The sequence below is a fragment of the Quercus lobata genome, chromosome 8 (genome assembly GCF_001633185.2).
Source record: "Quercus lobata isolate SW786 chromosome 8, ValleyOak3.0 Primary Assembly, whole genome shotgun sequence".
Lineage (NCBI taxonomy): Eukaryota > Viridiplantae > Streptophyta > Magnoliopsida > Fagales > Fagaceae > Quercus > Quercus lobata.
Window position 1 is genome coordinate 51,877,763 of NC_044911.1, and position 72,089 is coordinate 51,949,851.

The 72,089-nt window shown below is 38.8% G+C and overlaps 3 protein-coding genes across 4 annotated transcripts; 2 read left to right on the forward strand and 1 right to left on the reverse strand.

Annotated features, from left to right (window-relative positions):
- The first annotated feature begins 7,832 nt into the window (after window positions 1–7,832).
- Window positions 7,833–9,393, forward strand: LOC115957981 (fasciclin-like arabinogalactan protein 10). Its single transcript, XM_031076340.1, has one exon. The coding sequence runs from the start codon at window positions 7,875–7,877 to the stop codon at window positions 9,144–9,146; it is 1,272 nt and encodes a 423-aa protein (XP_030932200.1). The 5' UTR covers window positions 7,833–7,874; the 3' UTR covers window positions 9,147–9,393.
- A 24,789-nt stretch (window positions 9,394–34,182) lies between these two features.
- On the reverse strand, window positions 34,183–36,694 carry LOC115958271 (thioredoxin reductase 2-like). The gene is made up of 2 exons (XM_031076679.1): window positions 35,657–36,694; window positions 34,183–34,608 (listed from the first exon to the last, which is right to left on the reverse strand). Exons 1-2 carry the CDS (start codon window positions 36,681–36,683, stop codon window positions 34,538–34,540), a joined length of 1,098 nt encoding a protein of 365 aa, XP_030932539.1. The 5' UTR covers window positions 36,684–36,694; the 3' UTR covers window positions 34,183–34,537.
- A 26,729-nt stretch (window positions 36,695–63,423) lies between these two features.
- On the forward strand, window positions 63,424–70,291 carry LOC115957503 (ankyrin repeat and zinc finger domain-containing protein 1). 2 transcript variants are annotated; one of them, XM_031075758.1, is made up of 7 exons: window positions 63,424–63,820; window positions 64,611–65,068; window positions 66,176–66,290; window positions 66,860–67,528; window positions 68,109–68,186; window positions 69,109–69,222; window positions 69,663–70,291. In XM_031075758.1, exons 1-7 carry the CDS (start codon window positions 63,476–63,478, stop codon window positions 69,933–69,935), a joined length of 2,052 nt encoding a protein of 683 aa, XP_030931618.1. In that variant the 5' UTR covers window positions 63,424–63,475; the 3' UTR covers window positions 69,936–70,291. The 2 variants fall into 2 exon arrangements, with proteins under 2 accessions (XP_030931618.1, XP_030931619.1); XM_031075759.1 differs by having other exon boundaries at window positions 68,109–68,180.
- Window positions 70,292–72,089: the final 1,798 nt, after the last annotated feature.

Genomic DNA, 72,089 nt, shown 5'->3' on the forward strand with positions numbered 1-72,089 from the left:
AGGCAACAGGGTGAGCTTGTGTTCAACCTTCCAATTCTCTCTCTAGACATGAACTTGATTTCATCTAACAAAAAGAAATAAGTTCTTTTTAATTAATTGATAACATAGTTAATAATTTTTTTTTTTTGGGTTAAACAATTTGAATATATAAAAACTAAGCAACAACCAGTTTATTACAAAAGAATTCAACTTTATCAAAAGTTAGCAAATTATCCACCACTAGCGGTGGTTCATATAAAATAAGGAAGTCAGTAAGTTGAACCGCTCCCATTTTAGCAAGCCTATCAACACATCTATTAGTTTCTCTAAATATGTGAGACATTGTAGTTAATAGTTAAAACTTATAAAAGAGATTGAAGGAAAAAACAAAACAATGTAGAAATTGCTTTTAATTTGTAACATTTCAGGGTTTTTTTTTTTTTTTTTTTTCATTTTAAACCCAAAACTCATTTTTCATGCTGAATATTGAGTTCTCACTATTGTTAATTGAGGCAAACAAGCATGTGGACCATCTATCATATTCAGATGTTAATGGGGCACAACATCGTCACATGACATCCAATACAAATAATTAAAATTATTCTAATTTTAATAATTTTAACCTGCATGAGATGTTACGTTGTTGCCGACAATATATAGTTTGCGTAACAACCATCAAGGCATCAAACCCCCTCCGTAATGCTTTTATCGAGTGGTGTAAATACTAAATACTAAATAGGATTTTAATATAAAATTTCAGAATTGTTCGTTTAAATTTCTTTCTTTCTTGTCTTTCCACTATCTCCTTCCCCATACTCTATGCCTCTTGTCTATATTATCTCAAATATATATATATATATATATTTCAAACACAAGTCAATTTTTAACTCATTACTAAATTAAATTATATATTAAAGCTCAGTTTATTTTCTTATCAAACAAACTTGAATTAATTCACAAGCTACTTGATATACTTATATTTTTCTATATATGGTAAGCACAATGACTAAGTTTTTTTTACCATTTCACAACTTTATGCTAATAATTAATAACTAAATGAAATTATATTATTTAAATTAATTAAATAGAATGATTTTTGTTTATTATAAAAATTAGATTAACCAATCTTGTTTTTGTTAAAAAGTACATATAATTTTATTAACCAATCAAAGGAGACTATTTATATGCTCATTAAATTACAAGTATTAATTTGATATCTTATAAACGTATTTACAAATTTACATAATTTAATATCAAATTTATATTGTTTGTCGTATGCCTTTGTACGTTAGAACCTTATTTTCTCTCAATAGCACGTGCGTGTGTTTGTTTATAAAAAAATCTATATAAATATGTTTTAAATGTTTATACATATAGATATATAATGTTTTTTTTTTTTTTTTAATTTGAGAAACACACACACACATATTTGGGGGAAGGAGATATATAATGTTATATATACTTTAAGCAAGTCTCATACTTACAAGCTCGTTCTCATGCACATTTTTATATATTTTTTATTTTTATTTTTGAGAGAGTTTCAACCTATAGCGTCCGCTCTTGATAATAGCTCTTTATCATCAGATCAAGACACCAATTAGTTTTTGGTGTAGGTGGGAATTGAACCCCAAATCTCTTATTCAACCATCAGAGACTTTACCAATTAAGCTAACTGAAACCCACAATGCACATTTTTATATTTGAGTTGGCTTGTTTAATAGTTAAATATATATATTTATTTTAGGATTGAGCATGACTCATTTGTTAAATAAACCGGTATAAACAAATTTTTTCCCAATACCAACTCGAGCAACTTTAGCAGTACCAAATTTTTACATTTAAATATTTTATATTTCACTAATACAATGACATTTAGTGAGCTTTTGGATCATGTCCACGTTTGGACGTTTTGCATTTCAGCTTTTTTTTTTTTTTTTACTAGCGCTTGGTGCACTGTTCATGAGATATGAATAGTGCATCAAGGCATATGAACAGTGTTTTTTAATGTGAACAGTAATCGAAATTTTTTTTTATTTTTTTCAGTTTTCAGCGAAATAAGCAATTTGTAACGGCCCCGCCCCAACTGTGTAGATATTGCTCGCTTTAGGGCTCATACCCCTCACGGTTTTATTCTCCCTCAAAACATACAGCAGTGGGGGAAAATGCCTCTACACATTTAAAGAAGGTCACTCCTTATAAGCACATCTCCATGTGCTTCCCTAGGCAATGTAGGATTCCATGGATTGCAAGACCCCCTTTTGGGTCACTACAATTCACCCCCCTTACGAGCACATGCATCCTCGCGTGTGGGACCCACACTTCCGGCTAAGGCATGGCTTTGATACCATCTGTAATGACCCCGCCCCAACTGTGTAGATATTGTCCACTTTGGGACTCATATCCCTCACGGTTTTGTTCTCCCTCAAAGCACACAGTAATGGGGGAAAAGGCTTCTACACATTTAAGGGAGTGACATTTAAGGAAGGTCACTCCTTATAAGCACATCCCCATGTGCTTCCCTAGGTGATGTGAGATTCCATGGACTGCAAGACCCCCTTTTGGGTCACTACAATTAGTATCCAAATGCACCCTTAATGAACTTATAGCTTGGAATGCAATTTGCCGTTTTGAATCTCAATTGAAAATGTGGGGACAATTTTTGCTTCAAAGGCCAAGGGCTAGACCATGTTGGAACCTTAGGCAATTTTTGTTGTCCCACATTGGAAAGAAAACCTCCCTCTTTGCACCTTATAAGGCATGAACCAATGGTAATAGAGTACCACTAGTATGGTTCTTTTTATTGTGGGGACAATTTTTGCTTCAAAGGCCAAGGGCTAGAAACCATACTAGTGGTACTCTATTACCATTGGTTCATGCCTTATAAGGTGCAAAGAGGGAGGTTTTCTTTCCAATGTGGGACAACAAAAATTACCTAAGGTTTCAACATGGTCTAGCCCTTGGCCTTTGAAGCAAAAATTGTCCCCACAGAAAAGATAAAAGAAAAGAAAAGAAATTTTTAATAAAGAATAAATCCAGTAGTTCATCTCACAATTATGTGGAAGTGGTAATTGGGGTTATTATTTTGGTTTCAAGTTAATTTAAGAAAAAATATGTTTTTTTTTCTTATTTAATCCATTCATAAGCTTTTAAAATAGTAAAAGTTCCAATATTTAACAAATTTATTAACCTTTCCGGTCTAAACAAATTTAGGATAGAACCAATTTTCTCTTCAAACTAGTTTGAAGAGAAACTCTTAAAACTTCTCATATATTTCTTTTTTGGGTGTGAATTTTGAAAATCTAACCGTTGAATTTTATGTTCTTAACATGCATATCAAATTTCGTTCAAATCAGATATTATTTACTATTTGATCAATTAACTTATTTTTTATATATAACTTTAGATTACAAAAACTTGAAATTATAACATTTATTTGATGACATAACAATTGATCTTTGATTTTCTTAAAATTTTGTAAGTATTAAGGATGTAATAAAAACATGCAATCTAACGGTTAGATTTTCAAAATTCACATTCAATATAAATATATATGATGAGTTTGTAGGGTTTCTCTTCAAATTAGTTTAGAGAGAAACTTGGTTCTTTAGGATATGACCATGAAATTTGTTTTTTCATTTAAAATAGTTTGGGTAAAATTATGAGAATGATTAGAGAAAGCTACCCTCCTCTCATTTTCACTAATCCAACAATGTTTGAAACATATATTTTGAGACCCACCAATGAGAGAGGAGAATTAAAATGAAAATTTAAGACGTTTTCGTTAGAAATACTAAAAGTTGTCAATTTGAGCTACAAAGTTTTTAGGCAAAAATGCAAAACTGACCCTCTAACTTTCATTTTTTTCATTTCAATCCTTTAACTTTCAGTTTTGTTAATTCAGTCATCTAATTTTCAATTTTTGTCAATGCAGGATTCTGTTAAGGCTGCCATTAACTTTCAGTTTTCTTTTTTTTTTTTTTTTTTTTTTTTGGAATTAAAAGAAAAAATTTTGTAAAAAAAAAAAAACATTTAAGGTTGTTCCCCTTACCTGAAACCAAAACCGAGAAATCACAACATATTGCAAGTGAATGGCATCACCACGTGATCCTAAAAGCTTTCAATCTCTCTGTTGCTACAATCTGGTGGGATCTAAAATTTGATGAACCCACCTCCCCAACAGCAAAAGTAATAAAGATGCTAAAAAAAATTCAAAAACGTGTTTATTCCAACTACAAAGTCAAATTCATGTGCAAATGGTAAGATTCAACCTAGGCCTTACAATAACCAGCTCGCTTATGTCAGCGGCGAAACCAAAATCCTAGCCGTCAATCGCAGCATCAAGTTCAACGCTATCAAGTCTAAGCTTTCTTCGATTTGCAACGACGTTGATCTTTGCTTCAAGTACCAACTCCCTGGCGAAGATCTCGACGCTTTGATTTCTGTGACGAATGATGAGGATCTCGAGCACATGATGTTGGAGTATGATCGACTGCTTCACGGTTCGACTAAGCCTGCTAGGCTTAGGTTGTTTATGTTTGTGGTGAATTCTGCGCCGGCAAGTTTTTCGACCGGCAATCTAAAATCGGAGCAGCAATGGTTTTGATTCCTCGTCTTAAATGTGTTCCCCTTCTGAAAATTGAGTCGTTCCCTTTAAATTTTTTTTACAAATTTTTCTTTTTTTCTTTTATTTCAGAAATTTATTAAAAAAAATTGAAAGTTAACGACAGCCTTAACGGAATCTTGCATTGACAAAAATTGAAAATTAGAGGACTGAATTGATAAAAGTGAAAGTTAAAGGACTGAAATGAAAAAGAATGAAAGTTAGAATGTCAGTTTTGCATTTTTGCCAAGTTTTTAATATCATAAAATTGACAAGGATTGGAGCAAGCTACCCCATTCTCATTTTCACTAATAAATCAAAATGTTTGAAAGATATATTTTGACAATCACCAATGAGAGATAAAGGCATATTCTTGCTTCAGATTGCGGCACACAAGATGCTTAATTGCCAGTCCATTAATGCTTTTTTCTTCTTTAATTCGGGCCTGTCGTTTTTTTTTTTTTTTTTTGTAGCGCTTTCTTCTTTTTAAAAGTTGAAAGCAAATTACAGTTCATCGCAACATAACCATGTTCCGAACGTTGAATGTAACTTAAATGTTAATCACATCATAATTATCATTTGGGACAGTTGTCAATACAGTGGTAATAAACTAATAACCACGTTAATTATCAATACACTGGAAATCACTCCAATTGTTACCATCTCATCAATAGCAATAGAGTATAGACAATAATCACACAAGAGAGAAATTGCAAATTGCAAATTCAAATCTACTCTCTTCACCTGATTTTGAATTTCAATTATTGCAATTTGTTGTAGATTAACCTCTATATATAGTTGCATAAACATCCCCCCCCCCAAAAAAAAAAACAGTGAATCCAAAATTATATCAATAAAATCATATTACAAATGTTTAGTTATATTATTCGTTTGGATTAAGGGGGAGGGAGTGAGGGTAGAGAAGAGTAAAGTAGGGTAGGCCCAAAACATTATTACACCAGTATTATCTCATCTTCCCAAGTTGCTCAACCTTATAAGTTTTAAAATGGAGGAAGGAATAATAATCTTATAAAGAATGAAAGGGTAACTTACTCATATGTATTTCATATCTGATAAAAAAATCATATGTATTACATTATACATAGAAGGAAAACATGTTTATTCCGTATTTATATTTATTGAAAGGTTTTGATTGTGGAATGACCGTATAGACCAATAAATTCAAAATGAAAGGTTTTGATTGTGGAATGACCAAGAACAAGTGGAACCATCTAGCCCAATAAATTCCAAGATTATTATATAACATGCAAAAAAAATTTATTGGTTGATTAAGAGAATCATGGCTTTCAAAATTAATAAAGGGATTATTGCAAAGGAATTCAAACTTCAAAGTTAGATTTACTAACAATTTGTATCTAATCCTTTGTATGCGTATGTTTTTACAACATTTTTACAACAAATCACAGGTGGTTAGTTGTTGTAGGGTGTAAATGATTTATGGGCCAAGCCGAGGAGGATTATGGCCCAAGTTCAACGAAATAGACTTTGGGTACCGCCGAGGGTAGTTCAGTCCTCGGCAGACCCAAAGTTCCCCCTCGTAAAGAAGGGTAAAAATGGTATAAAACTGAAACTCGGAAAAAAGATCTAAAATATCCAGAGAAAGCTGCCCTTACTGCCATTCAATGCTCTGAACCTGACAAAGCCGCATTCTTTGGCTTTTACAACCACCCCCAACGACTTTGAATATGGGCTGATGGGACAAGTATCAATCTAGGAAAGGTTGATCCAATACGTGGACGAAGGACAATGAACGCAGGCAAATATAAAAGGAAAAATAAGTAACCTAAAAAGGGGGGTTGGGAAAAATGGCCAGAAACCTGAGCCTCCCAGCCCACCTCCAGGAGAAAGACTCCAGGGGTGTAGGAAAACTTAAACTGGTACGAACACCGTGAAAAACCCACCGCCTATCAACCAAGGCCTAGCCTTCCAAACCCACGCTCTACAAATGATATTGTTAGGGGCCTTTTCACGTGCGAACCCGACACTGTTACGGTCCGCCACGAAACGCGTCCTTACAGTTGTTATTGGTTCAAATTTGAAACCAACACTAAGATTACTTTTTTACCCTAACAATAACAACCAGTAACAACCTGTCACTTAAGATTTGTTGTAAAAATGTTGTAGACATATCATTTCTCATTATAATATCCTAACTCCTAAGTTCCTAACTGATCTTACCACAAACTCTTTTCAAAAATTCCTCCTACAAATTAATTTATTTGAATCAATAAAACACATCCCTATCGTTTTTTATACTAATCAAGATAAGTTAGACTTCCTCTAAAAAAAAAAAAAAAAAAAGATAAGTTAGACTCATAACATATCATCATCATGTCAATTAATGAATAATCACTGTCATGTTGTGTAACAATTTGAGTGATGTTACAATTGATTAATTACAGCAAATTGCACTACAAGTCTTACAAATTATGGTGGAAACTTTTATACCCAAAATAAATATATAATTCAAAATTTATTTATTACGTTACTGTTTTGAAACCAATCCAATTCATTGTCATACTGATTTATAAGCATTTTATAATAAATTCAGTTTTCCCAATTATTTTCTCAATACAAAACTATTATGCTGAACTTTTGCTATAGAGCATTGTACCCTAAGTTTTAATCACATGGTGAGTAGTTACAGTAGCTAGAGTTAGAATAGGTCTATACAGTTAGATACCACTTATGTAAGTTGTGACCAAATTTATATACTGCCTGCATTGACCGCTACAGTCTAAACTAATGACCACTAACTCAACTCAAGGTTCCCCCAACCTTTTCATTGGGTTTGTTTACAACCGTTAGACGGGGAAAAAAAAACTAACCCGACCGTTTCCCCTGATTAGCAAAAGAACCCAAAGCCACCAACTTTTGTTTAGAACCGTTACTCACAGAACCATCTTATTCATAATAACACCCACCCATAAATCATTTTGTTCTATTATCTCAAACGTCCTAAGCAAAAAGGCAAAAGACAAAAAGACCCACCACATCTGTAATTCCACTCAAAAGAGTTTTGTAGCTATTACCATTTAGCAAAGAACAAATGCCTACACAAACGCCTTTTCATTTCCAGCTGTGAACCAAGCCCCTTCTGCCTCCTCACGTGGACCCCCAAAACCCTTTAACCCTAGTTAAACCCCCTAAACAACAACCATGGTTAACCGAACCCCTTAACTCTAGTTAACCCATCTCTCTCTATCTCTTTTTAACTCTCTTTAATTCCCACTTCACAGTCTCACTCTCTTTCCAAGCTCTAAAACTTTCCAACATGGGACACAAAATCCTCTTCATTCTCACACTCACAACAGTAGTGCTAGCCACATCCATCTCAGCCCACAACATCACCGACATTCTCTCAGGCTTCCCAGAGTACTCAGACTTCAACAAATACCTCACCCAAACGAAACTCAACGACGAGATCAACAGTCGCCAAACAATCACTGTCCTTGTCCTGAACAACGGCGCCTTGTCCGCCCTCACAGCCAAACACCCCATCTCCGTCATTAAAAACGCGCTCAGCCTCCACGTCATCCTCGACTACTACGACCCGACCAAGCTCCACCAAATCCCAAAGGGCTCGACTCTCAGCACCACTCTTTACCAAACTACCGGAAATGCCCCTGGAAATCTAGGCTTTGTCAATATCACCGACCTCCAGGGTGGCAAAGTCGGCTTCGGCTCGGCGGTTCCCGGCTCGAAACTCGACTCCAGCTACACCAAAGCGGTCAAGCAAATCCCTTACAACATTTCGGTGATCGAGATCAGCGCGCCGATCATCGCGCCGGGACTTTTGACGGCTCCGGCTCCGACGGCCTCCGACGTTAACATAACGGCCGCGCTTGAGAAGGCTGGGTGCAAGACCTTCGCGTCGTTGATTACCTCTAACGGCGTGATTAAAACTTTTCAGTCAACGGCTGATAAGGGTTTGACCCTTTTTGCACCGAACGACGAGGCGTTTAAAGCTGCTGGAGTACCTGATCTAAACAAGCTCTCCAACGCTGACAGAATCTCGCTCTTACTCTATCATGCACGCGCTGGCTACACTCCCAAGGGAACTTTGAAAACCACAAAGGATCCGATCGACACTTTGGCGACTAACGGTGCCGGAAAGTACGATCTGAAAGTCACGACGGCCGGAGACGAGGTCACGCTTCACACCGGAGTGGACTCGTCGAGAATCGCCGACACGGTGCTCGACGCCACGCCTTTGGCTATCTTCACCGTCGACAATGTGCTTCTTCCGGAAGAGCTGTTCGGGAAGTCTCCCTCGCCTGCGCCGGCTCCGGGGCCGGTGACGACTCCAAGTCCAGCGCCTGTTTTGGCTCCAAGTCCGGCGTCTAAGGCGCCGTCTCCGGCGAAAGCTTCGCCGCCTGCACCTCCAGCAGAGACTCCTACGAATTCTCCGGCTGACTCTCCGACGGCGGAGTCTGAGAGCAGTAAGACGACGGCAAGCGGAGCGCATAACGTGAAGGGTTCTGCAGTGATGGCAGTAGTTCTCACGGGCTGTGCCACTGTTATTTCCTCGCTTATCCTGTCCTGAGTAGTAATTTCATAGGTCTTTTTAAAACTGTTGCTTTTTTTTTTTTTTTAAATTTTAATTTTTTGAGTTATTATTATTCTGTTAGTAGTTTTGTTATTTATTTTTGGATTTAAGCTTAGCTGCGCATTTTAGCAGCAGTGTCACGGTGTGTGTCATTTTGGGTGGTTCATATTAATGCCTTTGCCAGCTCTTTTTTTTTAAATGTTTTTTGAGATTGTGGTATATGGTATTAATCGGGTGTTTCGCACTGTAAATTTTATATATATATATATATATATATATTCTTGGTGTTTGTGATAATGGACGGAGTAGGAGCCCACGTGGAGAGAGAGTGGTAGTGGGGTCAGGGGTCTACTATAATTTCAGTATTATATTTTTGTATTTGTATTCGAAGGGACCACTTTTCGAAATGTTTTTGTTTTTGGTGATTGTTGTCGATGGGGTTTGCATCAATCTTTTACAGAACACACGGATTATATTTTCGTGCGGCGAATGGGTTGGCTGGAAAAGCAAAAACATATTTATTCTTTTATATTTATTATCATTGAAATGGACTGTTCTGTTTTGTTTTGTTCTGTTCTGCACAGGTTCGTTCGATCATTGCAAAGATTGGATTAGGGGAACTAAATCTTACTCTTCCTTCTCAAATTGTTTGACCTAATTAAACAAATTCATATATGAAAACATCATTAACTACCTTATTTCTTAAAAAAATAAAAATAAAATTTCCTTAATTACCCTCTTAAACAAGTTTATCAAAAAATTATAGTAAGCCAAGTAATTTTTAAAGTTATTGTAGATTTCAAATTCTATTAGTGTACTACTCTTACAATTTACAAACCTATATTCAAATTCAAATTCTATAGCCACCATAAACTTCTTTTTTCTAACTTTTCATCCAGTTTCTCTTGTCGTTAGGGTTTTTCTCTCCCAAAACCCTAGCCGCTTGTAGAATTCTATACCTAATGTGTTTAGGTTTCTTTTCCCTTCAACCTCTTGAGGATCTGATAGGACAGTGTGTTAGCTTCCTTAGTAGTCGGTTTTTTGTTTGGGGTGTCTGAGCTTTGGCACTTTCTTATGGCTGGTTTAGATGAGTTGCGGTCCCCTTTTCCATAACCGAAGAAGAGGAGAGAGGTGCTAATGTTCCTCGTCAGTAGGCAGTGACGATTCACCGTCTCGTTGGCCGTTTCTTCACAATGAGAGTTTTGAGCGTTGATGCGGTGGCTCAAACCTTCAAACCACTGTGGAAACCAATCGGGGAACTTAAGATCTGAGATATTGGTGAGAATATCCTGATGTTTGAATTTGAAGATAACCTAGACCTCGAATGTGTACTGGAGTTTGAACCATGGTCCTATGACAAAAACTTGGTGATTTTTCAGCAGGCTCACGATGCTAAATCTGCCCCCCTCCTAGAATTCTTTCATGCAACTTTCTGGGTTCAATTACACAATGTGCCAGAAAAATCTTTGACTTAGGAAATTGGGGAAGCAATTGGCAAGTCGCTAGGGACTGTGGTACAAGTGGCAGACCTTGAAGATGATGGTTTTGGCAGCGAATTTCTTTGAGTCCGGGTTACCATGGATATTACAAAACCCCTAACTCGGTGCAGTAAACTTTGGGCTGATGACAAGTAGATTGGTTGGGTGGGAATCAAGTATAAGCGGCTACCAAATTTCTGTTATTGGTGTGGACGTGTATCTCATGGGGAGAAGGAATGTGCAGTGTGGCTTCAAGGTAAGGGGAAACTGAGGAAAGAAGATTAGCAATATGGGGAATTGCTACGAGTAGATCTGGTTAAACACATTCGAAAATCAGTAGTTATAATTTCGGGTGCATCTCAGAGTCAAGCACCATGGTGGAGGAAGCAAAATGGTCCGATGAAGAAGCCTAGTAACCAAGCTGGATATACAGCCCCTGTACAACCTCACGACGAGAATGGATCGGGGTATGCAACAGCTATGGAATCAGATGAGAACTTGGTTGATGTTGAGAGCTCAATTGTGATGCAGCCTCTTATGCACTCTGCCAACCAATTTGATCTGAATCATGATAGCAGTAGGTAGCGGACTGCAAATCCTAGGGGAGAGCGGGAACATGCACGTGAATTGGAAGCAAAGGTGGTAAGCTTAAAGATAGTAGATGGTGTGGTTAATTCTCCACGTAAGGATGCATTTGGGCCCCACTCCACTCCTCTCATTGATATCACCAACAGAGGTAATCTTGATTCTGCCCTTTTTTCTATTACAAAAAAATGGAAAGAGTGGAATGTGAGGCTGAGCCAACTACCACGGCTACCTCAGATGTTTTGGGTGATCATCACCCTACTTTAGACTTGACTGACCTGAGTGGTAACAAAAAACAATGTTTGGTATTCTATAGTTCAGACGACAAAGAAAACTTTAAGGTGGTAGCTGGGTTTCAACACCACTGATCCTCATGAGTTGCCTTAACTGGAACTGTCATGGGCTTAGAAACCCACAAACAGAAGATGAGCTCGTTGCCCTAATTAGTACCAAAGATCCCATGCTGGGTTTTTTAATGGAAACCAAGGTTGAAAAATATGTTTTGGAACGTATTGGTAGAAAGATTCAATATTCTAATTTATTTATTGTCCCATGTCATAATACAGGTGGTGGTCTAGCTTTGTTTTGGAAAACTGACTTTAATGTGGATATGCAGTCTTATTCTGCTCGTCATATTGATACTATTATTAACCATAGAGTTGATGACACCTGGCGGTTCACGGGTTTCTATGGTAACCCTAATACCGCCAGCTGGGAAAACTCCTGGTCCTTGCTTAGAACAATTCATAATCGGTTTAATCTGCCATGGTTGTGTATGGGTGACTTTAACGAAATTTTACTAGTTGATGAGAAACAGGGTTGGTTGGACTGTCCAGAAAGACAAATGCAAGGTTTCGGGGATGCCTTGGATTTCTGCAGGTTGAGGGACATTGGCTTCAATGGGTATCCGTTTACTTGGTGTAATAGACAACCAGGGGTTCAAAATGTATGGATTCGTCTTGATAGGGGAGTGGCATTGGTGGAATGGATTTTAAAATTCCCTTCATCTCAGATTCATCATTTGGAAGCTTTCCATTCAGACCATAAGCCCATATTATTGTGCACTGACTTCGAGCTCAAACGTTTCTATAAAAAAAAGGGCGTCTGTTTCGGTTTGAAGCCATGTGGCTTAAGGATGATTCATGTGAGGGGATTATTAAAGATTCTTGGGGGATGGGTCTGGCTTCATCTTCAGTTTGGGATTTTTCTAGCAAACTCTCCACTTGTCAAGAAAATCTAAAGATCTAGAACCGTACCACTTTTGGGCATGTTCGCAATACTCTTACCAAGAAGCTCAGGGAGTTGCACAATGCAAAAGAATCGGATTTCTATAGAAACAACCCAAGCCGAATATATGTTTTAAGGGATAAGATTCAGAAACTCAAGTCAAAAGTGGAAGTAATGTGGAAGCAAAGATCTCGCAATGCGTGGTTAAAGGAGGGTGATAGTAACACTAGATATTTCCATTGTAAAGCAAATCAGAGAAATCGCTGCAATCTCATATTGGGTTTGGAGGATGAGTCTGGTAATTTGGTGGAAGATGAAGGTCAAATGGGTAGAGTGGTGGAAGGTTATTTTGAAAGTAATTTTACTAGTTCAAATCCTTTGGGGTTTGATGATATCCTGGACAAAATGCAACCTGCCACTGTGGATGTTTCTTCGTTGAGGCTAGGCCGTGACTTTCAGGCTGAGGAAGTTCACACCGCCCTCAAGCAAATGGCCCCTCTCACAGCACCAGGCCTGGATGGTATATCGCCTATCTTTTATAAAACTTTTTGGAATATTGTGAGTGAGGATGTGACTGCTGTTGTTCTTAATGCTTTAAACACAGGTATTATCCCTGAATCTATCAATACCACCTTTATATGCCTTATACCTAAGATTAAAAATCTGAAGAAAGTTTCAAATTTTAGGCCAATTCGCCTCTGCAATGTGATTTACAAATTGATTGCTAAGGTTGTGGTTAATCAATTAAAGAAGTTTTCAGCTCATACTATCCTTGATTCCCAAAGTGCCTTCCTATATGGTAGGTTTATTACTGATAATGTATTGGTGGTCTTTGAAACCCTTCACTATCTTAAGAGAAAGACACAAGGGAAGTTAGGCCTTATGGCACTCAAGTTAGATATAAGTAAAGCCTATGACCGCATGGAATGGGATTTCTTGGAGAAAGTTATGCAGTAGCTGGGTCTCGAGGAGAGGTTGGTTAAAATTATTATGTCTTGTGTTCAATCTATCTCCTATTTTGTACGTCTTAATGGACACCCTGTAGGGAATATCAAACCAAGCCGAGGGCTTCGCCAGGGTGATCCCTTATTTCCTTATTTATTTTTATTATGTGCCATGGGTTTGTAATGTTTGTTACAAAAAGCAAAGGTGAAAGGTTCTATAAAAGGTGTAACCATATGCCGAAATGGACCTAGGATTTCTCTCTCTCTCTCTCTCTCTCTCTCTCTCTTTTTTTTTTTTTTTTTTTTTTTTTTTTTTTTTTTTTTGCAGACGACAATGTTTTGTTTTGTCGGGCTACAGAAGTGGAATGCTAGAAGATTCTTGATAATTTAGCTATCTATGAGCGTGGTTCGGAGCAAAAAATAAATAGGGACAAGACAAATATATTTTTTAGCTCTAACACTTCTCCTCAGGTTCAAACTAGTATCCAACAATTGTTAGGAGTTCCGGCTATCTACCAGTATGAGAAATATTTAGGGTTGCCAACTCTAGTGGGTTGAGCCAAAAAAACAATCCTTTATTTATCTCAAAGAAAGGGTGTGGAGGAAGCTACAAGGATTGAAAGAAAAATTACTTTCTCAAGCTGGGAGGGAGGTGTTAATCAAGTCTGTCATTCAAGCTATTCCGACTTTTATACCATGAGCTGCTTTAAACTTCCAAAATGTTTGATTAAGGAATTGGAGATTCTTATACGTAAATTTTGGTGGGGTATAGTGGAGATAGTAGAAAGGTGCATTGGGTTAAATGGGATAAACTTTGTGAGGCTAAGGAGGTGAAGGGCTTGGGTTTCAAGGAAATTGAAAAATTCAACGACGCTTTGCTTGACAAAAAAGTGTGGCGTATGATCAATACCCAAACTCCCTCTGCCATAGGGTGTTCAAAGCTAAATTTTTTCCAAAAAGTTCAATCCTTGAGGCAAGGGACTCTATCTGTGGCTCCTATGCTTGGAAGAGCATACTCAATGCTCGTGATGTAATTCGGAAGGGTATGGTTTGGTGTATTGGCAATAGGCATTCGGTGAGGATTAAACAAGATAAGTGGCTGCCAAATCAATCCAGCAGAACCCCCATTTCAACTCTCCCAGACTTGCCCCAAGATGCTAAGGTTAGTGCTATCCTGAAAGTGGGGAATGAAAGAAGGAGGTTGTTCAGTCAAGCTTACTACCACATGAAGCTACAGCTATTCTAGGCATCCCTATCAGCAGTAGAGCCCCCCCTGACCGAATCATTTGATCACTCACTCCATCAAGCCTGTTCTCTACAAGCAGTGCTAACAAAATGCTTGCTTCGTGTGTGTCGAATGAGCTTGCAAGTAGCTCCAACCCGACCCCAACCAGGAAGTTTTGGAGAGGTATTTGGCAGCTACGTGTGCCAAAGAAAATTTAGCACTTCATCTGGAGAGCTGCTTGCTTACTCCAAGTGCAGGAAATCGTAGTAATATAATTCTCAGAGTACCAAGGTTGAACCACAAGAAGCGGGGTAAATTCAAAGACAATGTAATTAAAAAAAAAAAGCTTTTGGTGAAGATGATGAATAATTTTTTCCTGGTAATTGTAAACAAGAATAACAGTGATAACTGATTTAAGTCAATAATGTAAATATCAGGGTATCGGGTTGTTTCTCTATATCGATACGAAATTCTTTGTGATCTAAGAAATTATATATTTCATAATTGATTGTTCTTATACAATTAAATATTTATGATTCGGTTGAACTGACACAATTCAAGAACGCATGATAACCTATATTAATAATGCGGTTAGAAAAGTTTTTATAAACACTTATTGACTTTAAAACCTTATTTCTATTTGAAACTATTAGAAATTCATCTAAAGAATAAGAAAAACATGATTGAACTTATTGAAAGCATGGAAGGATTAATACATCAAAAGAAATCTAATTGAACAATCAAATATATTGTTGATAAAATCTTAGAAAGAATCACATTGAATATTCATACCGTATAGAAGAAACATAACTCCTAACCCTAGCAAAGAGTTTAGGCTGCCATTAGAGAAAGGAAAATACAAGGTTTTTCTCCCCAAAATTAGTTCTCCACAGCCTCCATCCAAAACTCTCACGTCAAAGTGTCCAAAGAAAATAAAACTTTTACTATTTTAATTTTCATCCAAGTTTACAGCAGTAAATTGTGAGTTAATTTCGGCCTTCAAAAATTGAGAATTTTGAAAAAATCAAAACTGAAAAGTTGTAGATATTTAAGTTATGGTTCTAATCCATCTAGCCTTGTATGAATTGGATTTTTGAGTAGAGAGATACGCCCAAAATACTGATTAGTGCTCAAATCTGATTTTTCCTTTTCAGATTTTGCCTCTTTGATTTCTTTCCTTATTTGAAACTTCCAAATATGGTAGACGACCCAAGCACTCCAGCTGCACCTCCTTAGACATTTGAGCATGGTCCTTTAGCTCATCTTTAATTCTAGTTTGGCCTCCATTCTCTCACAGACTTTTGTAAACTCATATTTTTCACTTGATTTCTTGAAAGTAAAAAATTACATGCAATGAATGACATCTTATTCAAGAAATTATGTAAAGATAAATAATAGATACTAATGCAAATCATAACTTAATTATACAAATTAAGCACAATAATAAGGAGATAACACCCACATAAATATATAACAAGTATACATTTTAAGGCGTTATCAAAAGTATGTCACAATGCGTTACCTACCATGACCAATCTTTGTCGCCGCCAAATTACCGATTCAGCAGTGTGTGAACTGTGCAAAAGTCATGAGGAGGACACGCTGTATGCTACCTGGTCTTGCAGGGAGATTGCATGTGTTTGGAACTCGTTCACATGGTTCCACCAAGTAGTTACCTCCCCTCCATCAGATTTCACTTACTTGTTTTCCAGATTTTTGCAGGTACAAGATGACTTCAGCTTTGAAATTTTCTTTATCACAGCGTAGCTGATTTGGAACAGGAGAAACGCATAGCATTTTGGCTGACCAGTTCACCCTCTTGGAAATCTCTGCTCCATGGCGAGAAGCTTATTGCAAGAATTCCTAGCTGCCTAAGAGTTTGAACCAACCCCTCCCCTTCCTCCCATGCTACAGCAGTGGCGTCCTCTAGAAGCTAATCATTTCAAGTTGAAATTCGATGCAGCGGCATTCAACTCATTTAATTTGGCAAGCATTGGCGTTATTGCTCGTGATTGAAGCTTTGTCCATGCCCATTTCTCTCACACAATCAGTGAATGAAGTGGAGGCAATAGCTTGTCGCAAAGTAGTTCAGTTTGCCAAAGAACTTGGACTTCAGAAAGTTACATTTGAAGGTGATTCATCGGTGATGATCAACGCCCTTTCACAAGGGCCTGGCTGTCTTTCTTCATATGAGAATGTCATTGATGACATCCTCATTCTAGCTGCTAATTTCCAGTTTTGTGAATTCAGTCATGTTAAAAGAGTCTGTAATGTGGTGGCTGATTGATGATGTCATAAAAATCACCAGTAAACTACACGATCCTCGCACACTTGAAATAGCGACCTGCAAGAGAAAAGAAGTGACCTAACAGAGAGCACTGGTGTGGTGCCGGCCAAATACCCTCCAAAGGTCAAGTTAGAACTATTCTCACAACTCTAGAGTGCTAGAGAAGGGTAAATTATGCGTACCTTGATTTGTAAGGATATTGAGGCTTTTATAGTAGTAAAAGGTTGGCCTCTCCTCCTTGGTGTAGAAGTCCTTCCCTTATAGGAATCCCAAACGTGATGGACAAGATTTTTCCTTGTAGAGTAGATCTTTACTAACATGCGTATCTTCCAAAATTCTTTTTGTGCTAGGATTCCTATTTTCTTTAGGATTCTATGATGATTCAGGCGTGTGTAGCAAGTATTTCCAGTCTAGAGGGCTTACCCACTATCGGCACATGGGCTAGGATCCGTCAGGCCCAATTTAGCGAAGGCCCGTCATGAAATATTTTTACCCCTTCATTGATAATCTTTTGCCAAAAAGGCTAAAGATTTGTTGGGGGTTTGGGTTTGGTTGGAAGACCTTCCTGAAGACAGTTATCCCTTGGTCCTGTTAAATGTTCATTGAGTTGGTTTTCGTTTCAATAAAGTCCCAGGCATTTTGTCTGGTTTCTCAAAAAAAAAAAAAAAAAATCTATAGCCACCAAGCCTAATCCAAATTCAATCTTTATCTTTAAATTAAATTTTAATACGGTAGGTTAGAAACTCTACTGGTGGCAAAATAATAACTTTAGTGGATTTCAAAATTTAGGCTTTTAATTAAAAAAAAAAATGCTCCCACAAATAAATTAATGGTATTTGACTTTTTAAACAAGACATAATTTTGGAACATCCCAAAATGGAATACAGCCCAATCAATTTGGGACAGAGGGAGTAAAATCCAATATATTTTGTTTTTAAAAAATAAATTTTATCAAATTAACAATAATTCAAAAATTGATACTACAAAATATGAAAATAATAAATATGTGATCGTCAACTTTTTTTTTTTCGTAAATTTTAATGATACAGTCAAATCTAAATTTACCTATTAAATTCATTTCAGCCATTTCAAATTGGGTAAAATATCATTTTCGTCCCTAAATTTCACAAAAGATTGTTTTTGGTCCCTAAACTTTCAAAAGTTTTTTCTTCATCCCTAAACTTTACAAAATGTTCTACTTTTCATCCTTTCGTTAATGTTTGTTAGTTTATGTCCTATGTGGCATAACAGAGTATTGACGTGATAATTGACTTGGACTAAACCATTTTATTTTTAAAAATATGGACACGTGGCTTACAATAATTCATGCATGTGGATTAAATATTTTAGTGAGACAAATTTATCCTTCACACTAGCCGTAGTCGTGCGTTAATCCTGATAGAAAATCCCCAAACTGGAAACCCCATCGCCTAAACGTGAAAACTGAAAACACAAAGCCCAACCCCTCCCAGAAGCTCACCCTATAGAAGAGAGGAAACGATTGTAAATTCAAAGCTTAGAGAGAGAGCGCTTATAGCTTCATTTAATTTTAATCGACTCCAAGGCTACCGCTTCAACTACAAACCCATTTCACAAGAAGTATTGCCGCACACATATAGCTCCAAATCAGGCAAAAGTTTTGAGTCTCAAACTATAAAATACTTTAATTTTTCTCTTTGTTCAAGAATTTGTTATTTATGCATATCCAAACTTATCGACTAATCAAGGTAGTGGGCTCCAAGTTATCTTTTCTTTTCAAATTGATAGGTTAAGAATGTATTGACCCCTAACCAATTAATGCACGGATCCAAGTATGTGACTAACACACTAACTTGAGGAAGATGTTGGCTGCAAAGTTCTTCAGTTCATCCAACGATGAAGATCAAAAAGCTCCTTGGTTACAAAACCCTTAGTGCAAAGACGTAGCAACTTCTACAAGGAATATGATGAACTCGGGCAAATTCTGTCTCCGGTTACAATTTGCATGCACAATCAAATTGCATTGAGTTGCATCACTTTGCATCGAGTTGCATCACTTTGCATCACCTTTAACAGCCCTTAAAATAATCATTATATATGTCTAGAGTTGTGAGAAAGAAACCCTACACAAATACACATGGATATGCGTGAAATCAAATCTGGAAATCTGAATTTCGTAATTCTCGACAGATACAACTTTTGTTCAGCTGTTGTCGAGCATCAGCATTAAACCTTGATGGATATGGATCTGTCGGGCTATCTGTCAAACTTTAATGAACAACACTTCTTCACTTGTTTCTTGGACAAATTTGCATAGCTTCAATACTAAACTTGAACTTTTGTTCCTTGAAATACCTAGATCTACCCAATTACAAGTAAAATGCGTTTTTTCAAATGATTAGCCATTTACATAACATATGTCTCTAACAATATCCACATATGTCCTAACACAAATCTCTGAGCAAATACAAAATGAAAGGATTTTTTTCAACCAAGGACTCAAGATTTCATTGGGCTCGGGGGTACGAGTTAGTGCCACTAAATTTTGTTTTTGTTGCTGGTGCCAAGATCTCTTCTGAGAGAAGCTAGGTGCAGTTAGTCGTGAGAACAGGGAAGAAAGAATCATTAAAAGGGGTAAATTTGTCTCACTAAAGTATTTAATCCATATGCACAAATCATTGTGAGCCATGTGTACATATTTTTTTAAAATAAAATGGTTTAGTCCAAGTCAATTACCACGTCAGTACTCCTTTAGGCCACATAGGACATAAACTAACGGGCATTAACGGAAGGATGAAAAGTAGAACATTTTACAAAGTTCAAGGATGAAAAACAAACTTTTGAAAGTTTAGGGATGAAAAACGAACTTTTGTGAAAGTTTAGGGATGAAAATGATATTTTATCATTTCAAATTAAATATCTAAGACTTTATTTACTCCATTCTAAAATCTTAATTTGTATAGAGTTCCTTCTCAAAAAAAAAAAAAATGTATAGAGTTATCTTTTTTCTTTTTGATAGGGTGACTATAGAGTTATCCTTGAAAACTCAAAAAAGATTAAAGATCTTTTTTTTTTTGGAATGAAAAAAAAAATATTAAAAAGATTAAAGATCTTAATCCGTCTGATAATAAGTCTAAATAAGATGAGAGAGAGAGAGCTTGGCAATTGACATAGATTTGGCAATATCCACGTCACTCAAGAGTAATGACATTGTCTAGACATTACAAAATGAGCAAGAATTAAGAACAGGTTTGGGCCTACAATTCACCAATTAATATTCTAAGATACTCCCGCAAACTTAATGTGGGAAGTTATATATTAGCTTGAATTTAGTGACAGGAGTACGAAAGAATCGAAAGCAGCTTGGATAATTGATGAAGCGTGCCTTGTTCCAAATGATATTGTACCAAATGACAATTCATCTCAATATGTTTGGTGCTCTATATTAATGTGGGCATTTGAATGGCACTCCGCGGTTGTCATAATGGCCAGGTGAGGGAGCACATTAAGGAGGTCCTATAGTAACTAACATAAGCTCAAAGGTGATGTTAGTAAGTACACTTTACTTAGCCTCTACACAAAGAATGAAAGAAATGAGAGAATCACCTGAAAGAAAGTAGTTACTGAGAATCAAATATTTAAAATTATTACTGAGTTTTTCTTTTTGTTAGATGAATTCATGAGGGATCATTCTCACCGACAAAGTTGATGGGCTAAAAGCCTAAAACATCATTCACTAAGATTATTTAGCTAGAAAGGTAACTTGAGACTCTAAACATTATTTTTATTAGACAAAGAAGTTTAGAAAATACATAATGAATGGATGAAATCATTTAGGAGACATATGTGACAGTTGGAGAAGAGAAGTTTGCTTAAGGTAAATCTTTTAGAAATGTTGGGAACATATGTATGCCATTATAAATCAATATTTAGTAGCGTATGAGGAATAATATGCGAGCTATATCGATAAAGAATGGTAAATGGCAATGAAACTAAGGAATTTAAAAACCTACTAAGCTAACAATTGTGAACTTGAAATGAATCTAATAGAACTTCTTGAATATGGAGGAGTAACTGATGATAAGCATTCTACTTACTTGCATTAACGCTTTACAAATACCTTAAAAAATACAATAACAAGAGAAAAATCTCTCGAGTATACTTTGTGATGAGAAAATTTTGTGCCTTGTTATTAATAATTACTAAAAGTTATTGACGATTCTTCTCTTCACCTGGCATCCTTTCCTTTCACTTTGATGACACTTGTACTCGATTCCACATGTTCAAATGTAATTGAGCTTTGTCCTTTACTTGTGTCCAACTGGAAAATAAGAGAGTTTATAATATTTTATCTAAAAAACTCCTAAATTATAAGAATTAAAAATTATAATTTCCCATAAAATAATTGGTAGGAGCCACAAATTTCAAAGATCTCCAGTTCATAAACCCACCAACCAGAAATATGCTGTCGTCGAAAATTTTGGCATTGCGGGCCATCAACCTTGTGAGAGAGAGGTGGAAATGCAAGGGAATATGCCATTTCAAGAACCCACCCTCCCCACCAAAAATAAAAAACCTAAGTGTGAAGGTCATTTTACTTTTTTAAGCACCACAGTTGCCATATCTTCTGACAATGTCAAGCAATGTTCAATCATTTTCTAACTCTATCCTATCAAGATCAGGAGAGAGAAAGACTGAACGAAGGAATTATTAGTATGATGTTTTTGGCCAGATTGGCAAGAAATGATTTCATTCCAATGTCAAAAACTCTATGAACAGAAATTTCCAATTGCACTTTTTTTTTAAGTTACATAGAAGGTTGAGCGGTAGGTTTCTATTTGACCACATGCTAGTATGTAGCATTGCATGCATATAATCTTTCACTAAGGATCCGTTTGGATACAACTTATTTTTGCTTAAAACTAAAAATACTATAGCAAAATAATTTTTTAATATGTGAATAGTGTCGTGGGACTCGTGAACAGTGTATGAACAGTGAATTTTGTCTCCTGTATAGTGATTCCATGTGATTTTACTGTTCACGCACTAGGAAAAAAAAAAAAAAAAAAAGGCAGAAAACGTGAACGCGGATCTGCAAATGCGGATCCAAACGCTCACTAAGTGAAAGGAAGGAGTGAATGACATGTACAAAGAAACTCTTCAAACTACTCTTATATTTTTTTATTGAATGTAAATTTTAAAAAATGTTCTTTATGTTTTTAATACACATGTCAAGTTTCATTTAAATCAGATGTTAATTATTATTCGATCAATAAACTTATTAATATGCATAATTTTAGACCCAAAAACTTGAAATTTAAATATTTTATTAAAGACATAACTATTGATCTTTAATCTTCTTGAAATTTTGCAAATATTGAGAATATAATAAGAACATACAATCCAACGATTAGATTTTCAAAATTCACATCTAATACAAAGATATATAAGGAGTTTGAAAGGTTTCTCTCTAAACTGGTTTGAAGAGAAATCTTGTCCATCTTTATATGCAATTTTTGGTGATTTTAGGCATGAGAAATGTGTAACCTTTTTGTTCTACCATAAGTCTTCCAGTCGTCTTAAGGAACTTCAATACCACTGATTGGCAATTCAAGCTCCAAACAGTCTTGGCTCCTCATATTCAAAAGTCCACTCTTTAGCCCCTTAAGCAAAACCATAAAACAATTTCCTATTATATTGAAGCATCATTTGAATTCAGTTCAAGATTCGTTAGTTTTTCTTGATTGAATGAAGCATTGGTGTGCTTTTATAAAAATGAAATTATTTGAACAACCACAACTGGGTTTTTTGTTTTTTTTTTTTGTTTTCATTAATGATAACTCGCAAATTCATATAGTGTAATTTTATCCTTCAAGTATTTGTTTTGATGAGCACATTTCCATCAACTTAATTTATTTATTGTGTAAAAATTGTTAGAATAATGTGGCCCAACATGATATTTTATTATTGTAAGGACACGATTCGTAACGAACCGTAACAGTGTTGGGTTCGCACATAAAAAGGCCCAAACAATATCATTTGTAGAGCGTGGGTTTGAAAGGTTAGGCCTTAGTCACCAGATGGTGGGTTTTTCGTGGTATTCATGCATGGTTTAAGTTTTCTTCACCCCTGGAATTTTTCTCCTGGAGGTGGGCTGGGAGGCTCTGGTTTTTGGCCATTTTTCCCAGCCCCCTCTCTAGGTTACTTATTTTTCATTTTATTCTCGCCTGTGTCCACTGTCCTTTGTCCACGTATAGGGTCAACCTTTCCAAGGCTGATACTTGTCCCATCAGTCCATACCTAAAGTCGTTGGGGGTGGTTGTAAAAGCCAAAGAATACGGTTCTGTCAGGTTCAGAGTATTGAATGGCAGTAAGGGCAGCTTTCCCTGGATATTTTTAGATTTTTCTTCCAAGTTTTAGTCCTATACCGTTTTTACCCCTCTTTCCGGTGGGACTTTGGGTCTGCCGAGGACTGAACTGTCCTCGGTTGTATCCCAAGGCTATCTTGTCGAGTTTGGGCCATAGCCCTCCTCGGCTTGGGCCTTTGGTCTCCTTACGGGTAGATGGGCCTGGCCTATAGATTATTTGGGCCCCACAATAGCCCCTCAAAACCCTGCTATCCAACCTCTTGGTTGGAAAGGGGGGTTTTGGTAACACCGAGCCTTTATTATGGCTCATTCAATTCGGCCTTTCACTAATACTGGCAGTTCTCCATCTGCCCAGGAAATGCACCGGTCTACGAGACAGTCTTTTGATTTTACTCCTGATGCGTTCTTGTCGTTTGGTTATCCAAAACGCGCTTTTAATGATCTCTATTTACGAGACTATTTTAATTCGACGGTTTGTTTTGATGAGGTGGAGAAGTGGAACCGGCATATTTGTGTTTGCAGATTCCTTTGGAGATCTGAACCTATTAAATGCCTCCCGCTCCACCCTCCGTATAAGAAGGAAGGTAGGAGGTTATTGTTTTTGTAAAGAGTCCCTTTTCATCCTTCTGAAATTTGAAATACTTGGCCTCCCCTAGAGTTTATTTTACCCACTAGTTTATACACTAAATCGTGATACGCTTTACCATAATAACGAGTAATGAAGGAGCCATACCCCTCCCATACACGCCACGTTCCAATAAAGCTCGTAATGGCTCGGTCAGGGCAGGGATGGCGAAGACTCAAAATCAACCTCACCTTTCTTTCAGCCAAAATCCGAAGCAGGGACTCGTCACGTCAAACTTTCGGCGTGACTAAGTCGAGGACACCCATCATCAGTACCAACCGCTCTCTTATGAGCATACCTAATATGGCACCAGGGTGTTAGGAGTCAGGACTGAGGCAGGGACCAAGTGCCCCTGCTTCTTCCTCTCTTCGTTCACTGGTGCCTCCTTTTGCCTCTCTTTCTTCTTCTTTCCACCACCAGATCCATCCTGGTGCTTTTCCTTCTCCCTCTTTTGCTCCTTTTTCTTTCTTTTCATCTCTTCTCTCTTCTTCTCCTCCTTCTTTTCATTCATCTCCTCCATCTTCTTCATTCATCTCCTCCATCTTCTTTTGAAGAAGGTCCTTTTCTCGATATGGGCGCTACTGAGGCGGAGTTTGGAAGGACTTCGGAGACGAGTTTAAAAAGAGACCTGACTGTTTACTTAATGTATTGTTTTTTTTTTTTTTTTTAGTGTTTTGGCAATCTACCTTTTGTATAGGCTTGTTTAAGCCCCTCTTTGTACGTTGTAACACATCTTTGTATTAATGAAAATGGTTATCACTTTATTTCCCATACTCTATCTCTATATTTCCGGAATGATAAAGCAATAATTAGACATACAATCTTGTGAATGAAATTTTTTTTTTTAAACTGTGGCCGACGCCTAGGAACAAAGTCCCAGTTAATAGAAAGATCTTGCTCTGCGCTTATAAAAACAATCCGGATTAATAATATTGAATCAAACAAAAGATATTTAGGGCTGAAACTCCCATTAGGCAGGAAAAGAAAGGACATTATGATGGGTCTACTGAGTCGGTCTGGCACCATACCGCCGACCTTAGAGTACAATACTTAGGGCCATAATCCCTTATCCAAGAGAAAGGCGCTATTATGTATTTATTGTGTATTGATAAGTGCTGTTTGGCATAGTAATATAGCATTTGAATCAATGACACTTAGGGCCAAAATGCTTGCTAAGAAAAAGATATCACCATAACCTTAATAGAGTTGTTTGGCACAACAATGCCGACCTGTAAAAAACGATACTTACCCCAAAACTGGCCGAGATGATAGCTCAATGCGCGATGCAGTGTAGGAAGTAACCATCCGAGTACATATCACCCGCAAAATGAACAACCCCCCTAGGCTACTAAATAGTGACGCGTTTCAACATCTTCTTAACACTCCTATTGGCATTAACCTTTTACAGTTTTTCAGCCGAGGACTGAGCAACTTAGAATTGTTATTAAGTAGCCAACCTTACAAAAACTCAATCTTCTTCTCATCCAAGAAATTGGTTGCCCAAGTAGTTGGTTTCCCAATAGGCTTGAGTCCGAGGACTATGCAATGCCTTGGTTCTGTCCAAAACCCAGTTTTCCTCATCCAAGTAGTTGGTTTCCCCATAGGCTTGAGTCCGAGGACTATGCAATGCCTTGGTTCTGTCCAAAACCTAGTTTTCTCATCCAAGTAGTTGGTTTCCCCATAGGCTTGAGTCCGAGGACTATGCAATGCCTTGGTTCTGTCCGAAACCCAGTTTTCCTCATCCAAGTAGTTGGTTTCCCCATAGGCTTGAGTCCGAGGACCATGCAATGCCTTGGTTCTGTCCAAAACCTAGTTTTCCTCATCCAAGTAGTTGGTTTCCCCATAGGCTTGAGTCCGAGGACTATGCAATGCCTTGGTTCTGTCCAAAACCTAGTTTTCCTCATCCAAGTAGTTGGTTTCCCCATAGGCTTGAGTCCGAGGACTATGCAATGCCTTGGTTCTGTCCAAAACCTAGTTTTCCTCATCCAAGTAGTTGGTTTCCCCATAGGCTTGAGTCCGAGGACTATGCAATGCCTTGGTTCTGTCCAAAACCTAGTTTTCTCATCCAAGTAGTTGGTTTCCCCATAGGCTTGAGTCCGAGGACCATGCAATGCCTTGATTCTGTCCAAAACCTAGTTTTCTCATCCAAGTAGTTGGTTTCCCCATAGGCTTGAGTCCGAGGACTATGCAATGCCTTGGTTCTGTCCAAAACCTAGTTTTCCTCATCGAAGTAGTTGGTTTCCCCATAGGCTTGAGTCCGAGGACTATGCAATGCCTTGGTTCTGTCCAAAACCCAGTTTTCCTCATCCAAGTAGTTGGTTTCCCCGTAGGCTTAAGTCCGAGGACCATGCAATGCCTTGGTTCTGTCCAAAACCTAGTTTTCTCATCCAAGTAGTTGGTTTCCCCGTAGGCTTGAGTCCGAGGACTATGCAATGCTTTGGTTCTGTCCAAAACCTAGTTTTCTCATCCAAGTAGTTGGTTTCCCCGTAGGCTTGAGTCCGAGGACTATGCAATGCCTTGATTCTGTCCAAAACCTAGTTTTCTCATCCAAGTAGTTGGTTTCCCCGTAGACTTGAGTCCGAGGACTATGCAATGCCTTGATTCTGTCCAAAACCTAGTTTTCTCATCCAAGTAGTTGGTTTCCCCATAGGCTTGAGTCCGAGGACTATGCAATGCCTTGGTTCTGTCCAAAACCTAGTTTTCCTCATCCAAGTAGTTGGTTTCCCCATAGGCTTGAATCCGAGGACCATGCAATGCCTTAGTTCTGTCCAAAACCTAGTTTTCTCATCGAAGTAGTTGGTTTCCCCATAGGCTTGAGTCCGAGGACCATGCAATGCCTTGGTTCTGTCCAAAACCTAGTTTTCTCATCCAAGTAGTTGGTTTCCCCATAGGCTTGAGTCCGAGGACCATGCAATGCCTTGGTTCTGTCCAAAACCTAGTTTTCCTTTGGCGCTGGACCTTGGCTTTAGGGGAGTTAGCTCTTCGGCCAAGCCCCTAGAATTATCTGTGCGATTAACGATACTAAGCGTAGCCCCTAGTCAAGAAGCATAGCCCCTAGCGGAACTTTACTCTAAAACTCTATAACCAGTTGTCAGAAATGACAAAGGAACTCTCTCGACCCACCGCCTATACCAACACACAAGTCTTTCCCACAGACGGCGCCAATTGTAAGGACATGATTCGTAACGAACCGTAACAGTGTTGGGTTCGCACATAAAAATGCCCAAACAATATCATTTGTAGAGCGTGGGTTTGAAAGGCTAGGCCTTAGTCACCAGATGGTGGGTTTTTCGTGGTATTCATGCATGGTTTAAGTTTTCTTCACCCCTGGAATCTTTCTCCTGGAGGTGGGCTGGGAGGCTCTGGTTTTTGGCCATTTTTCCCAGCCCCCTCTCTAGGTTACTTATTTTTCCTTTTATTCTCGCCTGCGTCCACTGTCCTTCGTCCACGTATAGGGTCAACCTTTCCAAGGCTGATACTTGTCCCATCAGTCCATACCCAAAGTTGTTGGGGGTGGTTGTAAAAGTCAAAGAATACGGCTCTGTCAGGTTCAGAGTATTGAATGGCAGTAAAGGCAGCTTTCCCTGGATATTTTTAGATTTTTCTTCCAAGTTTTAGTCTTATACCGTTTTTACCCCTTTTTCCGATGGGACTTTGGGTCTGCCGAGGACTGAACTGTCCTCGGTTGTATCCCAAGGCTATCTTGTCGAGTTTGGGACATAGCCCTCCTCGGCTTGGGCCTTTGGTCTCCTTACGGGTAGATGGGCCTGGCCCATAGATTATTTGGGCCACACAATTATCAATAATTAATTATTCAAAAAATTTTGTGAAATTTTGCAATATTTTTATCATGTAAAATATTGGAATATTGAAATATGTCTACTTGATATTGTAGACTAAGATTATGAATCATTTCATTATAGTCCTTGACTTGACCATATTCATCATGATGTAATCTATTTTGATAGGTACATTGTTGGACTATGGTAGAAATGAGGTGCAAGTTAAAATTACTCAAACTATGGAAGACAATAAGGGCTAGCCTTTCAATGGTTAGTGCATAATAATCTCGGAAGTCCTTCCATAATGAGATTCGTGCACGTTGAGTGTTGACCTTAATAAATCTATCGTGTCATTGCCAGTAACTTGGCCTCCTATAGGAGGTGTTGTCATCATAGTGATTCTGGATATGAACAATAAATGAATCCATGTGTTAGTATGAAGTTACAAAAGTAATTACATGTTAATGAACTTATTCATTAATGAATCTAATTAATGAAGTTGTTTATTAATGAATGTAACATATTTGTTACATGAATTGTTATTACAATAGAAAGGATTTTATGGCTGATCATGTCCTTTCTGAATATTATATATATTGTCAATGCCACACTTGCAAGGGGTGTGAGAAGAGGAAAGAAAGCTCTTATTAATCCTGACCAGCTGGGGAGAGCATCCTAATTGCTTGTGAGGTCCTTGAATAATATAATTTAGTATGTAAATTTCTCACATCTTATGGTTGATTTTTATTACATATGCACATGATATAATTGTTAATTGATAGATGTATTATATTTGTTTCTCTTGAATTATTACTTTTTAAGTATAATTCCTACAAAAATATAGTTACATCTAAAATGTAAAGTTTTAAAAATGGTGAAAATACAATGTTGGTCCTTGAAGTTTGTCTATTGTGCGTTTTGGTCCCTTAAGTTTCGAGTAAGCGTTATTAGTCCCTGGAGTTTAAAAAATGAGCATTGTTGGTCTCTTCATTAACTTTTGTTAAATTCTTGCTTATATATCTAACAGAACAATGACATGACACTTATTTTTTCCATGTGACAACTTATTTTGTTTAAAGAAAAAATAAAACAAAAACAAAATTACATTCATAAATCTGACCCGTTCCAATTTGCATCCTAATTATTCACCAGTCTTAGGAAGCTTGGCAATGTCTCGGCGTATTGTTTTTATCTAAATCTCTCTTATGTTCCTCAGAAAGTTTATCCATGTAATCAATTTTATAATGGTTTTACCGTTCATCAATTTCAAACCACATATTATTCAAACAATTCACAATCCCTTAGTCTAATCTGGTATCATACAATGGAAACTCTTAATTAATAACTATATTATGATTTATGCCCAATGCTTGTAAACGGGAACATCAAAAAAAAAAAAAAATTTTGAAATCAATCTAAGAGAGAAAAACCATTTGGTAGTTTTATAGCCCTTGTTGAAAAACAAATACCAATTGAATACCAAATGGAATTTACGACTTGGAAGTGAAAAACAGTAAGTCAAATTCTAAATAAATTCAAAGAAAGCACATCCACTAAGACCTTTGTGGATGTGGCAGGACGTTGCTACTTCGGTGTGCATTCCATCTCAATTGAGTATGATTTAATTTTGAGAAAGTAGTCAACTACCAAGGTCTTCCGGGTTTGAGTTTAAATTGGGGAAAAGAAGCAAGTTTGGACTTTAATCACATATGTGATTTTTTTAATTAATAAAAAAAGTGGCCACAGGGAAGTGTCATGTCAATGTTCCATTAGACAAATGCACGGCCCTACGATATCCAGACCCATTTGGGCCTCAGGCTTCAACCTGATGATATGGCCCATACCGTCCCTAAGCTTAGGCCTCAAGCCGCCTTTAAGCCCATTGAACAAATGATCTTATCAATTCATACCACGCTACACCTCCTAGGTCACACCAGGTGACCTGCTTCCCGAACAAGAAAGTGATTGCTCGGTTGTATTGTCTCTTGGTTGCTTGGCAGTGCCTAGGGAGTATCGCTGCCGAGCATATCTACTGAAGTGGAAACCATTTCTAAAGCCACTCTCACCACACCCTACTCCCACCTAAACACCCACTTACGATTAACAATATTGGACCTCCCATCGCACTAACCATGGAAGTAATCATAGTCTCTCCACTAATTTTGAGCTATAAATATGAGAAGTTAAAAGAGGAAAGGGTTGTTGAAAGGTTCACAAAGAAGTTTGGAGAGGAGAGAGAAGAGAATGATTCAGAGGAAGAGGTAATTTTGTTGAGTCTCTATATCGAGAACGACCAAAGTAGGAAACTCAAGCCCACAATACAAATAGATTGTGAGCCCAAATGAGGCCAAACCCAATAGCCTCGTTTCTGGCATGCACAACACGTAAACAAGAATTTAACAGAAGTTAATAGAAAGACCAACAACGCTCATTTTTTAAACTTCGGGAACTAATAGTGCTCACTCCAAACTTATAAGACCAAATACGCACAATATACAAACTTAAGGCACCAAAATTATATTTATATTTTAGCCTTTTAAAAATCGTACCTAATAAATAAACAAAACAAGCTGATCAAAATAAGTTAATATTTGGCAGGATGTGCTATTTGATCTATAACCCATTGATAACTGTTTTTTTTTTTTTTGGCTAAAACATTGATAACTGGTTTTAGTTGCTGCTTTACTAACCAGAAACATAAATCAAGTGACTTATCTAAGTGTAATATTTTGCCCCACAATTCGAAATAAGTTTAAAATTTACAAGTTTCCAATTCGTCAAAACACCTTGCCATAAAAAATAAAATAAAAAAAAATAAAAAAAAAACACACCAAAAAAAAAAAAAAAAATCCATGCCTAATGCGTAACTAGTGCTAAGCATTGGGCCTAGTGAGGTGTTTATTGGGCTTGTTGGGTCGGTTTTGAGCTTTTTTAAATAGTGAAAGAATGATATTTTGGACTGTTGTATGAATGAGTTCTTCTAGTGGTCCAATTTTGTAATGAAATATGAAGTAATTGTAAAGATCTAAAATGACTTTTGGAGGCCATTTGGGTATTTTCAGATGAGTGTGTAAGTGAGATTCAATAAGACTAGAACTAGAACATGTGACATGTGAAAAAAATTGTCACTCATCTGTTACCATCTAAGAGCAGTTGCATCGTCTTTCTAAAAATTTAAAACATATTAAAAAAAAACATTAATTTTCTAAAAAGTAATTTTTGGGAATTTGAAATTAAAGCTTCTTTTTTTTTTTTAAGAAATACTTAAATTGAAATGGAAGCTAAGACAAGAAATAAAATGCTAATAAATAATAGCTTTTTGCCAAACGCATAACCATGAGTTTTTTCATTTAGCTTTTAGCTTATCTAATTTATGTACAGTTTTTTTTTTAGAGCTTACATTTTCAAGTACATACTTTAGCCAGTTTTTTTTGTATGTATTACAATTTTTCCTGGTCGCTCAAAGTGGGAAATCCTAGAGGAATGGCTGTGAACTTGCAATGAATCTAATAGAAATTCATAGACACGTAGGAGTAAATGATTATAAGCAAACTAGCCACATCACAAGCGCTTTGCGCATGCAATGAGGTTTTCTTTTTTTGGTTTAGTGAAAACGTTGGGTTTAGTGGTTCTATTTTATTGCAAAAACAAAAATTATCTTTATTTTTTATATTTAATTTTTATTTTGAGAATTTAATTTATAAGTGAATAAAGTAATTTGAAAATTAATAGGAGAGTGTCTCTATTTTTTAAGCAATGTTTTAGTGGAAATTAAAGTTGTATTTTTACCAGATTGTCATTTAGTTTTCTCTACACAAACATAGAAGTGTAGAGGTATTTTTAAACCAAAAAAATGAGGAATCTAAACAGAAAAGTCCCTTAAATAGTCGTATAGATTACTTACTTGCATTAACTGCTTACAAAGATTCCAAACTAGAAAGCAAAAATACTATAATAAGAGAAGAAAAAAAAAATCTCTTTTGATAAGAGAGTTGTGTCTTATTTTGATAAATAAGTCTTCTATTTATACTTGTTCTCTAACAGTTATCAATAATTAGCAGTAGTTATTGACAATTTCTTTGGCATCCTTTCCTTTCACTTTGATGACCATGAAATATTTCATGCGTTATTCGAAGTTTAATAACTGTCATTATCTCCTCTACTAGAACGCTTAACTGTCATTTCAGTTGGCAAATAGGAAATTTCAAAATATTTTATCCAACACACTGCTAAATTATAAGACTTAGAGCAACCACATCAGTCCCTGTATTTTACACATCTATTTTTACACTAAAAACCTACTTTTTCTATTTTACACATTCACTTTTACAAAATACCCACATCAGTTCATCTATTTTATCACCTCCTTTATTTAAATAATCAATTTTTTCAATTTTTTTATTATTTCCTCAACCGATCACATTATTATACGCGCGTTCTCATTTTTTTATACAGCTCTCTTTCTTTTCTGATAAAGCTCTCTCTTTCTCTCTTTGGGAACCCATTTTCAATTCTCACTTTTTCTTTTCTGATAAAGCTCTCTCTCTCTCTCTCTCTGGGAACCCATCTTTGGTTCTCATTTTTTCTTTTCTGATGAAGCTCTCTCTCTCTCTCTAGGAGAACCGAAACCCATTTTTGGTTCTCATTTTTTTCTGATGAAGCTCTCTCTCTCTCTCTCTCTCTCTGATACAGCTCTCTACACCCATAACCCATCTCTTACCCAAATCTGAATCAACTCTCCCTCTCGGTCTATACCGATCCACAGCTCCGTTCCACAGCTCCCGATCTCCCTAGCTCCAATCCATAGCTCCGATCCACAGCTCCGATCAGGCAAGCACCGATCTCCTTAGCTCCGATCCACAGCTCCGATCAGGCAAGCACCGATCTCCCTAGCTCCGATCCACAAGCACCGATCAGTTATTGTATCTTCCTAGCTCCGATCAGGCAAGACCCATACCCACGAGCTCCGATCGTTCCAGTCAAGTGTATCTCTGTGTTTTCTTTTTCTTTTCTTTTTTCTTTTCTTTTTTTTTTTTCACTTTTGAGCAAGTGTATCTCTATGTTGATTTGTCTGTGGATGTGTTTGGGTTAATTTTCAGTTGATTTTGGGTTTTCTGTTGATTTTGGATTAATTTTCAATTGAGTTTGGTTAATACTCTGTGTTAGATTTCAGTGTTTGGTGGTGGCACTGGGTTTGGTGGTTGGGTGGTTATTCTGGCGCGCTAGATTGTTGTAATGGTTGGGGAAGAGAAGTCGTTTGACAGGGGAGAGAAAATAATGTTAAAAAATTGTTTACACGGTGAACAGTAACCGTGTATATATGCACGGTTACTGTTCATTTTGCAAGACGTCGTGTATATATAGACATTTTTACATGAACTGATGTGGAAGAATTTTGGGGTAAAATGTGTAAATTGGAGCCCTTTTTGTATTTTAGATGAGTATCCACAAGCTGGTGTGGATGCTCTTAAAATGTAATTATTCCGTAAAATTTTGTAGGAACCTCAAATTTTACAGTTCAAAAACCCGGCACCAAAAATGTGCTGTCCTTTTGGATGTTGGTCTTGCGGGCCATTGACTGAGAAATTTGGAAATGTAGGGAACCTCAAAAAAATAAAAAATAAAAAAATAAATAAGAGAAGAAGAACCCTAGTGTAGAGGCCATTTGAATTATTTTAAGCTCCGCAGTGTTGAGCAATGTTCAATCGTTTCAAACTCTCACCAGAACCAATATAGAGAGAGAGAGAGAGAGAGAGAGAGTAAACCAAAGAATTAGTTGGTTTTTTTTGACAGATTGTGAAGGCATTTGATTTAATTTCAATATCAAGACTCAAGAACTATGACAATTGACAACAGAAATTTCCAATTGCACTATTTTTTCCTTTTTGAAATAGCATAAAAGGTGGACACGTAAGTTTCTATTTGACCGCATGCTAGCCATGTAGCATTGGCGTGCATATAATCTTTCACTAATAAATCATGTATGTGCACACATCTTTATGAGTAATTTTTGGTGGTTGGGCATGACAAACGTGTAACCATTTTGTTCTAATCCTACCATCCCTCTTCCAGTCTTCTTAAGGAAGTTCAGTAAACATGCACCAAGTTAACCAAGTGACTTAACCTGGTGTAATATTTTGTGACCCACAATTCAAAATAAGTTTAAAATTTACAAGTTTCCAAACTGTAGTTATTCTGGGACACAAATTGAAGCAACAATCTGATATTGTTCCATCTTAATTCTAACACGAAGTTCTTCATTTTATTTTTTAAAATTTTTGGATAAACACAGGTTCTATGATATGATAAATTTTTTCCAACCATATCAAGAAGCCTTATTTTGCATCATATCTCTCACTAACAAAGCCATTTGTCCAAAGATGTTAAATTTTGAGAAATTCAAGACATTATCAAGAAGTTTATTGGCATGCCCTCTCACAAAAAGGTTAATAAAAAACCAGTAGGATATTTCAAAATCTGATAAAGCTCTAGTGCTCAACAAACCCAGTAAAAAAATGTGCATTTGTTCATAATGGCATGATCTCCATGTGAGGAGAAGAATAATTACCAATAGGACATGCCACCAAACGACCAAAGTGCAAGGAAACATTTTACATGTGACTTAGCTCATCAAACCTGGTGCTTAAGCAAGATATCTCAATAAACCAGGAGTCAAAGCTACAACCAGTTTGAATTAAAACCATAAACAAATGCCAAAGTTAAACATAGGATTTCTAGATTATCAAGCCAATCAACTAATATAGTAATCTATCAATGCATCCAATAGTCCAATACTAAAATATAAATGTTTCAAAGACAATTCTGTATCCTTGATTAAATATTGCTTCTAACTGATTGGCTTTCAAATCCGCAGCACACCCTAGGTAGTCAATCCATTTTACCCTCTTGCGATCCAATCTCTTGCAAGTAATGTTCTGCATCCAAAGCTGCCATGCAACCTGCATCATTAAAAACCCAGTCAGATAGAGAAGACCTTAATAAGCGTTTTACTATGAAAGTGTGAATAATACAACCACACAAGACTTAAACGAAACAAGTGTTTTTATTTTAAATTTAGAAGATAACTTCCAGGGTTAAAAAAACCCATATATTGGTAACAGAAACATGGTATTGCAACAATGGGAGGTGCCAGTGCCATGTCTAAAATAGTTCAATATAACATGATTTCTATATGATGGCCAATAAAAAGAGAATGAAACAGAAAACAAGGAGCAGTCTTCTCTCCCCCGTCTTGGTGTACTTAAAACATTTTACAAAGACAGGTGGTAGAATCACTCAGCTCAGAATCAGTAAAGCAAAGCCTGATTGTGCTACCAAAAATTTCAAATTATCTTTATCCTTATGGTGAACTAAAGCTCCTATCAAATTTTATGCATTTCACATAGCTAGAATATTACTGAACACATCAAGGTAGCTTTTTTTTTTTTTTTTAATCTCATTTGAAAACACACACAAAGAATCCAAGCCTAGCTAAGTATTTCACAGTACAATCAACTTGTGAAATTAAGGTCTTCAAACTTAATTTTAAACTAGTGCAGAAATTAAACATACAAGACCAATCAATTTCAGGTCACCAAGCACTAGGACAAGCCGGAGCCCAGCCAAAGCGTGGTCTAACAAGCCTTTCTATCTTAATTCAAGGGCTCAAAAAAATGGGTGAGACAAAATCAAGTTCGCAAGATTCAGATTCTTGAATCCTCATGTTGCAAAATCTAATTTTCTTGAATCCTCTATGTGCACAACAGAACATCTTAATTATCTCTATTTGGGGTGACAATGCAACAGCTTAAAACTCTTAACAATGATTTTATTCAACTTAGAGGCACCGTTATGAATTTTAATTGATTTATTCAACCAAACAGACCTTAAAACTGTGAGCATTTTCAATTGATTAAGCTCTTAAACCCATATACATAAAAAATGAAATGACTAGATTGCATTATTTTAAACGAGCAAAAAAAACAAAAGAGAGAGTGTGTGACAAACCAGTGCCAGCTGCAGTAACAGCCTGCCTATACTTCTTGTCCTGAACATCACCAGCAGCAAAAACTCCACGCACACTAGTCTTAGTCGTGCCCGGCTTCGTCACAACGTAACCATCGGAATCAAGCTCCAGCTGCCCACCCAAAAACTTCGTAGCCGGCTCGTGGCCTATCGCAAAGAACAATCCCGACGCCTTTAAATTCGAAACCTCCCCAGTCACCACATTTTTCACCTTCAACCCTCCCAAAACTCTGCCATTAGTCTCGTCCGCGTAGGCTTCTTCCACCACCGAGTTCCACAGCACCTTTATCTTAGGGTTATCCAGCGCTCTCTGTTGCATAATCTTCGAAGCCCTAAACGAGTCCCTCCGGTGAATTATATACACCATGGAACCGTATTTTGTGAGGAATGTTGCCTCTTCCATCGCCGAGTCTCCGCCGCCGATCACAGCCAGGGGTTTGTTGCGGAAAATCGGTGCGGCTCCGTCGCAAACAGCGCAAGCTGAAATTCCACGGTTCCAGAACCCGTTGGCGCCTTCGCCGGAGCCGGTGAATTCCAGACGCTTGGCGACGGCGCCGGTGGCGAGGATGACGGAATCGGCGATGACGGTTCTGGATTCGGCGAAGACCTTGAAAGGAGTGGTGGAGAAGTCGACGGTGTTGACGGTTTCGGTGAAAATCTCCGTGCCGAAACGGTGAGACTGGGCTCGGCAACGGTCCATAAGCTCGATCCCGTTGATTCCGTCAGGGAAGCCCGGGAAATTCTCGACTTCGGAGGTGGTGGTGAGCTGGCCACCTGGCGCGATTCCATTGGCCATCCAACCTTCGAAGAGAATGGGCTTGAGCTCTGCTCGTGCAGCGTATATGGCGGCGGTGTGAGCCGCTGGGCCACTTCCGATTATGCAGACCTTGGTTTTGAGGAGTTTCTGGTAGTCTTCCATGGCGGAGCTTGAGGAATATGAGGCGGCGGGAGTAAAGTCCAGTCGAACGAGTCTCCTGATAAGAGGACGGAGCTTGTTCTTATAGCTCATTAATTTCTCATGCTCTCAGGAAAACGACATCTAATTTTATTCAAAAACGCGTAAACGACGGTAAGCCATTGCTACTTTTTGTGCTTTTTTTTAAGAAGGGAAACTGGAACCTTTTATTAAGGGAAAAAAAAAAAATGCTAATATTGAGCTTATATGAATGTAAGGACTCAATTTGTAATGATCCCAAAATGATGTTGGGTTCGCACGTTAAAAGGCTCAAATAATATAATTTGTAGAGCGTGGGCTTGAAAGGCTAGGCCTTGGTCACCGAACGGTGGTTAGTCATGGTGTTCATACAGAATTAAACTATGTTCGCTCGAGGAGTCTTTCTCCTCGATACGGCCTGGGAGGATCTAGTTCCTGGCCTTTCCCCCCCCCCCTTTGACGCCTAAGCCTTTACATTATATAGCCCTTCACGGTTGATCCTGATCCTCCATCTGTTGATCAAGCAGGTACTTACTCGAATACTTGTCCCATCAGCAGCCTCTTCCTACTTGCTGTTAGTTGCAATAACCGAAGCCACACTGTTCATGAGTCTTTTCCCATTAATATGGCCAGGACGTTTATGAGCACATTCAATGCGGAGGTGACGTCTTTTCCTTGAACCACTCCCACTTCGTACCCCCATGTAGGTCCCATTCTACTCGCCTTATCTTCTGGAGGCGTTTCGGACGCCGCCTTTGACGACATGCTGCCCTTCCCCTTGAAGTCTTAGGATGCTAAGGACAGGGTCGTCCTCGGCTGCATCTCTCGACCATTCGGTCTTTCGCCACTCGTCCTCGGCAACTACACTCCTCGACACGGGCCCTGGGTCCTAATGGGAAGTGGGCCGGGTCATAAGTCTTCTGGCCCCACAATAGCCCCTCAAAATCCTACTGTCTGGATCTTCGGCCGGATAGGAGGGTTTTGATGACATCAGGCCTCTGTCAAAACTTGTCAATCATTGTCACCTATCGGTTCCCGAGACTCTTCGTCTGCCCGAGACACGTTCCTAGGGCCTTTGAAAGGTGAAACGTGTCCTCATTAAATGTGGGCGGTTCTGTGCTTCCCACGTTCAACGGCGCGATGGTGATCTAACTGTGGAGATTTCCTTACCTTTATGGGTGGGAAAATTTATGCAGTTACTTTCAATGGGAGGTATAAATGATTTTTGGAATTGATTTGTCTCTTCACTTTTGCACTTAAGAGTTCTAGCGCGTATACCCTGGGTTCATCCAAACTTTCATCCAAATTCAAGTCTATCTCCAGCATAAAAAGCCTGTCCGAGGCACCTTTCCTTTTTTCTGTAAGTTCTTTGCCTTCATTAACTCGTGCTTTTTTTTTTTTCTGAGTTTATTTTTCTCTTGTTCCTTTCCTTCTCCCATCATCCACTGAGTTTGCTTAGCAACTCTTAGAGATGGTTAAATTGAGATTGAGAAAATTGGTTGACACCGAAGAGGCGATGGAAAAATTCATCGCCGATTATAGGATTCCCCCCAATGTGAGTTTGAGACACTGTAAGATGGGGGAATGGCATCTTCTGAGAAGGACGGGCGAGGTGGTAATTCCCATTCTCGCCTTCATAGAGGGGGGGATGAGAATCCCCATGGGACCAGTAATGAAGAGTTCCCTTAGACATTTCCGATTAGCTCCCACCTAGTGCGCTGCCAATGTGTTTAGGATTCTAGGTTGTGTGGATGCCTTAAACGAGAAAATGGGGCTAAGACTAACCCTTCATGACGTCCTCAGCAACTACACTCCTCGACATGGGCCCTAGGTCCTAATGGGAAGTGGGCCGGGTCATAAGTCTTCTGGCCCCACAATAGCCCCTCAAAATCCTGCTGTCCGGATCCTCGGCCGGATAGGAGGGTTTTGATGACATCAGGCCTCTGTCAAAACTTGTCAATCCTTGTCACCTATCGGTTCCCGAGACTCTTCGTCTGCCCGAGACACGTTCCTAGGGCCTTTGAAAGGTGAAACGTGTCCTCATTAAATGTGGGCGGTTCTGTGCTTCCCACGTTCAACGGCGCGATGGTGATCTAACTGTGGAGATTTCCTTACCTTTATGGGTGGGAAAATTTATGCAGTTACTTTCAATGGGAGGTATAAATGATTTTTGGAACTGATTTTTCTCTTCACTTTTGCACTTAAGAGTTCTAGCGCGTATACCCTGGGTTCATCCAAACTTTCATCCAAATTCAAGTCTATCTCCAGCATAAAAAGCCTGTCCGAGGCACCTTTCCTTTTTTCTGTAAGTTCTTTGTCTTCATTAACTCGTGCTTTTTTTTTTTTTCTGAGTTTATTTTTCTCTTGTTCCTTTCCTTCTCCCGTCATCCACTGAGTTTGCTTAGCAACTCCTAGAGATGGTTAAATTGAGATTGAGAAAATTGGTTGACACCGAAGAGGCGATGGAAAAATTCATCGCCGATTATAGGATTCCCCCCAATGTGAGTTTGAGGCACTATAAGATGGGGGAATGGCATCTTCTGAGAAGGACGGGCGAGGTGGTAATTCCCATTCTCGCCTTCATAGAGGGGGGGATGAGAATCTCCATGGGACCAGTAATGAAGAGTTCCCTTAGACATTTCCGATTAGCTCCCACCTAGTGCGCTGCCAATGTGTTTAGGATTCTAGGTTGTGTGGATGCCTTAAACGAGAAAATGGGGCTAAGACTAACCCTTCATGACGTCCTCAGCAACTACACTCCTCGACATGGGCCCTAGGTCCTAATGGGAAGTGGGCTGGGTCATAAGTCTTCTGGCCCCACAATAGCCCCTCAAAATCCTACTGTTCGGATCCTCGGTCGGATAGGAGGGTTTTGATGACATCAGGCCTCTGTCAAAACTTGTCAATCCTTGTCACCTATCGGTTCCCGAGACTCTTCGTCTGCCCGAGACACGTTCCTAGGGCCTTTGAAAGGTGAAACGTGTCCTCATTAAATGCGGGCAGCTCTGTGCTTCTCACGTTCAACGGCGTGATGGTGATCTAACAGTGGAGATTTCCTTACCTTTATGGGTGGGAAAATTTATGCAGTTACTTTCGATAGGAGGTATAAATGATTTTTGGAACTGATTTGTCTCTTCACTTTTGCACTTAAGAGTTCTAGCGCGTATACCCTGGGTTCATCCAAACTTTCATCCAAATTCAAGTCTTTCTCCAGCACAAAAAGCCTGTCCGAGGCACCTTTCCTCTTTTCTGTAAGTTCTCTGCCTTGATTAACTCGTGCTTTTTTTTTTCTGAGTTTATTTTTCTCTTGTTCCTTTCCTTCTCCCGTCATCCACTGAGTTTGCTTAGCAACTCTTAGAGATGGTTAAATTGAGATTGAGAAAATTGGTTGACACTGAAGAGGCGATGGAAAAATTCATCGCCGATTATAGGATTCCCCCCAACATGAGTTTGAGGCACTGTAAGATGGGGGAATGGCATCTTCTGAGAAGGACGAGCGAGGTGGTAATTCCCATTCTCGCCTTCGTAGAGGGGGGGATGAGAATCCCCATGGGACCAGTAATGAAAAGTTACCTTAGGCATTTCCGATTAGCTCCCACCCAATGTGCTGCCAATGTGTTTAGGATTCTAGGTTGTGTGGATGCCTTAAACGAGAAAATGGGGCTAAGACTAACCGTTCATGACGTAAATTGGTGCTACAATCTCCAAAATTTGAAGGGCAAATCCTACTACATGAAGAAGAGAGACAATAGGGTTCGGCTAATCCAGTGCCTCTCCGATTCCAACAAGGGGTTGAACAAGGACTTTCTTATCATCTCCGGGGAATGGCATGATGGCCTTCCATGCTCGATGGTGGAGGGAGAACCAGGTGGGGTATGGAGAGTAGAAGGGTGCCAATCCTTTGCGTCGTTTTAATTTGGTGCGGTTCGGTTACTAACCATGTACATGTCTTTATTTTTTTTTTGCAGATCCAAACGCCTTTCACCGACACTTTCATTTGGTTAACCGGGTTGATTTGGAAACTGTTCTTCAAGCGGCAGTTTTTGTAAATGAAGAGGATGGTCAAGTCAGAGCCACTCACAAAATCTTAAGGTACGATCCCATTCAGAAGTTATTTGCTGACCCAAAGCACGTGATTAGCGAGAACCATCCTCGGCTTCCAAAAATTACTGTAGTTGAACAAGGGTTTTTGGTCTCCGAAGGATCTCCTATCCCAGAGGGCATCCCATTGGTGGGCTCTTCGTCGTCTCATCACACAGCGGAGGACGAAGGTAATTTGGGTCTGTCCGAGGAGGGTTTTGGGGCATTTGACCAAACCGACCCATTCGAGGATCTTTCTAGTGATCTAGGTGACCCAGACTTATCCGAAGCGGAACTATTGTCAGTGGGAACATCCTCCCAAGCCAAGATGGGTCTTAAGAGAAAGCCTCCAACTAGCCTGTTCGACCTCATTGAGGGCCAGCCGGGGAAGGGTGCACAGGGAAGGCCGCAATCCAATGCTCCGTCTCCCCCGTCTCAGTCTCAGCCTGTGCAGACTAGGTCTTCCTCTAATAAGTCGTAGCCACAATCTCCCCGTCCCAAACTTCTTGCTCCTCCCCAATCAGCTCTGCCTCCTCGGCCGGATCCCACTGACTCAAAGAGAAAGAGGAGCCCCAAGGGTAAGGAGCCCATGGATAGGGGAAAATCCCAATCCTCACAGGAGAGGGATGAAGCCCCGCGAGTTAAACAATTAAAGATTGGGCACCAAAGTAAGGGTAAAGGGACCGAAGCCCAATCCGCCCAGAGCAAGGAGAAGGGGATCGAAGCCCAATCCGCGCTGAGTGCTTGGCTTCCTGCCCTAATGCTCCACGGGGAGCCATTGCTGGAAACCGCGTCCATGAGGGACCTTGGAGACGGCGATGGCGGTTATGTGGCCGACGCATTAGGGAGAACCATGCTGCTTCCTACTGATGTGGAAGAGTTAAAGAACATGAGGATGCAGGAGGTTTTCCTTAACGTGAAGAGGTACCTGGGTATGGTAAGACTCTTGAAACCTAAGACTCTGTCAATTCTGGCTCCTAGATTTTCATTCATAATATATTTGTCTCAATTGGCAGGCTATCCAGGCCACCTATAGGATGGAGGATGAAGTGAAGGGGCAAAGTAAGGCCGCCGAGGATGAGCGCACCAAACGCATAGATGCTTCGCGGACCCTCAAAACTTCCGAGGCTGACCTCGCAAAGACTAGGGAGAACTTAAAGGAGGCTACTCGAGATAGGGATAGTGCCTTGATAGGTTTAACTAGTGCCCAAAAGCAGGTCGATGAGCAGACAAAGCGCCCACTCGATGCCGATGAGCAATTGTAGATAGCTAAGGAGCAGATCAGTGATTTGAAGAAGAAACTAATCATGGCAGAGAATTCTAAGGGTGTGGCGGAGTTTGCCCGGGACAAAACCGTGAGGGCCAAGCAGGAGGCTGAGTTTGCCAGAAACGAGGCCGAAGCTGCTAAGGACAAGGCCGAAGAGGAGGGTTACGAGACGGGGATGGCTGAAACCCAGGCCTCCCTTAAAGCTCAAATTCCTGGAGTATGCAGACTATACTGCTCCCAGGTTTGGGAAGAGGCCTTGAAATGAGCTGAGGTGGATGCTTCGTCTGACTTGTGGAAGGTGGAAAGCATATTTTATCCTCCAACCATCCGTGAGACCGCCCCCGCCAGCTTCAAGGCTATGAGCGATCAACACGAGGCAGGGGTTACTCAGTCAGAAGCTACATAGGTCATCGTCCCTCCTGGCGAGTTGATTGAAGGAGGAGAGCCTCATGATGCGACAGAAGCACCTGGAGGTATGAATCCCGAGATGCCCAAAGAGGGTGTCGAGCCTACGGTCAGCGCTCTGACCCCTGATGCCGAGGAGCCAGCCATTCTTATTCAGTCCCTACAGGCAATTCCCCTTACTGAGATTCCCAAAGGCATTGAAACCAACCCTGCTCAGCCTTCCCAAGAAGGGGATGTCTCCCAGAGCCCCGAGGCTAATCCTGCTTTGCCTTCCAAGGACGTGGACAAAACGACATTGAAGAAGTAGCAGCCCTGGCCAATCTTCGTATTTGTTTCCAGTTCAACTTTTTAACTAGTTTCCCTTTTGTTTTGAAATTTTTATAGTTTGACTGCAATTTGAACTTATTAACCACATATATAAAATTCTTTTCTTCCTTTAAATTGTATGTTAGTTGCCCTTGCTGATGCTTACTATTGTTGCAGATCTCCTGATTTTTGAACTAGTTATCTTAACATGTATGAATGGTCGTGCATATGATGTATTTGGGATCATATCCCGGAATTCTAACTTACCCGCGCCCATAGGACGTTGAATTTGTGCCTGAACACACTTCTGGGGAGATATAGGCATCATTCGAGATGCCATGCATATTGTTTGGCCGAGCTTGGTATCTAGATCTCCTTTAAGTAGTTGGTTTCCCCATAGGTTCGAGTCCGAGGACCATACAGTACCTTGACTCTGTCCAAAACTTAGATTTCTTTCAAGTAGTTGGTTTCCCTATAGGTTTGAGTCCGAGGACCATGCAATACCTTAGTTCTGTCCAAAACTTAGGTTTCTTTCAAGTAGTTGGTTTCCCCATAGGTTTGAGTCTGAGGACCATGCAATACCTTGCTTCTGTCCAAAACTTAGACTTCTTTTAAGTAGTTGGTTTCCCCATAGGTTTGAGTCCGAGGATCATACAATACCTTGGTTCTGTCCAAAACTTAGATATTTTCATTAAGTAGTTGGTTTCTCTATAGGTTTGAGTCCGAGGACCATGCAATACCTTGGTTCTGTCCAAAACTTAGATATTTTCTTTAAGTAGTAGTTGGTTTCCTCATAGGTTTGAGTCCGAGGACCATGCAATACCTTGGTTCTATCCAAAACTTAGATATTTTCTTTAAGTAGTTGGTTTCCCCATAGATTTGAGTCTGAGGACCATGCAATACCTTGGTTCTGTCCAAAACTTAGATATTTTCTTTAAGTAGTTGGTTTCTCCATAGGTTTGAGTCCGAGGACCATACAATACCTTGGTTTTGTCCAAAACTTAGATATTTTCATTAAGTAGTTGGTTTCCCCATAGGTTTGAGTCCAAAGACCATACAATACCTTGATTCTGTCCAAAACTTAGATTTTTTCTTTAAGTAATTGGTTTCCCCATAGGTTTAAATCCGAGGACCATGCAATACTTTGGTTCTGTCCAAAACTTAGATTTTTTCAAAGTAGTTGGTTTCCCCATAGGTTTGAGTCCGAGGACCATGCAATATCTTGGTTCTGTCCAAAACTTAGATATTTTCTTTAAGTAGTTGGTTTCCCCATAGGTTTGAGTATGAGGACCATACAATACCTTAATTCTGTCCAAAACTTAGATATTTTCATTAAGTAGTTGGTTTCCCTATAAGTTTGAGTCCGAGGACCATGCAATACCTTGGTTCTGTCCAAAACTTAGATATTTTCTCTAAGTAGTTGGTTTCCCCATAGGTTTGAGTCCGAGGACCATACAATACCTTGGTTCTGTCCAAAACTTAGATATTTTCATTAAGTAGTTGGTTTCCCCATAGGTTTGAGTCCAAGGACCATACAATACCTTGGTTCTGTCCAAAACTTAGATTTTTTCTTTAAGTAGTTGGTTTCCCCATAGGTTTGAATCCGAGGACCATGCAATACCTTGGTTCTGTCCAAAACTTAGATATTTTCTCTACGTAGTTGGTTTCCCCATAGGTTTGAGTCCGATGACCATACAATACCTTAGTTCTGTCCAAAACTTAGATATTTTCTTTAAGTTTGGGGGGACCAACCCCTTGGCCAAGGTGTGGGACGTTGATGTGACGATGGAAGCCCCAAGAACTACCCGTGCCACCAGTGCTTCGAAGCGCAGCCCCTAGTGGGACTTTATGTTAGGGCACAATGACGGGCCGTTGGAAATGGTGAATGAACTTTCTCGATCCACCGTCTGTGCCAACGCACAAGCCTTCCCCACAGACGGCGTCAATTGTAAGGACTCAATTTGTAACGACCCCAAAATGATGTTGGGTTCGCACGTTAAAAGGCTCAAACAATATAATTTGTAGAGCGTGAGCTTGAAAGGCTAGGTCTTGGTCACCGAACGGTGGTTAGTCATGGTGTTCATACAGAATTAAACCATGTTCGCTCGAGAAGTCTTTCTCCTCGATACGGCCTAGGAGGCTCTAGTTCCTGGCCTTTCCCCCCCCCTTTGGCGCCTAAGCCTTTACATTATATAGCCCTTCACAGTTGATCCTGATCCTCCATCTGTTGATCAGGCAGGTACCTACTCGAATACCTGTCCCATCAGCCGCCTCCCCCTACTTGCTATTAGTTGCAATAATCGAAACCACACTGTTTAGGAGTCTTTTCCCATTAATATGGCCAGGACGTTTGTGGGCGCATTCAATGCGGAGGTGACGTCTTTTCCTTGAACCACTCCCACTCCGTACCCCCATGTAGGTCCCATTCTACTCGCCTTATCTTATGGGGGCGCTTCAGAGGCCGCCTTTGACAACATGCTGCCCTTCCCCTTGAAGTCTTAGGATGCCGAGGACAGGGTCGTCCTCGGCTGCATCTCTCGACCATTCGGTCTTTCGCCACTCGTCCTCGGCAACTACACTCCTCGGCACGGGCCCTAGGTCCTAATGGGAAGTGGGCCGGGTCATAAGTCTTCTGGCCCCACAATAAAAATCACTAATAATTTGCCATATTAATAATTTATAAAAATATTATAAATTAGTTTGTATCGACTTGCAATTCAACTGATATATATATATATATATATATATTTTGACACAAGATGATATTGCGCTTGGGGCAACGACGCAGCTTGTGAGGTTTAATTGATATATTTTTAAAATGGGAAATGCTAACGAGTGCCCTAAAGGCACTGGTTAATAATCCATATAAAGAAAGTTTTTATGGGAAATGAAAAAAAAAGTAATTAATATTTTGACAGCTTTTTTCATTTCCCATAAAAGTAGTATCAAAATTTTCCTAAAGTGGATTATTAATGAGTGCCCTAAGGGCACTCGTTAGCAAAACCCTTTTAAAATATGTAGTAATATCATCTTATTTATGATTGTTTTTATGGAAATTATAACACCTCCCCTAACTTGATGACCATTTAAGTCTCTTCCAACGATTGGTTTATTTGTCTGCATTTGTTGAATATGAATGTTAAAAAATAAATTTATGCATCAAATAGTGAATAATATCCTATTGATACGAAATTTGACATGAGTGTTAATAATATAAAGAACATGCAATTCAACGATTATATAAATATATATATATATATTTGGATACAAGATAGAAATTTTACTCTAGCCTAATATAAGTATGAGATTAAATTTTATAAGGATGAGGTGTAAAACCCATGTTTTACACCAATAAGTGATTGTCACATTAGCATTTTACTTAAAATTCAATACATCCTACCACACCTAATAACATCTCTATAGATTCCCAATTTGGTTGGATTTATATATGAGTATTAGAATTGATTGAGTGTGATTGTATTTATTCTTAAATATGTGATAAGATGATATAGCATGTTGGGATTGGAAGGGTAAAACATGGGTTTTACACCACATCCTTATAGAATTTAATCTCATATAAGTATATATGTATGTGAAACTCTCTCTTGGAAACTTGAACCTTAGCCCTTCCCCCCCCCCTTCCACTCCACAAACATTTATACATAAGTTTAAACATGTGTTTATAAACTCCTGAGCACCCTCCCCTTGCAAACCAATTTTCAAGGGTGAGTTCTACCTATGAATTCCTAACATTTGGTATCAGAGTCAACCACTTAATCAAGTGTAACTCATTGAGTATGAGATTAAATGAGTTACAGCTTTGTGGCTGGATCTCAGAGGGGGCGACCTAAAGGTTAAATTAAAATAACTAATAGGTGAATGAAGCCACCAAAAAAGAATGGGCTACCATCGGGTCAGTGTTGCTAGAATAAGCCGTTATGGACGTCGCCTGCGGAGCGTGGTGGTATGTTATGATTTCAGTGTTCCACATGGATTAAGTATAAGTTTAAACATGTGCTTATGAGCTCTTAGGCACCCTCTTCTTGCAAGTTGGTTTTCAAGGATGAGTTTTACCCATGGATTCCTAACATTTGTAGAGTGACCATCACGCTAAGAGTGAATGGTGGCAGGGTTATATTTTTAAAATATGTAATAATATCATCTTATTTATGATTTCCTTTATGGCAATTATAACGCATCTTCTGACTTTATGACTATTTAAGTCATTTCCAACAGTTGATTTATCTATTTGTTTTGGTCGAATATGGTAAGGAATTTAATGCTTAGTTAATTTTGTAGCTGTCATCTTATTTTATGTTCGAGCATTATTTTTGTAATCATTAAGTTCCATGGTCATCTCCTACGGCTATACTACTATTCTAGAGGTTTATCCTGTTTGGGATGAACATTTTGACTATCCCAAAATACTCTTAAATGCAACTTTTGAAAACATTTCAATAATAGGTTTTCAAAGGTGATTTCTACCAATGGGTTCCTAACATTTGTGGAGTGACCATCATATCAAGAGTGTGTGGTTGCAGGGTTATATTTTTAAAATATGTAGTAATATCATCTTATTTATGATTGCCTTTATGGCAGTTATAACGCCTCTTCTACCTTGATGACAATTTAAGTCATTTCCAATGGCTGGTTTATCTATTTGCTTTGGTCGAATATGGTAAGGAATTGAATGCTCAGTCAATTTTGTAATCGTCATCTTATTTTATGGACAATCATTATTTTTGTGGTCATCAAGTTCCATGATCATCTCCTACGGCTATACTACCATTTTAGAAGTTTATCCTGTTTGGGATGAACATTTTGACTATCCCAAAATATTCTTAATTGCAACTTTTGAAAATATTTCAACAATAGGGTCAACAAAGTAAACTAATCTAAGTGTATATATGTGTGCAACTCTCTCTTGGAGACTTGAACCTCGACCCTTGTCCCCCCTCCCCATATTTCACAAACACTTATACTTGTGGAGTGACCATCATGCTAAGGGTACGTGGTGGTACATTTATATTTTTAAAATTTGTAGTAATATCATCTTATTTATGATTGCCTTTATTTCAATTATAACGCCTCTTCTGACTTTATGACCATTTAAGTCATTTCCAACGATTAGTTTATATATTTGCTTTGGTCAAATATGCTAAAAATTTGAATGCTCAGTTAATTTTGTAACCGTTGTCTTATTTTATGGACGACCATTATTTTTGTGGTCATCAAGTTCCATGGTCATCTCCTATGGCTATACTACTATTCTAGAGGTTTATCCTATTTGGGATGAACATTTTGACTATCCCAAAATACTCTTAAATGCAACTTTTGAAAACATTTTAACAATAGGTTTTCAAGGGTGAGTTCTACTCATGAATTCCTAACATTTGTGGAGTGACCATCACACCAAGAGTGTGTGGTGGCGGGGTTATATTTTTAAAATATGTAGTAATATCATCTTATTTATAATTGCCTTTATAACAATTATAACGCCTTTTCTGACTTAATGACCATTTAAGTCATTTCCAACGATTGTTTTATCTATTTGTTTTGGTAGAATATGGTACATTTGTGGAGTGACCATCACGGGAAGAGTGTGTGATGGCAGGGTTATATTTTTAAAATATATAGTAATATCATCTTATTTATGATTGCCTTTATGACAATTATAACGCCTCTTTTGACTTGATGATCATTTAAGTCATTTCCAACGGTTGGTTTATCTATTTGCTTTGGCCGAATACGGTAAGGAATTGAATGCTCAGTTAATTTTGTAACCATTATCTTATTTTATGGATGACCATTATTTTTGTGGTCATCAAGTTCCATAGTCATCTCCTACGGCTATACTACTATGCTAGAGGTTTATCCTGTTTGGGATGATCATTTCGACTATCCCAAAATACTCTTAAATGCAACTTTTGTAAACATTTCAACAATAGGGTCAACAAAGTAAACTAATCTAAGTGTATATGTGTGTGAAACTCTCTCTTAAAGACTTAAACCCCGACCCTTGTCCCCCCTCCCCACCCCACACTCCATAAACACTTAAAATTGTGGAGTGACCATCACGCTAAGGGTGGATGGTGGTACGATTATATTTTTAAAATATATAGTAATATCATCTTATTTATGATTGCCTTTATTTCAATTATAACGCTTCTTCTGACTTTATGACCATTTAAGTCTTTTCCAACTGTTGGTTTATCTATTTACTTTAGTCAAATATAGAAAGGAATTGAATGCTCAGTTAATTCCGTAACTGTCATCTTATTTTATGGACGACTGTTATTTTTGTGGTCATCAAGTTTCATGCTCATTTCCTATGGCTATACTATTATTTAAGAGGTTTTTCTTGTGTGGGATGGACATTTCGACTATCTCATAACACCCTTAAATGAAACTTTTGAAAACATTTCAACAAATAGGGTTAACAAAATAAATTAATCATTTTCAAAATCCTAAATTTTAGCATCTTTTGTCTTTTCTCTCAATTTTTTTTTTTGGTGTGCAAGCCATACCAATATATTTATTGTTTTTTCAATTTAAGATCTCAAATTTAAACTCATGACTACACCATTTTAATTGATAGTGAATGGGATTTTAAAAAGACAAAAAAAAAAAAAATGATGAGTGGTTGGATCAATTATTTATTTATTGGACAAGCATGTAAAATACTGTAGGGACTAGGGACCAAAATAGTGTATTGGGCCTTGGGCCTTATCCGAGGACATAGACAAGTCCGAGGAGGAACGAATAGTTATTAAGGAGCTCCCAGTTAAAGTCTCATAAGTGGGAGATGAATGGAAGGAGATCTGAGGAGGAATACCTTCTTGGATACGATGAATGTAGTCAAAGTGTGTACTCTAGTAATTAAACTCTCCAAAAGCCTCTAACGAAAAAAATGTGTCCCATGAATATACAAGAAGTAAGGGAACTCAAAATATCTAAGGAAAAGCTGCTACCACCGCATTAAATGCATTGCAGCTACTTTTCTGGCCACATTTATGTGGAGAAGACCTCTGAACAGTGCTGTCTTGGCTACCACAACTCACAGAAGGCTGAAAGGGGTGTCTGATGGGACGAGCACTCAAGTAGGGACTCAAATGATCAACAAGTGTAGGATCAAGATGATTTAAAAGAAGCTATATAATGTGAGAGACCCTCCATGAGATAGGGGAGGGGAAATGAGAGAGAAAAGAGAGTATAGCAATCTGAACCATTATGATATTCTAGAGTGATCATTATATATAGATTTAACCTCCTCGGACTGAAAGTTTATTGATACCAGCATTCTTTATTTGTGTTTAGTCGCCATGCAATTCAATATTAGCCGTTGTCCAACTCATTAGGACTTAGTTTTTCGACCAATTTTCTATAAATTCATTGTATTGGGCCCATTGGACCAAGACTCCATACATTGTGGGCTTGGGCCTTAAATTGTGACCTTACAATTGGCACCGTTTGTGGGGAGAACTTGTACCTCAGCGAGTGCAAAGGTTAATCATGGTGGGATCAGGTCCACACCAAACAGAGTCTGCAGGTTCTCAACGGCAGGACAACTTTCTTAATCTTGAACAGGAAAGAGATCGGGACAAACATCGAGAGGATAGTGTACGTACTACCTATACAAGCAGAAGCCATTCTAAGGTGAGAAGTCACATATCCCAAAAGTAGGACGATAAAAAAGCCCTACAGCAGGAGATTGACGACTTGAAAAAGAAACTACGTTGTGCATAACGAAAGCGTTCCCCTTCAAGTTCGGATACTAGTAATGAAGGGGACGACAATTATAGGCAAAGGTCAAGAACTCCACCAAGTGAGACCTTTTCTTATGAGAAAGAGCACCACCATAAACGCCGATACAAAAGTCCGTCCCGTAAAGGCCTAGTGAACGACGCCATGAGCAAGGCCCTGGATCGAATCTCTAAGTTACCCTTCACACGCAAGATAGAAGGGGCTAAGCTCCCTCGGCGATACCATCAACCTACTTTCACTATGTACAATGGTCGAATGGACCCTGTAGAGCATGTGAGCCAGTTTAACTAGATGATGATTGTCCATTCCAAAGACGAGGCTTTGATGTGCAAAGTATTTCCGTCCAGTTTAGGACCAGTGGCGATGAGATGGTTTGATGGCCTCAGGCCAAATTTCGTAGGTTCCTTTAAGCAATTGACTCAGGCCTTTGGCTCTCGCTTCATCACAAGTAGCAGGGTTCCTCAGCCTTTGGATTCTCTACTGTCTTTATCCATGTGAGAAGGGGAGACCTTGAAAGCCTACTCGGACAAGTACTGGGAAATGTACAATGACATAGAGGGTAACTATGACGACGTCGCCATTAGCACCTTCAAGAACGGCCTCCCAACTGAGCATGGTTTAAGAAAATCTTTAACAGGAAAGCCTGTCACCAGTCTGCGCCAACTCATGGACCGAATCGACAAGTATAAAAGGGTTGAAGAAGACCAGCAGTTGGGAAAGGGTAAAGCAAAGGTTGTCCATCAGAAGAAGAGGGACTTCAGGTCAGATCGATTTAACAATAACAACCGACCAAGGAGAGACTTTGTAAGGCAATCCGGATCTTCCGATGTGTAGGCAGTTAATGCCATGTTCCGAGATTTGGTACATCAGGTTCTAGAGAAGATTAAGAATGAGCCATTCTTTAAATGGTCAAAACCTGTATTGCCAATACCACCAAGAACCGGGGCACACCACTGAGAACTGCAGGAACTTGAGGAACCACTTAGACCAACTGGTCCGAGAGGGAAAATTAAGGCACCTCCTACAACATTCCAGTGGTCAAAAAGGACAGGTGAATCCTGAGTCCTAGAGAGACACCTCTTTAAGACCTCCTATAGGTACGATAAATGTCATTCTTGCTGCTTCGGGAAGGACCAGCTCTTGCCCTTCCAGAGTAATGTCTATGGCTTGACTTTCCACCAAGGATGACGATTGGGAGTCCAAAAAGGCCAAAAAGGAAGCCTCACCAATGCTGGGCTTCTCGGACGAAGATAAGATCGGAACCATCCAACCCCATAACGATGCTCTGGTAGTCACACTCAGGATTAGAGGATATGATGTGAAGAGAGTGCTGGTTGATTAGGGCAACGCTGTGGAAGTAATGTACCCCGACCTGTAGAAGGGGATGAACTTAAAACCCGAGGACCTAACGGCGTACGATTCCCCTCTGGTAAGTTTCGACGAAAAGACTGTTACTCCAAGGGTCTAAATCAGACTGCCCATACAAACCGGTTCGGACATGGTAAAGGTGGATTTCATTGTAGTTGACGCTTATTCACCCTACACAGCTATTGTGACTAGACCTTGGCTTCATGCCCTAGGAGCTGTCTCTTCTACCCTGCACCAGAAGGTGAAGTATCCGTCGGAAGGCTAGGTTAAAGAGATTATGGGGAATCAGACCATGGCTAGACCGTGCATGGTGGCTGCCATCTCACACTAACCTAATGCTGAGCCCTCGGCCTCTACTGGAAGGGGCTTATCGCAATCAGCCATCCCGACATTGCCTGGTAATGAATCAACCAAGTAGGCAAAATGCGAAGATCTAGAAAAGGTAGCTGTTGGCGTTGATCTAGAAAAGTTATTTCAAGTTGGCTCGGAACTACCTCCCCAAGGGAAAGAGGAGCTAATTGGGTTTCTCAGAGAAAATGTGGATGTGTTTGCGTGGGACGCCTACGAGGCCCTAGGGGTTGATCCGAGCTTCATTTGCCATCACCTAAACGTTAACCCATCCATTACTCCCAAGAAGCAACCATCTCGATGCCCGTCGAAGGAGCATGCTAACACTGTTAGGGACGAGGTGATGAAACTTAAAAAAGCAGGAGTTATCAAGGAAGTTTTTTACCCTGAGTGGTTGGCTAATACTGCAGTGGTAAAGAAGAAGAACGAAAAATGACGAGTTTGTGTAGACTTCACGGATTTGAATAAAGCCTGCCCAAAAGATCCGCTCCCTATGCCTTGGATAGATCATTTAGTAGACGTGACCACGGGCCATCCTCGGATGAGCTTATTGGACGCCTTTTAAGGATATCATCAAATACCACTAGCCGCAGACAACAAAGAAAAGACAGCTTTTGTCATTCCCATTGGAAACTACAATCACAAGGTGATGCCTTTTGATTTGAAAAACGCAGGATCCACCTACCAGAGAATGATAACCAAAATGTTTGAGCCGCAGCTGGGTAAGAGCATTGAAGTCTATATAGATGACATGGTGGTAAAGAGTAAGGTGGTGTCTGAACACATGAAAGACCTCAGGGACATTTTTGAAATCCTGAGGAGGCACAAGTTGCATCTCAATGTGTCCAAATGTTCATTTGGGGTAAGGTCAGGAAAATTCTTGGGCTATATGGTGACGCATAGAGGGATCGAGATCAGTCCTGATCAAATCAGGGCTGTTAACAACTTGCAGCCTCTTTGGAATCCCAAAGAGGTCTAAAAGCTTACCGGCATGATTACTGCCTTAAACCGTTTTATTTTTCGGTCGACAGACAGGTGCAGACCTTTCTTCCTCTTGATGAATAAATGGAAGGGATTTGAGTGGACCAAGGAATGTGCTTTGGCCTTCCAACAACTTAAAGAATATATATCTCAGCCACCAATCATGTCCAGTCCCGAGGCCGATGAAGTCTTGTTCGCCTACATCGCTGTGGCCCCTCATGCAGTAAGCCTAGTGCTAATACGAGTGGACGACAGCATACAACGACCAGTTTATTACGTGAGCAAATTATTGCATGAAGCTGAGATCCGCTACTTACCCTTAGAAAGGGCCATCCTAGCGGTGGTTCAAGTTACACGAAAGCTTCCCCATTACTTCCAGGCACACACAATTATCATTCTAACCCAGCTTCCGCTCAGATCCATACTTCGGAGTGCTGATTATACAGGGAGAGTTGCTTAGTAGGGCATGATTCTAGGGGCTTTTGACATCAAGTACATGCCTCGTATCTTCGTCAAGGGCCAAGTTCTCACAGATCTGATAGCTGAATTCGCTGAACCCTCATTAGAAGAAGAAGCAGGGACGCAAGACATGGATGAAAAATCAGTTGGCACAATCTCTCTACTAGAGCCTACATGTTGGAAAGTATATGTTGATAGCGCGGCAAATCAAAGGGGCTCCGGAGTGGGGCTAGTCCTGATTTCCCCTGAAAAGATTACCATCGAAAAATCACTAAGACTGGGCTTCTCGACCACGAATAATGAGGCTGAATATGAAACCTTGCTGGAGGGGATGTCTATGGTTTAGAAACTGGGCGGAAAAGTAGTAAACATGTTCTTGGACTTAAGACTGGTCGTTGGCCAAGTAAATGGGGAGTTAGAAGCAAGAGACAAAAGAATGCAGGAATACTTAGACCAAGCTAAACGCCTACAATCACGTTTCAATTCTTTTAGCTTACTGCGCATCCCTAGAAGTGGAAACACACATGCCGATTCCTTAGCCACGCTTGCCACCTCCTCGGCTCAAAGTTTGCCCCGGGTCATCCTTGTGGAAGATTTGTACAAACCCTCAGTGACGAAGAAAGAAGTGACCCATGTCCACCATGTCAGAGTGGGACCTAGCTGGATGAACCCTCTAGTACTGTTTTTAAAGGAAGACATCTTGCCTGAAGAGAAGACCAAGGCTGACAAGATACGGAGAAACTCTTCTTGGTTCTAGTTATCTGAGGACTAGAAGCTGTATAAGCGTTCCTTTTCTGGGCCATACTTGCTCTACGTACACCCTAAGGCCTCAGAACTAATCCTGGAGGAATTACACGAAGGGATTTGTGGAAGCCACACAGGAGACAGGTCCTTATCTCATAAGGCCATCACTCAAGGCTACTGGTGGCCAAACATGCAGAAAAAATCACACGAATACATGAAGAAGTGTGATAAGTGTCAGAGATTTATGCCAAATATACATCAACCAGGAGGGATCCTCAATCCACTATCCAACCCTTGGCCATTCGCTCAGTGGGGCTTGGATATTGTCGGGCCTTTCCCAAGGCAGTAGGGAACAAAAGATATCTACTCATCGGCATTGACTACTTTACTAAATGGATTGAAACTGAATCTTTAGTGAATATCAGAGATGTGGATGTCAAAAAGTTCTTCTGGAGAAACATTGTTACTCGGTTTGGGGTCCCTTACTCCCTCATCTCGGACAATGGTCTTCAGTTCGATAGTAAGGCTTTCGGGAGGTACTGTTGCGAATTGGGAATTATGAATAGATATTCTAGCCCCGCCTACCCCTAGGGGAATGGGCAAGCCAAAGCTGTTAACAAGGTCATAGTGAACAAACTTAAAAAGAGGTTAGATAACGCGAAGGGAAAATGGGTAGAAGAACTATCACGTCCTGTGGACGTATCGAACCACACCCCATAGGTCAATAGAAGAGACCCCTTTTCGATGACTTACGGGGCTGAGGCTTTTATTCTTCTAGAAACAGGCTTTCCGACATTGAAAACCAGCTCATTTTGCCCGAGCAGCAACAATAAGCTGTTAGAGAAAAGCTTAGACCTTATTGAAGAAAGAAGGGAAAGGGTAATGGTCCAATTGGCGTACTACCAACACAAACTTAAGTAAGGTTATGATGCCAAAGTAAAGCTGAGACCACTAGTGCCTAGGGACTTGGTGTTGAGGAAAGTTTTGGGCACTACAAAAAATCCAGCATGGGGAAAGTTAGGACCAAATTGGAAAGGACCATATCGCAACACCTCAGTGGCTGGTATTGGGGCATATTTTCTAGAAGATTTAGATGAGCATGTAATACCACATCCTTGGAATGTAAACAACTTGAAAAGATACTATTATTAATGAAAACTTCCTTTCTCAATAAGTTCTTTTGTTGTATAAAGGCCTCGTGCTTCTTGTCTCTCAATCTACTTAAGTATTAAACAGAACTTAAGCCCTGCATTGCCCCTTGGACCACAGGCTTAGGGGAATTAATAACTTTTGACATCTACCCAAGTATTAAACAGAACCTAAACTCTGTATGGCCCCTCGGACCACAGACTTAGGGGAAATTAATAACTTTTGACATCTACTTAAGTATTAAACAGAACCTAAGCCCTGCATGACCCCTCACAAGCTTAGGGGAAATTAATAACTTTTGACATCTACCCAAGTATTAAACAGAACTTAAACCCTGCATGGCCCTTTGGACCACATGCTTAGGGGAAATTAATAACTTTTGACATCTATTCAAGTATTAAACAAAACCTAAGCCCTACATGGCTCCTCGGACCACAGGCTTAGGGGAAATTAATAACTTTTAACATCTACTCAAGTATTAAATAGAATCTAAGCCCTGCATGGCTCCTCGGACCACAGGCTTAGGGGAAATTAATAACTTTTGACATCTGCTTAAGTGTTAAATAGAACCTAAGCCCTACATGGATCCTCGGACCACCGGCTTAGGAGAAATTAATAACTTTTGACATCTATTCAAGTGTTAAACAAAACCTAAGTCTTACATGGCTCCTTGGACCACAGACTTAAGGGAAATTAACTACTTCTGATGATTGTTCAAATAATAAAGAAATCTTAAAATATATCAGATCTTTTGAACCACATATAAGGGTGAAATTAATACTCAAAGGCATATACGTAAATGTTTAAATAGAATTTGAAGCCAAAACAGACCCAAGGCGAATTTAAACTTATATTTATGTGCAATATACAGACTGTCCGCCCCTTTTGTTCTCTTCCACATGATATAAGTCTATGCATGTCAGTCTTCATTATCTAAGATTCAATTCACAACTTTACTCTTGACACTTAGTCAGATTATCACCCAGCGTATTATTCTAAACTTTAATTGAAGGCACAGTAGCATCAGTTCAGAGCTATGTAATAAAAACTTAAATTACATAAGGCAAAAGAACAAAAGATGAAATGAAGAGCATTCTCATTAAGTGGTAAAGATAGTACATTGTACGCACGGACATAGTGTCTTTTAAATATATATATATATATATATATATATTTATTTATTTATTTATATATATATATTTACTACAAAGGGAGTTACAAAAAGAAACCCTAAGGGCTAAGTTTCAGCAGGAGGGGTAGGAGGATCTTCATTTTAGCTTGGCTGAGAAGAAGGAACATCCTTGGCCTGGGGGTCAGCTCCTTGAGTCTCGGCCTCTACTTCCTTCTCCTTGGCAGCATCTTTTGACTTGGCAAAGAGCTTCTTCCCTTTGCCTTTACCTTTACCCTTCTCCTCTTCAGTCCTCTGGCCTTGGTCGCCGGCTTGGCTAGATCCCTTCGTAATTTCAGCCAAAGGGATGGCATCTGGGATAGCCAAAGGTTGCTTGGAAGATTCTGGGGCATAAGCGGGAGGAGAAGAGATAGGAGCAGGGACTTCACAAATCTCTGGATGGTTGTAGACGCTTTCAGGCAACCTCCAAACAAAATCTGCAGGGACACCTGCAACGCTAAGGGCCCTGTCCCATGTCACGCTGCAATAGTCTTTGCACACCTCTGATAGCTCCTCAGTAAGCCTTACTTGTGTTTCTTCCACACCAAGTTGGTATGCAGCTCTCTTCTCAACCTCAGCTACTTCCCTGGCCAGCTGGGCTTCTTCCTTGGCTTTTTGCAATGTGGCTTTGAGATCTAAGACTGACTGTCTCTCAGTGTCTAGATTAATCTCAGTCACGTGCAGCTTCTGGCGTTGATCCTCAGCTTACCTCTCCACGGTTTTCAAACCGGCCTCGACATTCAAACAAGCTGAATGCGCCTCCTTTAGCTTCTCAGTCAGTTCATATTGTTCCTGTTTAATAGACCCCAGTGTCTTCTCAGTCTCGACATGAGAGAGGGCCTCAACATCGGCCTGCTTACAAGCGTCACGATACCACTCTTCGGCCACAAAAAATTTGCTGAGTAATCTGCCCAAAGATCACAAAAACAGTATGAGTTAAAAACAAAATACGATTTAGCATTTATGTTCATAAAGGGACAAACTACTTTACCATCGCAAGGTCCCTCTTCAGGGACAGGAAGAGATCATTCTGTGAGAAGTGCCTGTAATCGTCCATATCCTTGGGAAGGAGTATGGGTTGCTCCAGAGCTTTAGCTATGTATTTGGCTCGGCCCCTCTGATATTCTCGAACCGAGGCGTTCCAAGGAATTGGTGCCCCATCCACCTCAAGTCGAGGGCTCTATATGCGCTGTGTCATGCACACTTTAACTCTATTATGCTCCTCTCGGCTATCCACGGATTGGGACCTCTTGTCCCAAGGCTCTTAGATCACCTTCTGATGCTTTGTCCCCTTCCGAGGACCCACCTCTCCTTCCTCGAGTGTCTCGGTTGGCCTTTTCTTCTTCAAGTCGGGATTAGGCTTTAGGCCGAGGTCGATGGGGACTTGTGGAGGGAGAGGGGGGAGATTGGAGGGAACTTGGGACTTAGGGGGTGCCTTTAATGTTGATTCCTTACCCCTGGCGGCCATAAGCTCCCTTAGACTCTTATTGCCTTTGTTTAGAGCCATGCTATCTTCCTCTTCATCGAAGGAGTTATCCAGGTGGGCGATCACAAGAATGGGAGTGCGAACACCGAAATTCCTGTCTAACTCACCCTCAACGTCCGAGAGGTTAATAAAAGGAGCCCTCAGATTGTTTTCTTCCTCGAAATGGAATTTGTCTATCTCCTCCTCTAATGAAAGACGAGATGAGGCAATCTCCTCTTTAGGAAATGCTACTACTTCAAGAAGGTTTTGTGGAAGCGGTTGTGCAGCGGGTGGAAGGTTTTGTGGAATTGGCAAGGCGACCGGAGGAAGATCCCTTCTAGCCAAAAATCCTGGCTTAGAAACGTCGATCCGAGCTAACCTTGAACTCCCGACCCTTATTGCTTGGCCTACGTCTTGGAAGATGCGAGATATAGGCTCGTAATCCAAGATTAGGTAAGCGGCTCGCAGTTGTCCGTCCTCGCTAACAAAAATCCCAGATCTCAAAAGGTAATTGAGAGCCTGAATGTTAGTAAAATTAAGCCTCAGAGCAACGTGATTTTTATCTGCAAAAACATCCGAGAAGAAAGTCATGGTCAGATCGCCAAAAAAGGATATCTTCCGCCAAAAGAAAAATAAGTGTCAAGTAGAAAAAGTAAAGCTAAAAAGGCTAAGTCCCTTTCCAAAGGGATTGATCCTAAAGGTACCACACCTGGATCTCCTGCCCGAGTTGGACAATGAAGACCATCGTTCCACTCCCCTGAGACAATCAGGTAGTCATCCTTCATACCCTTATTGGACTTAGGGAGACAGGATATCAGCCTGACGTCCTCGGACCGAGATTTGAGGTAGTAACCCGCACTGGTGAGCTTGTGGCACTTGTACATGTGAACCACATCGTGCCACGTGAGCCCTAAGCCCATCTGCTCGTTCAGGACATCTACGCAACCCAAGACCCTAAATAGGTTGGGGGCGCATTGGTAGGGGTTCAATCTATGGTTGATCAAGTAGTTTCTGGTTATCCTACCCATGAGAAGCGTCATTCCTCCCTCTATGAAAGCAATCATGGGAATGACAACCTGACCCACATCCCTATTAGTCAGTACTCGGTCCGGAAGACAAAACTCTAAAACCACCCCCTATGGGATACGGTACCTAGCCCTAAAACCTTCCATACCGGTCTGTGTGTCTACTAAGTGCTTGAACCTACCCATCTAGACAAACTGAGAGGCCGAGGAGAAAGGCCGAGAAGAAAATGGGCAATATAAAGAAATGAAGACTTACGGGAACTCGTATGTTAATCTCTGAAACTTTTAGAGATTTATCGGAAAACTTCTTACAGGAAATGGCTATGGAGACATAAGAGTTTAGTGCGTTTTGTGAAGACTGGGCGCTGAAGTTCTCTGAAGTTCTTGAAGATTTGTAAAAAAAAGAGAAGAAAAGGGGTTCCCTCAAGGCTTTATATAAAAGGAGAGGGTGGGTGGGAATACTCCCGCTCAAAATACTAGAAGAAATGTCAGCCATTGGATCTGCGTTTCACCGTTGGATGCGGGGGACATAAAGCCGCCTGGAGTAATTAATAACGCCTCATAGACTACGAAGCGCTAGTAACAATTATGAGGCATGTAAAGCCGCATTCTCACACATGTAAATCAAAAAATCAGTTGATCTTATCTCTTAAAAATCAAAATCCCACATTTTCTCCTCGGATGGGAGGGAAAAATCGGAATTTTGAGGGGCTATTGTAGGGATTAGGGCCTAAAATAGTGTATTGGGCCTTAGGCCTTATCCGAGAACATAGACAAGTCCGAGGAGGAACGAACAGTTATTAAAGGGCTCCCAGTTAAAGTCTCATAAGTGGGGGATGAATGGAAGGAGATCCGAGGAGGAATACCTCCTCGGATACGACGAATGTAGTCCAAGTGTGTACTTTAGTAATTAAAGTGACTCTCCAAAAGGCTCTAACGATAAAAATGTGTCCCATGAACATTCGAGAAGTAAGGGAACTCAAAATATCTAAGGAAAAGCTGCTATCACCGCATTAAATGCATTGCAACTATTTTTCTGGTTGCATTTATGTGGAGAAGACCTCTGAATGGTGCTGCCTTGGCTACCACAACTCACAGAAGGCTGAAAGGGGTGTCTGATGGGATCGGTACTCAAGTAGGGACTCAAATGATCAACAAGTGTAGGATCAAGATGATCCAAAAGAAGCTATATAATGTGAGAAACCCTCCATGAGATAGGGGAGGGGAAATGATAGAGAAAAGAGAGTATAGCAATCTGAACCATTCTGATATTCTATAGTGATCATTATATACAGATTTAATCTCCTCGAACTGAAAGTTTATTGATATTTGTATTCTTTATTTGTGTTTGGTCGCCATGCAATTTAATACTAGCCGTTGTCCAACTCATTAGGACCTAGTTCTTTGACCCATTCTCAACAAATTTATTGTATTAGGCCCATTGGACCAAGACTCCATACATTGTGGGTTTGGGCCTCAAATTGTGACCTTACAAATACCATCCACGAGATGTAGGTATCCCATAGTGAAAGTTTTGAATGGGCCAAGCGCATGAGCTACTCTCTCATATCCCATATGACATACCATTTAGTAACTTAATTAATTTAACATATTTATTGTTTTAAGACAAACAAAAGCCCAATAAATTTGCATGTCTATTGACTGATTTTTTCCTCCAATTTGAAAATTTTGTTTTGGTGAAAGTTAACAACTGCAAGAAATATCCAGACAACAACGAGCATGAAAGGATTAGATTTTATTGTTCAAGTGAATCCACAATTTTTTTTTTTTTTTTTTGGTTGTAATTTCCTCGCAACAGCATGAAGATGAATAGTAACAACTAGAGAGTTGCATCAATTGACTCATTGGACAAAAAAACGCACAAACAGTCACAAAATTTAACCAAATATTATAAAGTAGACACTAATATGTAGCATATTTGATTCTCTGCACATCAAAAGCTATGTGGTTTTGCACCCTGGGGCGTGGCGCGTTAGTAGGAGTTTCAGAATTGGTCACACTTACGAGTCCAGGAGTTGCGGAGTTCGAGTTGTGTGCTTCACAAAAATGTTGTGCCACGACGCGAATAACCCTAACGTGGTCAGGGGTGTTCCATGCCATTAATAGTGGGTTTAAGTGGGCTAGGTCAATGATCACACGCGTGAGACCATTTTTTGGTTCATAAAAAAAAAATAAAGGCTATATGGTTTTGTGAATATATTGATGGTGAACTAAAAATCACGCTATCTCCAATTCGTCCATATAGTTGTCCAGGATCAAGAAGGTTAACCCAACACAAGAAGGCTATCCACCATGGGTGGGTTGTCCGTGAGAATGAAAGTCGTCCATCAGGGAAGCCTTTGGATGATCCTCCAACACTTAGAAACTTTTCAGAATGAATTTACGAACAAAACCTTATGATTCGGACCACGTTCTACTATTTTAAAGTATGCACAAAATCCTTGTTCATTGTTATAACTTCCCACTGAGTAGTTAACTTCCAATGACAGTTGTAGGAGATAAGATTGAAATAATTCTAACTCCTATAGCAGTTATGGAAGTTGAATTTGAACCTTTTTAACTTCCACAAACGTTGAGGAAGTTACTAAACAAGTAACCACTCAAAAACTCACTATATAAGGACTCATCCACATCAAATGAAAGTAAGTTTCCACTACTCCAAAAGTTGGGATTCTTGAGTTCTAGAGAGAAAAACTAACTTAAGCATTGGAGGGATCTTGGCCAGTTCACCTTGGTCATCTGTGATCTTGTGTTTCTTTCTTTTCAGGCCTTCTAAGTAACTTCTAGCTCATTGAAGTCCGGAGCATTCAGCCTACTGATTTTCTGTGCATCATCATCATCATCATCATATATATATATATATATATATTTATTTATTGGTAATGAAAATATGGTAAAATTCATATTTGAAAAATAAACTTATGTGAAATATCAATTACATGTCTCTGGCTCAGTGGCACTGCCCAATCCTCCCACAAAAATAACTTGGATATAAATCCCCTCTCCACCCACTTCTTGTAAGGGGGGGAAAATCTCATAAAGAGAACTAGACTACAAATCCCCCCTCAACCCACTTTATGTAAGAAAAAATAAAAATAAAATAAAAATTGTTGCATATCTCCTTAATAAGTCTTTATTTGATAAATTCTTTAAAATAAAATAAAAAACAGAGTAAAATCATACATCTTACAAGCTAGTAAAATGGTAAATTTTATTCATCAATTGGAGAATAGATCAATTACTTTGTATCATTAGGTTAAGACATCTATTAGTTTTAGGATCATACACCTTACAAGCTAGTTAAAAAGTAAATTCTATTCACCGTTTGAAGAATAGAACTACTAATTTTTATCGTTAGGTCAAAACACTGATCAGTGTGAGTACAAGACAGATTGAATCTAAGCGTATGTTTGGTTGGGGTGAAAACATGAAGGATGGAAAATAGGGTGAAAAATGATATTTTCCACTGTTTGGTTGAAAGGGGGAGGAGAAGAGAAAAGTCGTGGGGCCCACAAGTTTTCTCTCCTCCCCCTTCAAAATATAATCTCTTCAAATTGGAGTGAAAAATATTTGGACAAAACTATCCCCACCTCTAATTAACGTTTTTTTTTTTTTTTTTTTTTTTTTTTTTTTTTTTTTTTTTTTTTTTTTTTTCCTTTGTAACATTGGCTCCCCCCCCCCTCTTCTTTTTTTTGCCTTTTCCTTTTAAACGTTGGCTTTTGTTTTTGTTTTTTTTTTTTTTCCTTTGGTTTTGTCAGGTGGTGGGTTCTTCTTCTTCTTTCTTTTTTTCCCCCTAATTTTTATTAAAAAAAAAAAAACTTTTGAATTATTTCTCATGCTATTTTTTGAAATGTCCACTTTCGTATATACACAATTTTTTTAAAAAGTATAATGTATTACTTTTTGTTTAATTTAAGTGGGACATGATAGTAAATTTATACAAACCTTATTTTTAACCAAACTAAAAATTTTTTCATCCCTCCACTTTTTCACCTTTTCAACCAAAGACAAATGAGGAAAACTAAAAATTTTTCTATCCTCCCACTTTTTCATCCTCCCTCTATTTTCTATCCTCTCAATTTTTCATCCTCCCAACCAAACGAACCCTAAAGATTTACATGTGATTTTATTCTATCTTTTAGTTTTTATTTATATTTTTTTTGGAAAATGGTTAATCAGACTACCAAATTTTTTTTTTTTTTTAATTAAAAAACTAGACTATTTACGGTATTACCACGAACAGTAGTCATGCGGTTTTAGTTTAGTACACATCCTCTAAACTTAACGAAACTCACAGAATCCAAAAAATCGACGATTATGGCGACCGTTCCTCTTTCCACCGCCACCACTGACAGGAACACGAACAACCATCAGCAAGAGAAACGACACCGTTCTATATTCGACCTCCCACCACAATTCTTCGATTCCTGCCGCGTCCTCTCATCTCTACACTCTTCTATAGCTTCAATCTCCGAGTCCCTCGATAACACCAAAATCTCCGCCGCCGCCGCCGAAACTATAGAAGACCCTATAAAGGACGAGAATGCCTCCCAAAACGTCGCCGTAGTAGTACCTAGATTGACCTGCAATACCTGCAAGGCTGAGTTCGAGTCCCTCCAAGACCAGCGCTCGCACTTCAAGTCCGACATTCACAGATTCAATGTAATAACCATCTAAATTACTCAGCTTTTAAATTTCTCATTGATTGATTGCTTTTTTTGGTTCGCTTCAATTGAATTGGGACAAATTGTTTGGGTCAGGTATGTTCTGGATTGTATATGGTATTGTGTAATCTCAATTTTGTGAAAAAAAAAACCCAATTTTTATTAACCATTGTTTTCTCTAAAGAGTTTTCATTGATTTTGGAGTCCAAAAGGACTTGCTTTTAATGCTAGAACAAACAGTACCTTTATACTCTTTCATAACTGTTATTTTTTGAACTAAGTCAAAAAATCAGCTAAGGATCAGAGAAAAATGTTTGATTTATATGCTTTGAAATCTTTTGAAGAAAGAAAAACACCTATGGTTCCTTTGGATTAAGGAATTGAAAGAAAAGGATTTGGATTTCAATATGTGGTTTTAATAACTTGAATAAAGTATGGAATGATAGATTTTTTTTATTGATGAAATTTATGAGGAGATCGAGCTTTATTAATATGTGGATTTGAAATTACTAGGTTTAAGATGTCAGTTTAAATCCATAACATCACTAGTATTTTTCTTTGACCAATTTCTAAAACTCACTTCATCATATGTTAAATTTATACCAAGCAATTTATAGTAACAATTGTTCTTCAAATTCCTTGATTTGAAATCCTCAAATCCAAATGCAACCCTAGTATTTTAGGTCAGTGGAATTGGGGATATGTTGATTAAAGTTTTGTTTTGTTTTGTTTTGTTTTGTTTTTTGAATGCTTATTCAAAGCATATACTTGGTTATATGTGACCTTAGGTGAAGCTTAGCGTTGCTGGAAAGAAAATTGTGAGGGAGGAAGACTTTGATGAGTTGACATCTGACTCTTTCAAAGAGTATGATGTATCAAGTATATCTGGATCGGAGGATGAAGCTGAGAAGGGAGTTGGCCCCAACAGTGATTTGCACAAGGGGGCAAATGAAAACTTTAAGCAAAAGCTATCTATCCAGCTTAATACGAGAGAGAGAGTTTCGGTTTGGAAGAGTTTACTTATGAATGAATCTGAAAATATTTCTTATGAAAGTGATATAGGAGAAGATATTGGTGGGTACATGCCATGCTTAAGAGAGAACGAAGTGATTGAGAGACTGAAAAGTTTGATTCATGAACCGAGGGATAATACCCATTTGAGAATTGTGTTGCTTGCAAGCGGTGGGCACTTTGCTGGCTGCGTCTTTGATGGTAATAAGGTCGTTGCTCACAAAACATTCCACAGGTTAGAATATTTCCTTCTTTGAATGAACTAAATAGTGGTAATAGAAAGATTTTCATTAATGTTTTTATCTTTGAACCAATGCCCTTTATCTCAAATGGTTGGCACTTTCTTCTCCCATTAGAATGGGTGGAGACTGATGTCACCTATTGTGTGTGTGTAACTTACCAATAAAAAAATGTTTTCATCTTTGCTTTTTTGCTTCTCCCCTGCCACAAATGGAGGATAGAACACTGTTCTCAGTGTCAGACTTGCCTTACTGTATGGAGTGTGTGCATGAGACATCTGAGGCTCATGCACAAGTTGAATGTTCCCTAAGCTTTGTGGAGGAACTCTACAAATTAGCTTTGATTCTTGAGGCATCATCATTAGTCACACTTCAAGGCAAGCTCTGAGATTTAAACACCACATGCCTTTTGGAAATTTTTCTTTAAAACAAGCTTTTCCTCCTAAATATTGTAATTGTTTAATCTGTGTCATGTTACATTAATTTTAGATCAGAGTCTTGTATGAAGCTTATTTCCTTTATGCGCACATGGGATGAGTCTTATAATGGCTTCTTCAGGAATCCCTGGCCTTGAGGCTTGCCTCAAGGCGTTTCTAGAATGCTATCTCTAGATTTTGGTTTTCATTATATGGTTGTCTTGCAATTACATTTTTCTTTTATAGGCAAAATTTGGCTTTACAGCTGTACGTTGTTTCTGCTTGTGTTTACTATCTGATTTGGGTAACTAACAAAGTGGGACACTTCTTGGCAAATTCAGGATAAAAAATTATAATCTATCTCATTTATTCTGTTCTGGTTTAAGTTAATGAGGCTCTAAGAGAGGAAATGAAGTTATTTAGTTCCCAATGAGCTTTAAATTGCACCTCCTTCTGTGCAAATGGGTGGACGGTGTAGGTGTGTGTAACTTACCAATTAGGGGGAAAAAAAGCTTGCATAATAGTTGTTGTGTATAATTGTTTAAACATTTTATGTCTACATGGAGAAATTGGTACCCCAAGACATTGTAAAAGTCCGCTGTTACACACACTCTCTCTCTCTCTCCCCCTCCCTAAAAAAAATATGATGAATGGATAGTTGATTTTTCCCCCTCTGCTGTCATGTAGATATGTTGTAAGGGCCAAATCTGGAAAGAAACAATCATCAAAAGATGCTAGTGGCAAGAGTGTGCATTCTGCTGGGGCTTCTCTTCGTCGATATAACGAACTTGCTTTGAAGAAGGTATTCAATGCTAAATTTGTTTGCTATAGCTGTCTTAATTGTTTGAGTTTTGATGTTATCATAATGGTGAAGTGCATTGTAGTATTCTGTTTTATATTTATCAGTTCAAATGACTTGACACTAACAATTCATTGCTAGAAGTTTCCATTGTGCATATAAACATCTCTTAAGAATACATTTTCTATCCGTGTCAGTGATAGTTTTTTTATGATCCCAATATTATTTTGACCTCGAATTTGTGAAACTTTGTGGTGAATTTACTCTTCTAACATATCTTTAACTTCAATGACCATTCTTATTGATAACTTAAATTATATTGCCTTAGCTGTAAAGCGCTGAAGTTTAAGTTGGAACCATGGACACATATCTGCTAGAATGCATGTTTGTATCTATTATATGTTTTTTTTTTTTTTGGTTAATTTGATAGTTACAACAATGGGTGGGGGATTTGTACCCGGTTCTCCTAATAAAGGAGATTAGGCTATTATATATATACATATATATATTTATATTTATGTATTTTAAATCTCTTCTAAGGTTGACGAATTCTTCTTTCATGCATATTCCAGGATATTCAAGAATTACTTGCTGCTTGGAAGCCTTATTTTGATGCTTCCTCTTGCGTTTTCATTTATGCTCCATCAAACAACCGTCAACTTCTCTTTAATGGGGTAAACCCATATTTTAGCCATCAGCATTGCGTTGTTCGAAATGTTGCATTGACTGTTAGGAGGCCTACCTTAAAGGAAGCCAAGCGTTTATATAATCAATTGACACAAGTTGTCAATGAATTAGATGAGAAGGAACCGAACATCAAAGAGGACTCAGGTTCAAGTATGAGTATGATAAATAATGGCAGCCCAGGCTCCAGCAAAGAAGACGTGGGTAACAACTTGGGTGCTGGGGATAATGCTGATGTTTGTTCAAGTTACAAAAAATCTGATGAACTATCTAGATCAAGTGAGAGTGAGATCGAACTTCTAGGTAGATCAACTCCTCTGCATGAAGCAGCACAATCTGGCGATGTTCATAAGGTTTTGGAACTCCTAGAACAGGGTCTTGATCCTTGCTGCAAGGATGAAAGAGGACGCACCCCGTATATGCTGGCAAGTGAGAAGGAAGTCAGGAATGCTTTTAGAAGGTTTATGGCCTCAAACCTTGATAAGTGGGATTGGGATGTTGCTAAAGTGCCTAGTGCATTGACAAAAGAAATGGAGGAATCTCAAGCTGCTAAGCAGGTACGCAATTTTTTTTATTCTGTCAACTGTGATGTTTCAGTGCAGTGGCTTAAAATGAGAGTTAAATGACTTCTTACTACATGCATCAATTGTCATGGTTATTTGTTGAAGTTATTTCTTGGGTGCCATTTCTCAAATATATTTTGAAAAATTCACATATCTGTCTAACCAAAGTTTTTGAGAACTGTATAGAAACAGAGGAAAAGACTACAAAGTTGGGATTTTGGTGGTTGTTCCTTGTTGTATTTGGCAACACAGATATCCTATGTTAGTTTGTACAGTTTTAAAACAGATGAAGAACAAACCTTAGGTCTGTGTCAAAAATCATTAAAAAAAAAGTAGGGTTCCAGGGGTTCAAGTAATTGTGTCAGGAATTTACACATTAACTTATTAGCAGTGATGTTTACTTAAAAACTTGCTGCCTGCGATGTTTATTTACGTATTCAATGGTTTGCTCAACTAACCTGTCTTTGTCAATAGTGATGCATTCTACCTTGATTTCTTTATCTAGCTTTATGACGATTCAAGTTAATGCATAACATGAAAGATTGATGGTTTTCCTTCTTTTGTGGTTTTTCAGGCAGAAAAAGATGCAAAGAGGAAAGCAAGAGCAAAAGAATTGAAGAAATTACGTAAAGCAAAAGAAAAGAAGGTTCAGGTGCATAGTGTGCAGTTTTTGTTCTGATATATTATGAAAAAATTATAATGGGGGATTTATTAGCCTTTAGCATTTGTGCTCCTGTTTATACCTATCAGAATTAAATCTAGGTTTAACATGGAATTAATAGTATAAAATTCGAAGTGATGTGATTCCACTTGGTTTTCTTCTGTTGCTTTTTGTACTGTATTTCATTGTAGTTTTTAGCAAAAAGAAGGAAGTGGCTGTGTGGAGTCACCTTCCAGTAACTAAATTTTAGCATTTGTAAATTATAGTTTGAATTACAATTGTACATAGAGTTAGTAATTAGATTATTAGTGTTAGTTTTTGGAAGAATATTAAAAGGTTTGGGGCTTCTTTCCAAATTATTGGGTTTGTGGGTGGGAGATGGCACATGAATTCAGTTTTGGCATGATCTTTGGTGTGGTGATATTTTGTTAAAAGATGATTATCCTGTCCTCTTTCACATTGCTTTTGATAGGGTTCTGATTCAAGAGTGAAGGGGAGAAGGAGAAATGATGGGAGAGAGAGAGAGGACTGGTCTAATCATAGCTTTCATGGGAATTAGAATTTTTGATTTGCTTTCTTTTAGAGCTATATTCTACTAAGGTTTGTCAGGACAATGAGGATAAGATGTTTTGGAACCAACCAAAATTTAAATTAAAAAAAAAAGGATCGATGCTATGTTCTAATAAGGTTTGTTGGGACAATGGGTTTTTTTTTTTTTTTTTTCTGGAGTCCTTTAAAAATGGTATTGTTGAGAAAACTTTTATTAGTAAACTACTTAAGTATGTTGTTAACTGAGGTTATTTGTGTGTCACACCACAACTACTTTGTAATGTTCCTCCTTTTCTTAATAAATGTACACCTCTCTAGTTCCATTGTCACGTGTCTTCAATGTCATCCTGGTGTGAATATGCAGGCTCAGGCTGCCCTAACTCAAAATACTTCAAAAACTGCGGAGAATCAAGGGTCTACTTCAACTTCTAGTCTCAAAAATTCCCAACCTAGCAGTGGTTCACAGATCTCAAAAGAGGTTAGAATTATAGATCATATTATTTTTGCTGTTGTTGTTGTGGTGGTTGTTATCATCATCATATTTTTTGCCTAGTTAACCAGGCCCTATCTCACATTAATTTATTCTAAATCAGTAGAATATCAGTTAAAGAAAATTCCCATTGCCCTTTCTTTTATATATATATATATATAAGTTTCTCAAAGGCAAAATTTTGAGTTTGATTTTAGGGACTCATGCTAGTGCTTTTACAATGATATAAAAAAAGGCTTTTCTTTCTTGTTTACTTAGGTTTTTTAATAGGTGCAGGTGCTTGCTGGGGCAGTGCACTGTTCATTGTTTGTTTGAAACTAATATTACCTAACTTTATCTCCCTTCTCCTGCTACATTCACCATCTTTGACTATTCAATCTCGATGACAACCATCTTGATTGCTTTTTTTTTTGGCGTGTCTGAATCAGGAGGAACTGAAAAGGGCACTGGCCACTGAGAGGGAAAAGAGAGCAGCTGCTGCTGAGAGGAGAATAGCCGCAGCTGCAGCCCTCAATGATCAAGGTAGAAGTGCCCCAATTGTACCAAGCACTTCACTACCGAAAAGTGGGTTAGCTGGTGACATTAACTGCTCCTGTTGTAATACTTCGTTGGCTGGTATAGTTCCTTTTCATAGATATAACTACAAGTACTGCAGCACCTCATGCATGCACGTACACAGGGAGATCCTTGAGGATGAATAATATATAGCTTCTATTACAGAGAGATCCTTGAGGATGAATAACATATAGCTTCTATTACGTGTAATCTTGTCTCATTCTTTGTGTAAAGCAGTTGAAGATGCAAAAACAGCTTATATGTTTGTAGGAAGAAAATTTTCGTGTTAGAATTCTTTTATCCTTTCCGCAGGTTCTTTTTTCTTAAAGAATCCAGTGCCACCCTGCCAATGACCTCAATAAGTAAGGACTATATTTAGCATCTGCAGTGAAAGCCACATATTGAATATAACATGTAAATGGAATTCTGATCATGATGAGAGCTTGAAATTGATGTAACCGATTTCCTTTACCAGCCTTTTCTGGTGGAAGCTTGCTTTTGATATTCTTTCAGCTATCCTTGGGTCAACAACTGATTCAAAATGAATGTGCCTGATTTTTGGTAAGGAAACGAGAGCCAATGAATTAATGAGCCGCATGGCCACAGCAACTCCAGCTATAAGTAACAGGAATCCAATTCCATAGCCGCCACAAAGCCATTGCAGCCACCCACATAGGTGAAGTCGGCAAAAACACAACTGGGAATAACTCCATTGAAGCAAAGGTTGCAACTGCCAGCACCCAAGGACCAAAAGGTGTCATTTCCCACTCCGAGTGGGCTACACCTTGTACAAGGAAGCAGAATCGTAGCGAATTGATATAAGTAGCACAGGGAAGCGTAACCCACAAAAACAAGCTTATTTCACATGCCATTTATCGGCATACAATCCTATCACAATCCGGAATTCAAAATCTAATAAAATATGGTACTTGAAGTGGCCAAGTGACCCTCTAAATCAGTCGAATATATCCATAGTAAAATGAATCAGCATTTAAGAGATTTAGCTTACTTCACTGGATTGGAGTAATTAAAAATGAATCAGTTTTTAGCAAAAGGCAGATGCAAACTGCTGGACCCTTGCATAATAAATCTAAAAGCTGCTTCAAATATGTTTGAAGTTTAGAACTCATTTCTCTCTTTCTTGTGTGTGTGTTTATTTCTAAAAAAAAATTACCTTTTACGACTCATTATATGGTGAATTATAAAACTATCGATATATATTATTTAAACAAGTCACATGACTCATTAAAAAAGTTATGTAACTAAAACTACACACTTGTATGGTATCTTCAATTGTCATATAATATGTTGGAGCTAAATAACTTCAAACATGTTTAAGCGGCTCAAACATGTTTGGCTCAAATTGAGCCAAACTTTTTCCTTATTTTGAACAACCAACCTTTTGTTAAAAGTTAATCTGCATCACATACACACAATATGATCCAATCCAACCGATTTGCCTTGTCATTTTGTCACGACCCGATGAAAGTGTTGCCTAACTACCGATACACACCAAAAATGACAAGCCAAGTTGCAATAAGGACTATGCTTATGTATAGCTCATTTCAACCTTATGCTTGATGTAAGTCTCAATACACAACTCATACATGCTAATTAAATCCTTTATATATATATATAGTGAAAGATGGAGATCTAAGATTCAAACCATAAATATGGGGCAATATAAGTTATGTTATTACTATTGGACTATCATTTAAACTCTCTAAATCTAAACAGTGTAGGGTATCACATTTCAAAGTAAATCCTATATTTTTTAAAATTTCAAATAAAATCATGTACAAAAGAAAAGAAAAAAAATGTTTAATGAGACTTTTTTCTTTTCGGAGAATTTAAGGGATATACTTAAAATAAAATGACATCCCACAAATTTTTTTTTTTTGCTAAACGACATCCCACAGTTATTTCAACATATGTAACTATTATATACAACCGCAATTTCATTTTATGGTTTGAATTGACAAGGATATGAAAATGTAATTTTAATTTAAAACTTCCAAAAAATATTAATATATTAAAAACTGTAGGGACACGATTCCTGCGCGGCCCAGTGACATCTTAGGGTTCACGCGGGAGAGATCCCTCACAATACGATTTGTAGAGAGTGGGCTTGAAAAGCTTGGGCTTGGTCACGGGGGGATGGTCCGATCTGGATTTCAGAAAGATCCCTGTGGAAAATGGACTGGGCCTAAACGTTTAAAGCCCCGCCATACTGCCACCTCTGAGAATGGGATCCTCGGACTTGATCCGAGGGCCCTTGTGGTCCTTTCCGGCTGTCCAAC

What these genes read in the sequence shown, in the direction of transcription:
- LOC115957981 (XM_031076340.1), top strand. Translation starts at nt 7,875, where the DNA reads ATGGGACACAAAATCCTCTTCATTCTCACACTCACAACAGTAGTGCTA.
- LOC115958271 (XM_031076679.1), bottom strand. Translation starts at nt 36,683, where the DNA reads ATGAGCTATAAGAACAAGCTCCGTCCTCTTATCAGGAGACTCGTTCGA. An exon ending in TGTTACTGCAGCTGGCACTG is followed by an intron (nt 34,609 to 35,656) that starts GTTTGTCACACA and finishes TTAATGATGCAG; the next exon opens with GTTGCATGGCAGCTTTGGAT.
- LOC115957503 (XM_031075758.1), top strand. Translation starts at nt 63,476, where the DNA reads ATGGCGACCGTTCCTCTTTCCACCGCCACCACTGACAGGAACACGAAC. An exon ending in CCGACATTCACAGATTCAAT is followed by an intron (nt 63,821 to 64,610) that starts GTAATAACCATC and finishes ATGTGACCTTAG; the next exon opens with GTGAAGCTTAGCGTTGCTGG. An exon ending in GTTCACAGATCTCAAAAGAG is followed by an intron (nt 69,223 to 69,662) that starts GTTAGAATTATA and finishes TGTCTGAATCAG; the next exon opens with GAGGAACTGAAAAGGGCACT.